The sequence below is a fragment of the Schistosoma mansoni genome, chromosome W, assembly GCF_000237925.1.
Source record: "Schistosoma mansoni strain Puerto Rico chromosome W, complete genome".
Taxonomy (NCBI): Eukaryota; Metazoa; Platyhelminthes; class Trematoda; order Strigeidida; family Schistosomatidae; genus Schistosoma; species Schistosoma mansoni.
Window position 1 is genome coordinate 1,752,542 of NC_031502.1, and position 72,089 is coordinate 1,824,630.

The window sequence follows — 72,089 nt, forward strand, 5'->3', positions numbered from 1 at the left end:
AGAGATTTGCAAATCTGTGTGCATTCGGAGAACTGGCTACACATTACGCTTCACCTCACGTTCGTCGTTTGTTTATTCAACCGTGTATTGAATGTACACTGTGTGATCAGAACTATGCTCATTAGTATGAGAATCGACAATCAAATTTAGAATAGAATCGTCTGGTTTCTTATAAAGTAATCGATTGTTGTGACTGACCTGCATGAGGAACTAAGATTTAATAACCTATTCAGGCTGATCTTCCACATATTGCGCAAAAAGAGTTCTTTCACCAATAATTCTTGTTTTAGCAATTTCTTTTGCGTACGATACACATTTTTATTTCTTTGACTGAAAATATATACTCAAAGTGATCGGAATATCTGAACACTATTATGTTTATTGTGAAAATACAAAAGGCAGATGAATAATGACAAAATATTAGTCGCTTGATGTTTCAGGTAAATACCGTAATGCAGTTAGTAAACAATATATTGATTTAACATTGTGATGTTTCAACACAATTTACTTTTGCGTTTAGCTAAGCTTTACAATAATTGACCATCAATTCAATAATTATCGATTTTCAGAAATCACATCAGAGACTGTTCTGAGTTAGACAAACATAGAATTCGAAAAACACTGGAAGGCTGCTTAATTACTTCATGATTTACGTTGGCCAAATACATTTTGTAAGACTGAACGAGTTTGAGGTCTGATACCTCAACTTGTATTTATTCCGATGAAATGTTTATATGACATCAGAAGAGTATTCTATGCCAAGATTTAACGACTGTACATATTTTATGTAACGTTTGCGATAAGATGTTCAAAACAATCCTCTTCATTCATATTTCGATTGTTTCTGTTAATAAACGGTTGTCAAATCTTCATTTGTCAGGTTATATGAGTAGGAGTGTGAATGAATGTGTTGCGATACCTTTCCGATCCAACATTTCATTTAGCTTGACATCATGGCGTATTAGTATTTCATTATTACTTGCCGCTTATTTCTCAGGCGACACATAGTTGTCTTATGAAATAGTAACAGCATTTTGAGGTAGAAATATCTTGTCACAGATAGGGAGGTGTGAAATGAAAGGTTGTAGAAAGACATAAAACAGTGATAATTGTAGTGATTTCACTGCGTATGATTGACGACAAGTGATTCTGTTCAGACCAATCAATTATATTTCATGTTCTGGTCATAACCTTATATTATAATTCTGTGAAGAGAACGTACTGTGAACATTTACAGTATTACTAATGAGAATTGCATGTGAAAGAAGATTGAAATATTAGAAAGTATGATACAGGAATGAAATATTTGTGTTTATTATTCACGAGTGGACTATCAAAGAAAAATCTCATCAGTTATAGAATAAGTTATTAATATTCACATGTGAATATAAATAAGGTTATTGAGACTCGAATTGTCAATGTGAGAATTGACGCACCTTACATAGGTTGCGTTGCAACGTGTAACCGATGTTCGAAAATAAATCAACGTAAAGACAAGGGTTTTTGTTAAATGCAAGCTTATATCATTCTGGAATATCTGAGGTATCGATGATGGCTCACTAAGTAGTCAGATGTTCCTAGGCATTGCAATAACGTATCCAACGTTGAGAGATTTTACATTCTTAACACTTTTTCTATCATCACACTGACGAGACATTTGCTGTCATGTGACAAGAGTTAAATTTATACACATATCTTATATTTCTCGAGGAACGATCAGTAAAACAGCTCAGAAATAACAATGTTGACGACGTAGAAACAGAGTAACGTCTCATGTTCGAAAACTTCGAAATTTCTAAGACATGAATTCGACCATTTGTGATCTTATATTTTTTAGCCAACCGATAAAATACACAACAAAACAAAATGTCAAAAAAATTGTGATCGATAAAATATCCAACAAAATCACAAGATGAAAAAGCGTCTCAAAATTAAACTCGAATGTGCTTAATGTCGTCGAATCCCACAATTCAATTTATCATAAAAATGCAATTTTGGATCAACTAATATGGGCGATTACGCATTTAGTCTACCTAGTGTTTATTTGTGTTGCTAGATTTATGGTAAGAACTCAGATATTTCGAACTGAGCATTTATTCGTTTACTGTTATGATGTGTTTGAATTCAACTATCTCTTTCAAACATATTTCAACGATATTTGTAGGCTAGGCCACTGATACCAAGAGTATTATTTGACTCTATGATAAACTACCGAATGTCAATGGAACTTGTTTTTACTAAATTTTAGATAATGTCTCGCTTCATTAGAGTAATATCTATCTGAGTGGCAAATCCAGTTGAGATGTGAAAACTTACCGATGGATGTTCAATAAATGAATAAATCAGGTGTGTGTCATTACCGTTAATATGCAGTTTTCAGGTTCATATATGAGTGCATCAATTCACAAACTAGATTCACACAAAACAGCTCCAAAGCGAGTTAAAATTTCAACAGATATAACAACTTCTTTGAGTGATTTTACATTGAGTTACATGGAACTTGAAACTCATCTTTAATAGAGAACTACATTAATTAAGATGTATCAGACGTTTTATTGATGAAACAGTGAATAATATGCTGGCCATTTTGCGACAATCAACTTGATGGTTTAAATGGGGTTCTTGCGTTTGTCAGTCAGTCAGCTACAACGTAGGACCAGGCACATTTATGCATCGGTCCAAGTTTCCATACCTCGTTACCACAACAAGATCAACACTGGATTCATAAGAATAGTTAATTTAGTGGTGGTGGTATATAAAAGATAGGTTGTATATAAGGATATAGTATAGGAAGAAGAAACGTTATGAAGCAATTTTAATCTTAAGGTTTAAGGGAAGATAAAGAGTGTTAACACCTACGCCATTGCGATCGATTGTGAGCCATTTCACCTCGAGTTTAAAACCACTGGTTACGATAGTCACGCGGACCCCAACCAGGTAGTCTGCATTTACCAACATGGCTGAGACTAGAAGTTAGTGACTTCAAGCACTGATGCGACGTTTTGGTTTGGCGGCCCCTTACTCTGTTTCAACCATCTCCTACACTAGTCAGCATAGCGCGTCGTGGTGATCGGTGTCCAGGCATACGTAACACGTGGCCTAACCACACAAAACAGTTCTGAATTGAACTGAAATGTCAACGGACACAAAAACTTCATTCGGTGATATTATATTGAGTTACACAGAACATTATACTTATCTTTAATAGCGAACTACAGTACATTACAATCATCAAATGTTTTATTGATGAAATAGTTAACAATATACTTGCCATTTTGCGAAAATCAAAACGATGTTTTAAATAGGGTTATTGCGTTTGTACAAGATACGTTTAAATGTGTAATTACTAGAGAGTGTATGTCACGTGACATATTGTTTCCTAGCCTTAGGCGTTTATAACGGCAAATGTTTCCCTATGTCATTCAGAATAACTACCTGTTTTTCATATGATTTCAAAAATTGAAATCAACAGTGATCAATTTCGAAGGCAAGTTTAATGTTTAAACATGTGCTAACACTTTAGAAATAGCCATATCTGTTTCCGGTGTTTTGTTTGTTGCTCAATACAGAGATTCGACAATTTCCCTGTATCTGGTGTTGCGTACAGTGAGCCACAACGAGTCTCCTATTTTGTTCAGTACACTGTCTTCCAATCTAACCTCATTGGTGAAGATATGTACGTGCATCATACACCCTCCATCTATTTTATAGTCTCGCTTGAAACGATTCAGTGTGCAGTTAGTTCCACATCAACGATAGTAGATGTGCACCACGTTTTCGTAATAAGAATAATCTCGCGTTTAGTAATTAACGCAGTCACTCTAAGTTCCTTCATTTAACCTGTCCGAATACACGTATTTTGAATGCTCATGTCACCTGTCAATCTAACCAGGTTGATAAGATCGCGAGTTGGGTAGTTGCCTGTTTCTCGAGTTGACAGGACTAGCTCGTGGTACGCTTGCTTCATTGTCATCATGAATTTTGTTCTTGTCCTCCACAATTCATGCTCAATATGATGAAATTATTTGCACGGTTTATTTGATTTGTGAAGCTGAATTTTCTTCAGCTCTGTAGCACTGATTTGTAGGGGTAGAAAAAGTCACACCTCATGTGGATCGAGTAGGAACAGTGGTGTTTGATGGATTGGTATGCAAAACTCTCGGAAATGGCAGTCTCGTTTCAGTTGTTAGACTATCTGAGGTACAAGCCAGAGTCTGAGAACTGACCGTAATCGCGTAATACTAGTCTTGATCACTTATTACTATTATTTATCATCGAAAACAATTCCTCTTCTGATATCCTATGTACACTTATAAGGTCATTTAGACAAGTGGAAGGTAAATGAAAAGAACGATAATGAAGACAGCAATGTGAAAACAATACAAAACTCATCACTTTGGATAAGAAACTAATATTATCAGGGCAGATCTAAAGTGATAACAAACCGTTTCTGAATGCATTAAGGTGGTTTGAATATTCCTACGGATTAGGCTTCCAAACTACTCCGGTAGCTGTTCTTGTATTACTGCCGGTCCCAAGCCTTGATAAAAATAGAGGAGGGTTGGGCATGAGGTAGTCTACCCCATCTAACAGAAAAAAATTTTGTTTCAAGAAACCGGTCAAAGACAAAGAAAGCAAGACAACTACAGAGATCCAGGAAAAGAGGAACAGATGGGTAGAACACTCAGAGGAACTGTTGTGTAGCCCTGATCTATTACATTCGCAGTATATCGAACCAGCACCTACATATCTTCTTATAAGTGTCACTGCGTCAAAGACAGAAGTAATCAAGATAGCCATCGGACAACTCAAGAGCTGGAAGGCAGAAGAACCTGACAACATACCAGCTGAAGCACTGGTTTCATAAAATTAACTACAATTATGATCCACGTTTTAGAGGAGGAAGCAATCAAGAAAACGTGCTGGAAGTGGATAGAACACACATTGACGAGGCGAGCCCTCACATGTATTACTGAATTTCAAAGAAATAAAGGAAGACCAAGGAACATATTACAACAGACATTAGAACGAAAATTGTCTAGAACTAGAAAGGAAGGTCCAGGAGTGAGTGGATGGGAATATTCTGGTCGGCGTAAAGAAATAATTGAATGAAATACACACATAGACCTGGAGATACTTATTTTCTTGTATCCGCAAACCTCTGATCGAATGAAGCAAACTTGTCGAATGTACAACTATAGGTATGAAGACATGATTGGTGTAGTGACAAATGAAACACATTGAAATTGGTTGGTGCGATTTAACAACACACACGCACGCAACGAACACCTCACACTGAAGGAAGGTATAATTTTACTAGCAACAGTAGTCATAACACTGGAAAGAAGGATCTCCATATGAACAATTTTTAAAACTAACAGATCGCCTTATACCGATTACCTAAAACATATAACTGAAAATCATGTAACTGACATTCAACAAATCACTGACCATAAGTAGTAATGTTGGATGGAATTTAAAATGGTTTTCAGTTTATTAGTATGATATCTTACCCAGAATAAGTGTGATTAATGGTATCTTAGTATACTGAACTTCAATTTCAGATTATTATATTTCATTCAATATAGAAAAGACGGATGTATTTAGAGTTTCAATAAGATGAATGAGTGTGTGAACAAATAAATAAAACTCCGTACAAGTCAATAGTGAATAACTTTTAAAATGCTCACTATGTTGACTATTCAGAACACTTCATCCCTTCTCTCAACAATTCTGAATTTATTGAAGGGTAAATATTTTTGTGAGAACATAGTTACTTATTCAAGTAACAATTAGTATCAACTTATGAGAAGAATTCTTGCTCATTTGATAACATAAAGATTGTTGCAATGAGGCACCGAATATACTTGATTTGCGTGTGTGCTCTGTCACTTCCAGAACAGAAGCAGGTGGTTTCGGAGGTGGCGACATACAGAACCTTCACCCTGAAGATCTGATCTACAAGGCAGTGCAGCATCCACAAGAGAAGCAGTCATATGGCGGCTAGTGATCAATAATTGGTTTATACGCCTTTTGTTCCCTCAGGATTCTAACATTCACATTTCGAGAAAATCATATTTCATTCAAACTTTTCTCTAAGAGGATCAAAGGAAATTTGAATGTGATTGTCCATTACTTAGATTACAATCAGATATTTACGCAGATACATATTCGATCGAGTGTATTAGTGTTTTTCCCAAATGGTAATTACTCACCACATATATTTTTTACGGTTCTCTAAACTTCAAATAGAAAATATGATTCTCCTGAATTATTTCATCTTGTAATACATTATTCTTACGTCATATTATTCATAATGTCAAATTGTCACTTCTGCTGCAACAATACTGTAAGCTTAGATAATTTGTGCTACAAAATATCATGAATTGTATTGAAACCTATTGACTCAATTAGCAATTCTTTACCAAAGCTTATCAAACTTAAAGTCTTTCAAATGGCAGTCGCCATCCAGATTGAGAAACAACAACTATAAGTGTAAAAGAAATATCTTCTACCGTTTCACCTCCCATGACCAACATCAAGGTCAATTATTCAATAGTAATGTTAGCTATTTAAACACTTAAATTAAAGATTGTACTTACAACCTTTCGTAGTACAATGTAATTATCTCTATTATCTTTATGGATTTATTAATACTATTATTTTTAGTTAAGCATCATTATTATTCTACTTAATACTTGACTGATTTACTTCACATTCATCTCTCTTTATTATGTCTTACCAATTTTCTATACATTATAGTCATCTACTAAACATTGGATCAAATTGTAATTGATTGAGATCGTGAATCGACAAATATTAGATTATCTTTGAAAACCTGTAAGCACTGGAAAAATTTTAAGTGCGATATTATTTCTTTCACATTATTTGACCCATATTTATTCTGATCATGGATGATATAATTTTCACTTAACGTATAAACTGATTCAAGTTAACATTCTATATGAGTCATATCAACATGAACAATTTTATTCTGTTTTCTTTGACACTCATCTTAAAGATGTGCATTAACCCTAATCTGGTCATTTTTCAGATTATTATTGATTTGGATATATAATTGTAGAATGTTAAGAGAATTTATCGAAAAGAATATTGTTCGTTCAAATAATAGTCTTTTAACATGATAAGGATCTTTAGATAGTAAGATTTTTATCTATTCACCGAATTAGCCTCATAGAATAAACTGACGTTATCAAATGTTTTATATAGTGAAAATTCCCATTTTGACATTTAGCAAATAAAGTAGGAACGGATCGAGCGCAGAAATTTATTTTCAACTAGTTTCTCATGCTGGCTCTACACTAATGTGTTTATGATTGACAATAATGAAATAAGACTCTTCGAATAGATACGTTACGTATTAATTATATAATGACATATCGATTCTAAACTAACATTAAATAATTGAAAGAAAGACGATTTTAATCGCTGAAATATTATCATCATATTAAAACACAATTGTATGAAAGAAGAATACTCTTTTCCAAAGATTGCTACGAAGTTGAAAGTTAAATTGCCTAGACTAGCCACTTCTTTCGGTATCTATCAGTTCAACTGCTCCTGTGTGGCACGTTATATAGCAGATGTGTGATTGGTTTGTTATTCTCTGTGTTGTATTTGAGGATCTAAGTTAATCCCTTATGTAGGTTGAGGTTTATTGATGCAGATTTTGTTGCTTCACTTAATGTCTTCATCTTCATTTGTTGGTATGTATAGGATAGATGGGGTGTGTCAACTGTGAAATCCGAATTGTCTAAATATATATGCAAGTTGTCCTATGTATTCCGTGCTTCCCCCTCAGATATCGAGGTCCTCATAAACCAGTCAACCATCAAAAGAAAGAGAGAGGGAGACAGATAGTAACTTTTTGTGACACCGGTCTTCTCCCTGAATGCATCTGTCAGCCATCTTCCCTGCACAACAATTTGTTAGTAGATCAGTTCAAATTCAGTATATCTACTGAATGCTGATTGGTCTGAATGCGATACTCCCAAAAATTCTCTGATCTATTTTAATCAGAAAATAACTGCTTTTTTTGCAATGGACCAGACGACATTAGTCTTGTGACTGATAAAAATATACTATTTCAAGTACTTTACCACAAACATTTATCATTTCCCTACGGTGTTCAACGTCGTCCCCTATAAATAGCAAATGTGGTAGTTCAAACCTACAACCTCTGTCTATATTTTCAAAAGAAGTTGTAATGCATCTGTACATTTCTTTACTGATTCATGTTTAAAAACCATTATCAATATTCTTCTTATTGTTGTTTTCCATATCCTTTGATGGTCTGTTTTTCCTCACTCACTTTCGTATATATTCTTTACTATCTGGTTTTTGAACACTTCATAAAATATAATTTTATTACTTTCAATGTTTGCTATTTTATTGTCGTCTTCTTTCACGTTTTGACCTACTTCCTATGTTGAAACATTGATTCCAGCTTTGATCATTCTTACCTGATGTCCAAGATAAATCACGTTCACAGAAACCGTTTGTGGCACAATACACTAAAACATGTTTAACGCACAGTTTGAAGGTGGAGAAAACTAGTAAAGGTAGTGATTTTAATTACAGATAGTCCACTTTCCTCCAATTACTAATCCGTCAAATACAAAGAGCTATTCGAAGAACACCAGTTCATGAAAAACGGATGATTTCTTCGATGACAATTCCATTCACCAATCATATGCTGAACTGCCTTAGTACAGAAACTAGTGGTTGTCAATGATGAATAAAACGGAACTAAGCTACTCAGTAAGCTTCGATAGAGGGGATGAATAAAAATGGAGACTGTGAACCCAATACTAAAAACATCAGTTTCACTGTGATCCTATTTGTTATTGCTATGTTAATGAATATACAGTTAGTTCTGACCGTTAATCTACAGATTTCTACATATACATGCTTATTAATAATCATCTTCTGAAACTGTTATTTGTCAGTCATCATATACGGGCTGAATAATACTTAATTAGTTGTACTGTGACTAATGATTTTAAGGGCTGAGAGGCATCAACCTGTCCACTCATATTGTGTCTGCCACAACGTATTTTTGGAATATGTATTGGTATTGCGCCCCAAATACACAATCCCAAAGCTGAGCACGAGACAAATAGGAAGGCAGATATTTAGCCCTTAATACGGAGAAAAACCTAACAATGAAGAAGTCGGAAAGAAGGAATTCAATTAACTCAATCCTTCGGTTGGCATGCCTCAGATTTGCAGACGTGGGCACTCTGTATGAATTGTATTTACTCATATTCAATATATTTCACTATCTCCAGCCTTAATGTGTTCTCCATCGTATATTGGTAACTGTTACGATACGATGAGTCGGTGTGAACAATGATGTGACTCCTGTGTAAGATCTTACAGATTAGGTAGTTACATCATGACAAATCTACAATCTTGGGATTAGGTCTATTATTAGAGCCGTACTAAAAACGAAGTACAGCATAATTCTACAAACATACGCGCTGTCGAAAACGACACTTTATTTCCCATGGTTACTGGCGTGATACATTGCGGATGCATATGACGAGTGAGCAAAGAATCAGACCTCCTCCTTCGTTTACTTGTAAAATCCGAAAATTAAATTAACCCCTATAGATGTTTATGAGAACATCTACAAGTCACAAAACACTATTTGTTCACTTCTTGCCCACAACATAATCGGTTTCAGTGTCGACCCCTGTGAATTTGTTACGGCGTTAATAGTGTACGCTCCAGTCCGCCCCTATTACACTTTATGTGCACTTTTTGGATGAAGTCGATGATTGGTCCAGTTCGCTTGTACCTCTGCTCCAGTTACTGCTGGTCTGAAGCCTGGAAAAAGGAGGATGGTTGGGAGGTTATGTAACGCACAAAAGCATTATCATAAGGAATGGATGCTTATGGGAACCCCGGACAAGATTCAAGGAAGGAAGAACAAGGAAACAGCAATTAACCACAGTCGAACACAAACACAGAAAGTCAAGGCGCAACCTCAGTACACAGGAGTAAACAAGCAAGTGAAAGACAGCACTAAATCCGACAAGCAGAAATAAATGGGCGAACTAACAACGACGGCGGAAAAGGCTGCAAGAGAAGGGAATATGAAACAACTATATGACACATCGAAGAAAATAGCAGGGAGATATAGTTACCGGAGGTCTCAGTCAAGGACAAAGAAGGAAAGACGATCACGGAGATTGAGAAAGAGAGGAAAATATGTACAGAATACTTCGAAGAACTGCTGAATAGACCAGCCCTATCGAATCTAGTGGACATCAAAGCAGCACCTACAAATCTATTGTTAAATGTCACTCCACCAAAGATTGAAGAAATCAAGATGGCCATCAGACAAACCACGAGTGGAAAAGCAGTAGGACTTGACAATATACCAGCTGACATCGAAGTAAGATCAAACATGCTTCACTTTCTATTCAAGGAGATTTGAGAGAAGGAACAAGTGCGGATGAACTGGAAAGAAGGACACTTCATCAACATACTAAAGAAAGGAGATTTGAACAAATGTGAAAACCATAGAGGCGACATAGTACTGTAAGTAGCAGGAAAGATTTTCAACTGAGTGTTGCTAAACCGGATGAAATGTTTATTAGACTCTCAACTTCGAAATGAACAGGCTGGATTTCATGTGGATCGGTCATGAACAGACAGAATTGCGACATTACGGATCGTCGTCGAACAATCAGTTGAGTAGAATTCGTCACTATATATCAACTTCATTGACTATGAGAAGGCGTTTGACAGTGTAAATAGAAGAACATTATGGAAAGGTCTTCGACACTATGGAGTTCCTCAGGAGATCGTCAACATTAACCAAAACTCATACGACGGACTACAGTGGGAACTGATGCATGGAGGACAACTGACGGATGCATTCCGAGTGAGGATCGGAATCAGACAAAGCTGTCTACACTCCTCCTTCCTCCTTCTTCTGGTGATTGACTGGATTATGAAGACCTCGACGTATGAAGGAAAGCATGGAATACAATGGACAACTCTGAATCATTTAAACGATTTGGACTTCACAGATGACCTAGCCCTCCCATCTCAAGCACATGAACAAATGCAGATGAAGAAAACTAGTGTATTAGCAACCTCTGCATCAATAGGCCTCCACATTCACAAAGGAAAAAGCAAGATTGTCAAACACAACATAGAGAACACCAACATAATCACACTTGATGGGGAAACTCTGGACGATGTAGAAACATTCACCACTTGGGAAGCATCATTGACAAACAGGGAGGATCCGTTGCAGATGTAAAGGTGAGGATTGGCAAAGCAAGGGCAACATTTCTACAATTGAAGATTATATGGAACTCAAAACCACTTTCAATTAATTCCATCATCAGAATCTTCAATACGAACATCGAGACAGTTGTACTGTACGGAGCTGAAACGTGGAGAACTACTACATCCATCGTCAAGAAGGTACAAGTATTTATAAACAGTTGTCTACGCAATATACTCAACATTCACTGGTCGGATACTGTCAGCAACAGCCTATTATGGGAGAGGACAAACCAGCATCCAGCTGAAGAGGAAATTAGGAAAAGACGTTGGAAGTGGATGGAACATACATTTAGGATGTCACCAAACTGCATCACGAGGCAAGCCCTAACATTGAACTCGGAAGGCAAGCGGAAAAGAGGAAGGCCAAAGAACACATTAAGTCGGTAAATAGAAGCAGATATGAAAGGGACACATGTTAAGTGGAAAAATCTAGAAATGACCGATCGGAAAATAGCTGTATGGAGAATGACGTTGGCGGCAGATTCTTCTGCACGAGAGGCAAAAGGCGTAAGTAAGTAGTAAGTAAGATTATTAGTCGGATATCCCTCGGTTATAGTAGTGTGATCGGTCCTGTTTTCACTTTTGCCGCTTGTGTTAGTTCATGGTAAAAAAATATCACACACTATCCGGGAACCACTAAACGGAATCGCTAGTCAGTCTTTGCCTTACGTTGTCTAGATATACGGCAAATAAATGTATAAAATTGATTTTCCTCACTTAATGTGAAAGGAATTCAGATTTTAATAGTGGAATCCAGTTCAGGTATTGATTCATTTTAAAGTCAAAGAAGATGATAAGATACATAATCTACTTTATATGATGCATTTTAGTCTTAAAAATTTTATGGTGAATGGAATATAAATTTCGACCATAACGATGCATCTTCTATAAATGATTAACTGATGAACATAATTTCGTGGATATATCTATGCTACGTATCAGTAGTATATTGTAAATAACCAATATTTCATCAACTTGAAACAACTTAGTATTCAAACGTCGTGCTCAACGACTTTCAAAGCTTTCTACTTTATTTTCACTTAGTATTGCTTGTTTGAATCTTCCTATTGATGTTTAGGACTGAAACTGGTCAGTCTCTAATTGGCATATGTGCATACTGTGCGTATTGCCTCGATATATAGCCGTATTTCACAAGCATTGTAAGCAAAGATGGATAGTGGTTAGCAGTGGAATCCAGTTGGACGCGCGTTTCGTCCCATTTGGGACTCGTCAGCTGGACGCACATGCATCTCAGAGTTGATGTTCACTCTACTTTATTGTTTTCAAATGATAAGTGGCTGTTATTTCTCTGAGTATTCAAGTATGAAGGGTTATATATAAAAGTATAAGATAAGCTACAGGCTTAATTTTACACACACGTCAGTTTGGTAATCTCTTAATTACTATCCTTAAACAAATAACATTTCACTTGAATTGAAAGAAGGTTAGGGTGTAACAGGAGATAAACAAAACTTGAGTCTTAAAATGTTTTTGGAAAATCGATCTCAAGCACAACTTAGCATATACTTTAGATGTCTTTTTAAACTTTTAGTGAATAACTGGTGATCCAATAAGGTGTTTTCATTCACATCCTTCTATTACACATTTTTTGGCCTTATTTGTTAGTGCTTTGATTCACCGTGCTCATTTCGATTTTTCTGTTACATATACTCGTAATGTTGGCGATGTTTGAGATATTTTCTAAGGAAAAATGGATTTTCTTTGATTACTAGTTAAAGTCAATGAAGTCGCCAAAGTTTCCTATCAACATCTTTACAGTTTAATTATTCAACTGAGAAAAATGGACATTACCGAATCAAATCCTCTCCCATTAAATAGATGAATATACAAGACATCAAATTACTCAGAATTATTATTGATAATCATATCATTAAATACATATAATCAAATAAAAACTATTTGCGATATTTACCTCGTCTTTCACAATCTCCCTTCAATTCAGTATGAAAAGAACATGTTTTAAGGAAGTAAAATAGTACATTACATAATAAAAACTATTATTCAACCTCCGTTAGGTTTTATAATCAATCACATAAACAGAGTACTAACTGATGTGGAAGTGAAGTTATTGCAATTAAAACTAGTTAGATAGAACTAATCAAGTGATTTTATCATCTCTATATATTTAACTACAGCTGTTGTCTATTAATTGAAATAAAAAAGGCCTATTCTAATATTCATTGTATTATTATTCATATTGTAAATAATGATGGTTATTGATTTAACATTCAATGGATAATTTATTCAGTTAATTTAAACCAAACTGTTACGTCTGGCCGATTGTGAACGCTATATTCGCTTCCCTAAACTAGTTCCGTACCCCCGAGCTAGAACTACTCTGCGACTTGAAGACGAGAGAAAAGGCACAGTGTGGGAAGCGCTTTACTACAGGGTTCATTTATGTACAGAAAATATGGGGGTTTTATAGTAATTTAAGAGTCCTTGAGTTTCACTGAAAGTTCTAGAACACTGCTAAACATAGTAGCAGTGTATAAATCAGCCAATCAGGATATCCACATGTAACTTTTCCATTTTCGTTATTTTAGTAACATAGCTCCACATAACTTCTAATTAATCGCTGATTGGTTGAAATGCTCCTTAATGACCCCTGAGCTTGTTATGTCGCTTGCGAGAAAAATGCAGGGTCATCCCACAAACATTTACTGAATTAATTATCCGTGTAATATATACTTATTTACTACTTACTTATGTCTATTCCCCTTGATAGAGGAGCATACGTCGCCTATCTTCATTCTTCATCCAACTCTGTCCTGAATAATATATGAACTGTCTTATATTTAGAAAACACACTAGTTATTTTTTTGACCTACTTATATCGTTCCTCAGTAATATTTTCATGTGAATTAAGGTGGAAAAGTCATTGAAATATTTAGCAAGATATGATTATGAAACAAAAAGTTTCCTTTTATCATTTCACAAAATTATGAATGACGAGGTCTGCATCCTTGCTCACTATCATAACAAATCAAACCAATACGACCGTTTTTGATGTCTGGTCAAACTGATGGGTTTGTGTCTTTGGAAAACTCGACGAAATCTCAAGATGCTGAGTTGAGTTTCACAAAATTGCATCAATCGTACCGCAGGTGATTTGTTTTCTACTGCAAACTGAAATACTAGTTGTCTAGCATTAGTTCAGTCTGCTGTACTGTGGGGTTCAGGCATGATCATTACGAGTGTACTTGTCTCTTCTGACAGAAAAAGAGACTTGGTCCAATATTGTGGACTTACCATGATGTGTGTGCTCATTCAATGCAATCGGTCAACGTGAATCTTGTTACTCATTATATCTTCAGCCACAATATTTGTGGGGTTGTGAACCACTGTTATTTCACTTGTGTAAAATTAGATTTTTAAGGAAGTCATTTTTGGATTCTACACAACACAACGCTCTGTTTGATGATGAAAAAAAATTTTTGATTGTGAAATGTAACCCTTATAAACAGATTTCGTCTGAAGGTAACCTGTGTTCTATCGTCAGTGTATTGGAAACATTATTTTTCTATTGTGATATCATTGAGCTGGCATTTTCGAGGTACACGGCAGATGTGGCAAACTGTTTGACGCGATCTGTGGTGGCTAGAACATTTACTGCGTACGTCCATCTACTAGCTTCCCCGACGGGCGGTGATATTTGGACACGCAGACAATAACTCATCGAATGATTGCAAAGCAAGTCGGTCAGTGTTTGTTCCATGGGGAATTTCATCCACGTAATTCATGTGTGTTTCGTCATGCTTAATGCTTTAAATGTGGTAAAATTGGACACATCCAGTCAGTTTGTAGAACTACTTTGCATTTTGTTGCACATGACACCAAACTATATAACTCCGATCCTTAGTAGTTTGATTATTCTACAAGTTATATCCCATACATTTTTACAACAACTGATGATTCAATGCATATTCAAAAATGACTTTTTCTGTGCAGTTGTGTTTTTCGCTACATTATTGTTGATATTGGCAGTATCAGGTTCATCATTTGAGTTGAAAAGGCTTGAGTCATCAAATACAAATGCTATAATCAACACTACCAGAGTCTCCGTTTCCAGTATTACTGATCATAATCTCTGTATTCGTGAGTGTTTTAATTTATAGATCAGAGACGATAAACCTCCAGCCATAAATTGTGAATTTCTCATCACTGATTGTGAACCATCTGTCCTGAGTCTAGAAAATTCAAAATGCTCCGGAGAAAGCTTTCCTTTTTGACGAATGAAAACGATTCTAATGACGCAATTGATAACTTTCCATAGTGCAAAAGAATACGCACGAATACAAAACCTTCTCGTTCTCTTTTGCAAATAAGAACTTTCGAAACCTTGAAAATAATCGTCGACGCCACTAGTGCTGCAAAACTCAAAGACATGGAGAGGAGAGCGGAGAACGTCACTTGGTGCAGAATAACTAGAAACGATAATGAAATGGTTAAAAAGAAAAATTCTTGGTGGAAGAACTCTTTCTGCGCAATCTATGGAAAGTCTGCCTAAACAGATCAATAAATCTGTGGTCCACGTGCGAGCCAGTCACAACAATAGATTACGTTACAAGGATCCAGGAGAGTTTGTTCGTCTTCCGGTTGGTAACTCTAATACTTATGAGCATATTTCCGGTCACACAGAGTCTCTATTCAACGCACAGTTAAACAAACAGACGACGAACCTAAGGTGAAGCGTAATCGGTAACAAGATTCAGATTGGCATTCAGGCTGTGACGGATGTAGTATTCGTGTGAACCAACGAATCTTTTGTACTTGATTATCAGCTAGTTTCGAAATGGAAAAACAATACATATTTTTCTGCTCATCTCGTTCCATTTAGCCTGAATCGCACTGTTTCATGAATTACCAGTTAAAACAATAATTGGAAAACTCCGAATAATCATGCTAATCCCGTTTGAACTACGACGGTAACCGGAATCCCAGTGCAGATTCAGATTGGATGGTTTTATTTCAGACATTCATTTAAGTGGAGAGACATTTAAAATTCCAGTCGGGACAACAAAGAGAAACAGCTGCAAGAGTGTAGGTGCAGTTATTCGATTTGCTGAAGTGTGACTAAAAATTTGTTGCCAGATAAAAGAAAGGAAGACTCGTGTGATAAATGGGTAAAGTGATACTCACATACGCTCAGGGATGCAGGCGGATAATCAACAGGGCCAAAATGTTCCTCAGGAAGAACAGGTCGGTCTGTCCGAAAGCTAGAATACCCAATGTATGATGACATTCGACTGGATACTACAAGATCATGAGTGCCTTTGCACAAAATCTTTTGCTTTTGTGCGCGTGAATAAATCTCAGTATTTATTTCAATCCGAAATTTAGTAGCTGACTTACAGATCATTTTGTTTCACTTATTCATGTTTCTGCAATTTTCGTTGTTTCAAGTTTAAATTTGCCGAGAGCAATATAACGATTTCTACTCCTCTTGGAACATCCTCGAATATTTCGCCTCACTATGATTACAATGTGAACCAATACACGTATATTTTGGATTCCACTCTGAGTGTGAATAATTGACTGAATAAATGACACATCCAATTTCAACATGATGATGTCTCACCACATACTTCACATTGCAGGACAAATCATCCTGATCATAAGGTCTGCTCTAGCATCTTCATTTGAGAAACTTACTTAACTTTCCGACATTATTTATGAATGCGAATAAGATGTCACAAATAAATCACGTTCACAGAAACCGTTTGTGGCACAATACACTAAAACATGTTTAACGCACAGTTTGAAGGTGGAGAAAACTAGTAAAGGTAGTGATTTTAATTACAGATAGTCCACTTTCCTCCAATTACTAATCCGTCAAATACAAAGAGCTATTCGAAGAACACCAGTTCATGAAAAACGGATGATTTCTTCGATGACAATTCCATTCACCAATCATATGCTGAACTGCCTTAGTACAGAAACTAGTGGTTGTCAATGATGAATAAAACGGAACTAAGCTACTCAGTAAGCTTCGATAGAGGGGATGAATAAAAATGAAGACTGTGAACCCAATACTAAAAACATCAGTTTCACTGTGATCCTATTTGTTATTGCTATGTTAATGAATATACAGTTAGTTCTGACCGTTAATCTACAGATTTCTACATATACATGCTTATTAATAATCATCTTCTGAAACTGTTATTTGTCAGTCATCATATACGGGCTGAATAATACTTAATTAGTTGTACTGTGACTAATGATTTTAAGGGCTGAGAGGCATCAACCTGTCCACTCACATTGTATGTCTGCCAAATTTTATTTGTGAAATATGCGCGCTGTCGGAAACGACACTCTGTTTCTCCTGGGTAATGAAGTTATGGGCCGCGAAAACCTATACCGAGTGGGCAAGGATAAAGACCTCGTCGTTAGTAATCTTGTAAAATCAGGAGATGAATCTATCTTCCCAAGATGTTTGTGAGAACGTCATCTTTTATTCGTCTACAAAAAAACTGTGATACTACCTAGCTCTTGAATGGTGATGAAAATCGTTTGTTAAACTATACGGTACATTTTACCTTGAATTCTGTTAGACTAATAAGTTAGTCAATGGTGGACATGTGCAAACAGATACAAACTGTGGTTTTCAATTCTATAGCAAAACACGACAGACTTGATGAATTGAGTGTAATACTGATACTCATGTCCTCCTTCTCCATGATTCTTCGATTATTATTTTGTCATATTATCAGTAGGTCAGTTTCATGAACACGATTCCGCTTCGCGCTTATTCTTTTTCGCGGTTTGTCTTCTCACACCCTTGCCTATGGAGTAGAAGTCAAGTGATTCTGGGAAAAACAATGCGTTTAGTATATGAATGTATATTTGAGTTCTAACCTAATCTATATAAACTAATTTGCATCACTACAAATAAGCTAATCGCATACCTGCAAACAAACAGAACAGAAAATATCAATCGAATCGTTATATATAACAATGTAGTAATGTTAGATAAATAAAATGTCAACCAAGAGGAATAGTTGTCCTTTTGCATGTTGTAACACCGTTTGGTAACCAACATGGTGTAATTCGCCGAATAATAGTTATGTGTTTGAAAGCGTTTTGTCGTAATTCAGCGATTTATTGGGTTGGTCGGTTAATATTTCAGAATTACCGATTTATGACAGGCCTGAATTAAGAAGCATTGATTAAAGACTGATGTCTTCATTTCGCTGGTGATGCAATAAATGACTAACATTTATACTAAAATTTGCATAATTCTTTTCAATTAACGTTTTCCAATATTCCATCAATAAAGCATGTGATAATTATGCAAAATTAGAGCCGTATTATTGACGAAATAGAGCATAATTTTAAAAACATACACGCTGTCGAAAACCACTATTTATTTTTCGTGCTTATGGCGTAATACTACGCGAAAGCATAAGACGAGTGAGTAAGGATTCAGAACCCGTCCTTCGTCACCTTGTGAAATTCGGGAATGAAACTAATTTCCGTAGATGTTCATGAGGACATCACATTTTTTTCGTGCACAAGAAGAAATCAGTTATCATACCATGAGCGTATGTCGTTCACACTAGTATTAAACCATGAGGAGAATGAGAGAGTTGAGATTTTGAAAATGAAATCTTTCTAGTAGGTGTGTGTTAAACTGCACAGATTTTGCACAGTATGAGAAATATTACTGTGAGTAGCAAAAAACACATGGACCACTACAATGAAAACACTATTTGTCTGTCTTCTTAGAGCATATTTCAGTAATTTACTATGAATAAAATACATAGAGATTCATTTCAATAACACTGAACAATTCATTATTTAACCTCTGTAAATACATTTCAAAGAGATGGAAGTGTTCAACATTAGTACCATGTTTGAAGTTGTAACAGCTCAGGTTGGTTGGTTAAGAGTTGACCCCAAACAACCAGGCATATGCCAAAACAGTATTGTTCAAGTATTCATTCACTTCCTTACTTTTTGTAAGCGTTATATTCCCTATTATCTTATATTGAATGTTGAGAGCCTTGGTTTGTCTGGACAGATAATCCCACGCTCCACTGTGACTGCGCGAAGATCGAAATAAAGACCTATTCACTAATTCTCTGGTTTCTTCTATCAATAGCACGAGGGTTACCTATAGGCACGAAAGTGGTGAGCCCTTTTTGAACACAAATTTAACCTCATTTCTGTTATTAAGTTTTTTTTTACTTAATCGTAAAAGTAGACCTGATTATCCGTAAACTAAGTTGAGTATATAACTAGTTCATTCCGTATTATCTTAAGTTATTCGTGTTATAGTAACCATTTTTCGTGCTAACTTTATTGCTATATTTGTCACATACCTCATGTCAGACTCAATAGAAACCCATAATCTGGAGGATTTGTCACCAGTGGAGATAGATACTGTTATGACTACGAAATCCCGACTTCCAGAATTTGATCGTAGTGATCCTGAGTTGTGGTTTGCTCAACTAGAGCATTATTTCACGAGACACAATATCAAATCTGAAGGGATTCGCTATAGAGACTTGTGTTCTATCCTTCCTCCTTCAGTCGCCAAAGAAGTCCGTGACTTGATTTTAGATCCACCATCACCACAACCATACACCATCTTAAGACGAGAGATAATGAACCGTTTATCATTATCAGATAGTCAAAGAATCCAAAGACTTTTTCAAGGTGAAACACTAGGTGATCGGTCGCCGTCACAGTTTTTGCGTCACCTCCAAGTGTTAAAGGGTGATAACACAGTGGGTGAAGCAGTCCTAAAACAAGGATGGATACAAGCTCTCCCATGCTACGTCCAACACTGTTTGGATGCACAAGATCCTGAAACCTCATTATCTCATTTAGCGCGTATAGCCGATAGAATAATGGAGAGAGGTCCTCCGACTGGACCAGGCACAATAAATCACACACAAAAAGTAGAATCAGAAAAAGACCCCGTCATAGAAGGACTCATTGCGAGTGTTAAGGGTCTCACTGAGGCTGTCACCAGAATGCAAATGGGTCATAGAAACAGGAGCAGGTCACCACAACGACCACGATCCAAGTCACAAAACAGGTCACAAATGTCCAGACAACCTGGGCAGTTTTGTTGGTACCATTGGAAGTTTGGTGTCAACTCAACCAAGTGCATGCAACCATGCGCCTGGCCTAAGCATAATTCTAAGACAGCGGGAAACGAGTAACCCCTCCCCAGGTCGCGACGACTGAGGAGGGGCGCCTAAACAGTCGCTTGTTTTATGTTAGAGACAGAAACTCTGGCTTATATTTCTTGGTGGATACTGGCGCTGCTCTTAGCATCATCCCTCAAATTAAAACTGAGATTAGTCGAGAAACATCATCAATTACACTTCAAGCTGCAAATAAAACTAAAATTGCGACATTTGGGCAGAAAAACTTAACCCTAGATTTGGGGTTCAGGAGGCAATTCCCTTGGGTTTTCACGGTAGCCGACTTAGATCTGGCAATACTAGGGATGGACTTTCTAGAGAGATACGAATTTCTAGTTGACACCAAGAAACGGCGATTAACACTAAAAGAAACTTCGTATTACACAAAAGGCAAAGAAAGTCACATCAGCTCTCTTAACTTGATTCAAACTCCTTCAGTAACAACAGCGAAATTCCAAGATATACTCGCGGAATTTCCAAACTTAACTAAACCAAACCCACAGCCTTCTAAAGACAAACTAAAAGTAAGTCACACTATCAAAACCGAAGGTGCACCGGTTTTTGCAAAACCCAGGAGACTAGCACCAGATAAGCTCAAAATCGCTAGGGCCGAGTTTGATTATATGCTACAACTGCGTATTATCCGTCCCTCTGATAGTCAATGGGCATCCCCTTTGCATATGGTCCCAAAGAAGAATGAAGGTGACTGGCGACCGTGCGGGGATTACAGAGCCCTCAACCGTCAAACCGTACCAGATAGGTACCCAATACCGCATATCCAAGATTTCACAAACGGTTTACAGGGTATGAACATATTCACTAAAATTGACTTAGTCAGGGCATATCACAATATCCCAGTGGCTGATGAAGATATCCCCAAGACAGCTATTACAACATCCTTTGGCTTATTCGAGTTTATACGCATGCCATTCGGCCTGAGAAATGCGGCACAGACATTTCAAAGATTCATAGACAATCTACTTCGAGATATGCCATTTGCGCAGGGGTATATAGACGACTTGTTAATTGCTAGCCCCGATTTGCAATCACACGAACAGCATGTAAAAACAGTGTTAAAAAGACTGGATGAACATGGAATAAACATACATCAAAGTAAGTGTGTTTTCGGTGTTCAAACTTTAGAATTTCTCGGTCACACAATAAGCCCAGAAGGGATTAAACCGATCAAAAAAGTAGACACCATTAAACAATACCCCATACCTAGTTCTCTAACACAACTGAGAAGTTTTCTAGGTCTAATTAACTTTTATCGCAGATTCATACCAGGTTGTGCACAATTAATGAAACCTTTGACAGATTCACTAAAAGGAAAACCAAAAGAATTCAAACTGTCTTCTGACGCTGTCGAAGCTATTAAACAGCTTAAAGATAAATTAGCTCAAGCAACTACGTTGGTGTATCCGAATTCTCTTTCCCTACTTGCTTTGATGGTGGATGCTTCAGATAAAGCAGTAGGCGGTACCCTTAACCAACTGGTTAAAAACGCCTGGAAACCAATTGCTTTCTTCTCAAAAAGACTCGCTCCAGCAGAGACAAGGTATTCTACCTTCGGGCGAGAACTTCTTGCAATCTACCTAACCATTAAACACTTCCGACACATGTTAGAAGGCAGGGAATTTATAGTCTTTACGGATCACAAACCACTAACGAATGCACTAGAAGCGAGAGCTGATAAATACTCACCTCGAGAAGTCCGACACCTTGACTATATATCACAGTTCACAAGCGATATCCGACATGTCAAAGGTCAGGACAATCAGGCGGCAGATGCTTTATCTAGGCTAGAAATAAACGTGCTACAGCAGTCTACAGTAAACTTCGAGACGTTGAGAAACGAACAGGAGCAGGATTTAGAATTACAAAACCTGCTTAAAACAAACAATTCAAGTCCTAATTTAAAACAGTTCCCATCACCTGTCGATGGTATTCTAATCTGCTGTGACACGACCAAGGCAATGCCGCGACCTTTCGTTCCCAAAAGTATGCGAAAGTTGATATATAATAACTTTCATTCTTTGTCTCATCCTGGCGCAAAAGCTTCAACAAAACTAATCAATGCCAGATATATATGGCCGAATTTACAGAAGGATGTACACAAATGGGTTAGAGAGTGTTCAGCATGTCAACAATCAAAGATAAATCGTCACACAAATTCACCCATAGGTGTTTTCTCACAACCAGATGCACGTTTTGCCCATGTGCATATCGACTTGGTAGGTCCTTTACCACGTTCAAACGGTTTTAATTATCTTTTTACATGCATAGATCGATTTACCAGATTCCCTATAGCCATCCCGATAACGGACATCACAGCGGAAACAGTAGCCAAAGTTTTCATGCAGAACTGGGTAACTATTTTTGGTACACCCATAACAATAACGACGGATAGAGGAGCGCAATTCGAATCCGAACTATTTAATAACTTGGCTAAACTTCTAGGCTCCAATAGGATACGCTGCACTGCATATCATCCTCAGGCTAATGGGATGGTAGAACGTTTTCACCGTCAGCTAAAAACCGCCCTTATATCTCACTCAAACCCCAATCAGTGGACAGAATTTCTACCGTTAGTTATGTTGGGAATACGAACATCTGTCAAAACTGACGCAGTGTTCAGCTGCGGAACTGGTTTTCGGAACAACTCTGAGACTACCAGGTGAATTTATTAACCCTAATACTAACAGTCAAAAACTTAATTTAGAAAATTATGTAGATCAACTGCGGGACCACATGTCTAAACTTAAGCCGATTAATACTCGTGAACAATCGCGCGCCGTATATATACCTAAAGACCTAAGCAATTGCACGCACGTCTGGATAAGATGTGACAAAATAAAAGCACCACTTAGTCCTCCATTTGAAGGTCCTTTCAAAGTCGTCTCAAGAAAATCTAAATATTTCGTGATAGAAAAACATGGAAACATCGACACAGTAAGTATTGATAGGCTAAAGCCGGATTATCTAGATCATGAACCACCATACGTGTTGTTGGATCGTTTAACTGACAAACCCATTACGGAATCGAAATGCAAAGATGATAAATCTTTACAAATGACTAAAACGGTTCGCTGGGCACATCCTATTAGTCAGTCAAGGATGTTGACAGTTTCGGCTGCAGGATAAAATCTAACCACGTAGCTAATCAGACCCTGCATCTACTTAAAAATAATTTTGTTTTCCTCATTCCGCCTCACATACAACTCTCCAGACCTTTTACCTTTGATATATAAGTGTTATGTTAAATATTTTTTTAAAATACTGGACACGTAAGCTAGGTATTCCGAAACGATGGCTGAGGATTTTAATCAAACTCATACAACTAACACTGGCAAATACAACGAATTCGAAAAGCAACCCAGGCGAGTTTTTTAATTTCTTTTTCTGGTTAATTAACTATGTTGGTTGTACTTCTTATATATCTGTATACATTTTTCTATAGTTAGCAGAGATGGATAGTGGCTAGCAGTGGAATCCAGGACGCGCGTTTCGTCCTATTTGAGACTCGTCAGCTGGATGTACCTGCATCTCAGAGTTGATGTTCACTCTGGGACTCGAACCCAGTACCCTCGCTTCAAACGCCATCGCGTTATCCACTCGGCCACTGTGTCCTGATAGCCACTTGCTTGTGCGATGGGGTGAAGTTTAAATTCACTTCGTATTACTTGTTTGGATCTTCCCAATGATGTTTTAGGACTGCAACTGGTCAGTCTCTAATTGCACAAGCAAGTGACTATCAGGACTTAGTGGCCGAGTAGATAACGCGATGGCGTTTGAAGCGAGGGTACTGGGTTCGAGTCCCAGAGTGAACATCAACTCTGAGATGCAGGTACATCCAGCTGACGAGTCTCAAATAGGACGAAACGCGCGTCCTGGATTCCACTGCTAGCCACTATCCATCTCTGCTAACCATGCTTGTGAATTAAGGTATATCGAGGCAATACGCACAGTATGCACATATGCCAAATAGAGACTGACCAGATGCAGTCCTAACAAAATCGATGGGAAGATCCAAACAAGTAATACGAAGTGAATTTTTCTATAGTATTATTATTAATACAAACAAAGAACTTGTACTGTTCCAATATGGCACTTTGACATATCAATCCGTCCTCTTGTTATCTTTCTCTCATATCTGAGCAACTTATGGCCAACAAACGTCGTATTGAAGGGGGCTTTGGTGAACAAAAACGCGGGCCCCACGCACTCGAACCTCTGCCCTCCTGAATTCTGGACCGTGTGCCTAGCCATTAGACCACATCAAACCACGGGGGAGTGACTGCAATTTTTCCTTTTATCGACTAATCATTCATAATACTAATGAGTAATAGGACTTACACACTTCTGAGGTGCAAACCAATTCGTTACTTAGATGAATTGACGAAATATTGCTTCAATATATCATGCACACCTAAATCAAACCAGAAAAGGGTATTTGACACAACTGTACTTGATCCGCATACTCCACACAATTTTTTATTTTTTTTTTGCTTCTTAATCGTATATTCGTTTCCGTTTTGTGGATTACTCTGATGCACCCTTAGTTACGCACCTAGTTGTAAAAGGCGGTCATCACTGGCTCAAGGTCATGCATTTGGTCGACTTTGTTAGAGTCCAACTTCTAGCAAGTTCACCCTTTTACATATATGCATTACAAAAGAGTATTTTTTTGTTGTTTTCATGGTTCTTCGTGCACAAGATGTCTACACTATGTCTATTTCCTTCCAGAATACCAATCCGTTCTGGAGGCCAAGCACTTACATGAACCGAACAATTATCAATTGCATTTATGTATTTCCATTTTGTATCTTATTATTTTATGCAGGCAGTGGAGCAGTTCTTCAGGTTTGCTTGATTTTCGCCATTACCTTTGAAGTAGACTCTTTTTTACTTTTTACTTGAGGGCGGCTCAAGAGGCAGGTGAGTAAACAACTGATAGCCGGTCTGAGCATGGAAAAATCGTACCTCACCAACATGGTGTTGAGTAGCCCGCTCGCGGCCTTTCCTCAGATATTCTTATTCCACATTCTCACACTTTCTCTTGAAAGCACGCAGCAAACCGTCAGCGATAGTTGTAGAAAAGATCACATGCTACAAAATAGGATGACAAGCTAGTAAATGAAGAGACATCCATGGACTATCATTGAAAGCGTTAGTCGTAACTGATTGTAAGTCAAATAGTGAGCGAGTTGATAATTTCGCCTTGGGATGAGAAATAGAACGGTGTTATCGATAGATAGGTTAATCGAACCGACGTTCCTACGGAAGTCGATTCTAGGGGGAAGCTGATGTAACAGCTCAGGTTGGTTGGTTAAGAGTAGACCCCAAACAACCAAGCATATACCAAAACAGTATTGTTCAAGTATTCATTCACTTCCTTACTTTTTGTAAGCGTTATATTCCCTATTATCTTATATTGAATGTTGAGAGCCTTGGTTTGTCTGGACAGATAATCCCACGCTCCACTGTGACTGCGCGAAGATCGAAATAAAGACCTATTCACTAATTCTCTGGTTTCTTCTATCAATAGCACGAGGGTTACCTATAGGCACGAAAAAGTATCAAGTTTGTTATTACGAAACGCGTACTATATTATTTACGTTTTCATCATTATAACTTTTGTTTATTCTAAATTGCGACTTCTATCTACCAAGGATGAGTTTCAGGTTCCCTGAAACGCTATATAATATCACTCAATGCAGTTTTTGTGTCGTCGACATTTCATTTCCTTTCACTGCTTTTTTGTGTGAATCGAGTTTCTTCAATGATGCACTCAGAAATAAACCTGAAAACTGCGTATTATTAGTCATGACACACGTCTGAATTACTCATACTTTGAACTATAGCAGCTCAGATACAATTGAGTTTGTTTACATCTAATTCAGCTAAGCCCTTTCGTTAACTTATTTAATGGACAGTCATTCATACAATAACAACCTATCTATACCATTGTACTTTTATTATATACGCTTGAACATTGCTTACCGCCCACGCATGTATTCATTCCGCTAGCATTATTATTATTCGCTTATTTGATCCGATGATTCATGCATTTCCACTTATATATATATGTACATTTTTATCCTGTTAACTACTTGCCCTGCTTGCTCTCTGCTCTGCACTACGCTACACCGTACTGTACATGCTCACTCATTCATTCGGCTCTACGGCACTGCTCTTTCATGCTTGCTTGACGTACCTGTAATATTGGATAACTGTGTGTGGTTCAGTAATAAACGCGATCAACCCTTCGTATTCGTCTTCTGATTTATACATCGTTAGGACGTTGTCGAGTAACGGTTATCAAGACGAACAATATACGAAGCTTAGGGATAGTACCGAATATCGACCACCACAGAATTGGAAGCCTCGCCGAGCGATCACAAAACAATTTTCGACGATATAATCTAATCCCGAAAATTCAAAGCGCTGCGTCTCAAATCGGATTATTATCTGTACCATAATCATACTTGTGGATTTATTAGATTCTAACTCACAAACATTGAACTTAACGATTATATTCATACTAAATAACGATCATTCACAAACAATTGATATATTGGTGCAATTTAGTAAGTCTGTTCCATTTTATAAATTGTACCATTAATTATTATCATTGTTTTTGTTCGTCCTTTCTACTTTGTGGGATTTACATCATATTTGTGTACTACTCAAAAATTTTTTTTGTAAGCATTTCTTCCGAAAACACTATGTCAAGTGTACAGCAAACTTCGTCCGTGAGAACTCTTAACCTTCCAGTCCCATCTTTTAAGGTCACCGACCCTCAGCTGTGGTTCATTAGACTCGAAAACTATTTTCTGGCTAGTCGTATTAACTTACAAAGAGATAAATTCGGCATCACAAGCACTCTCCTCCCAGGCGAAGTAGCAGAAAGCGTACGAGAGGCGTTATCTAAACCGGATACTGAAAGGCCATACGATGTACTAAAGCAGGCAGTAATTAAAGCAGTCGCACTAAGTGACCAACAAGCTGTTGAGCAGCTTCTCAACCAGGTACAAATGGGGGATAGAACTCCATCACAGTTAAAAACTCATATGAAAAGTCTACTAGGTGATAGAAAAATAGACAATAACTTATTTTATCAACTGTGGCTTCGCCGACTCCCGTCCAGTATTCAGCAAATCTTAGCTGTTGGAGATACTGACGCTGACATAGACAACATAGCGAAAATAGCTGATAGAATATACGAAAGAGTAAAGCAAGCAAGCCCTCAATCACACAGCGTGACAGTAGACGATAGAATCAGTACTCTGCAGAAGGAGATGGATGTTTTATGCCGCAAGCTCACAGAGTTGACCCAGAGCGAGTGACCACGAAAATTATCACGAGATGGCACGCACGGGAGAAGCCGATCAGCTTCCAGAAGACGCGCAACTCTGCTGATATGTTGGTATCATCAAATGTATGGTTACAGAGCAAGAAAATGCTTACAACCTTGTAGATTTAGCACGGCAAGTAAGCGGTACCCTCGGTTGTCCATGGCAACGCCTGCAGCGAACATAAAACCCTTAAATAGCCGCCTATTTTATATACAGGACCGAATGACAGGCACTCAGTTCTTGGTGGACATGGGAACTGAAATTAGCGTAGTACCCCCAGTATGTGACGACAAAAGAAAACTTAACAGGTCATTAGTTCTAAAAGCAGCGAATAAATCAGATATCAAAACATATGGCAAACGAAGATTGTCCTTAAATTTCGGACGAGGCGCGACATACCGCTGGGATTTTGTCATAGCAGACGTATCGGTACCTATAATAGGCATCGATTTCTTATGCAATTTCGATTTACTAATCGACTCACGGCGCCACAGACTCATAAACGGTACTCATACTACTTCCATTAGAGGAACACTTACAGAATCTGTTTCTATGAATCTAGTGGTAGATAAAAGCCGCAACGACCCACGCAAATTATTGTTAAACGAGTTTCCAGAGCTTTTAAAAGTAACGTACAGTAAAACGGATCACAAGCATTCTATACAACACCATATTGTAACCAACGGGCCACCGGTTAATGCAAGGCCAAGAAGATTAGACCCAAAAAGGCTAGCAATAGCAAAGCAGGAATTCGACAAGTTAATGAAGCTAGGCATAATAAGGCCTTCGAACAGCTTGTGGGCATCCCCGTTACACATGGCTCCGAGAAATAACGGAGAATTAAGGCCATGTGGAGACTATCGAGCACATAACAAACAAACAATGGCCGATAGATACCCTATACCACACATCCATGATTTTACCTACAGTATAGAAGGTGCTACAGTATTCTCGAAGATTGACTTAGTTAGAGCGTATTATCACATCCCGGTCGCTCCACAAGACATATCAAAAACAGCGGCAACAACCCCTTTTGGGCCATATGAATTCTTACGCATGCCTTGCGGATTGACTAATGCAGCACAAACATTTCAAAGATTTATTGACCAGGTCATCAGAGGCTTACCTGGAGTATACGCATACATAGATGATTTACTAGTAGCCAGCTCCACTATGGACGAGCACATACAACAACTACGACAATTATTCGCGCGACTAAGAGATCATAGTATTTCCATAAACATTGAGAAGTGTGAGTATGGAAAAGGATCCTTACAGTTCCTTGGACACATGGTAACTTCTCAAGGTATCACACCGATCTCTACAGAAATCGATACCATCAGAGACTATCCGTTGCCCGATACACGAAATAAATTACGACGATTTCTGGGACAAATAAATTATTACAGACGTTTTATTCCGAATTGTGCGGCAATACTTCAACCACTGACCGATGCGTTACGGTTACACTCTCGGACATTCCAATTTTCAGCAGAGGCAATACAGGCTTTCGAGAACATTAAGAAGGCACTCAACAAAAAGACGACACTAGCTAGAAGAAAGAGCGAAACACCATTAGCTATCATGACAGATGCATCGAATGTGGCCGGTAGGAGCTGTTTTACAACAGTTAGTAAATGGCACAGGGGAACCGCTTTCATTCTTCTCAAAGCGACCGAATCCTACGCAAACGAGATATATTACTTTCGGAAGAGAATTGCTAGCAATTTACTTGGTAATAAAACATTTTTGACATATGGTAGAAGGCATAAATTTTACTGTTTACACGGACAATAAACCACTCACGAACGCACTAAGCGCAAAGCAAGATAATTACTCTCCAAGGGAGATCAGACAGTTAGAGTTTATTTCCCAGTTCACTTCTGATATACGATATATTAAAGGCCAAGAAAACGAAGTAGCTGACGCACTATCAAGAACGACGATAAACACTCTCTTCCAATCCTAAATCGATTACCACGAGTTAGCTGCATTACAAAACATAGATGTCGAGTTAAACAGACTGAAGTCTGACAATACAACCTCTCTGGTACTCAAAGAAACTTCAATCGAAAAAATGAGTATTATGTGCGATATTTCTACGGGCCGACCAAGACCATTTATATCGAAGCCTCTAAGACGAAAGGTTTTCGACACTATACATAACATATCACATCCTGGGATAAAGGCCACAATCAAATTAATCAGCGAACGTTTTGTATGGCCAAGTACGAATCGGGATGTTCGTAATTGGACGCGATCTTGCATAAAATGCCAAAAGTTAAGGTACATCGTCATACCAGTTCCGCAATAGGTCCTTTTCGTCATCCGGATAGCAGATTAGAGCAAATACATATTGAGATTGTAGGACCACTGCCGATTTCAAACGGCTTTAGTCATATTTTTACCTGCATTGATAGAATTACGCAATGGCCTGTAGCAGTACCCATAAAAGACATTTCGGCCGAAACTATAGCCAAAACCTTAGTAGAGCATTGGATCTCTCATTATGGTGTGCCTGCACATATTACAACCGATCGAGGAGCCCAATTTGAGAGCCACCTCTTTCAACAACTCACTGAACTCCTAGGAATCAAGCGTATTCGGACAACATCCTACCATCCGATGGCGAATGGTATGATAAAGAGATTACATCGGCAACTCAAAGCCTCTCTCACATCTGTTATCAACAATAACGATTAGGCCAGCAAGCTCCTATTAGTCATGTTAGGTTTAAGATCAACAATTAAACAAGATATAGGATGTTGCCCAGCAGAGTTGGTTTATGGAACCACTTTACGTCTTCCAGGAGAATTTTTCACCTCAGGTAAAAGTGTTCCAACTGATTAAGCCAACTATGTACAACGTCTAAAGCAGCAGATGAGTAATCTAAGAGTAACACTTCCGAGGCAACACCAACAACGTGTGTATATACCAAAACAACTGAGCGACAGTACCCATGTGTTTATCAGAAGGGATAATATGCAGCGTCCCTTACAACCGGCTTACGATGGTCCATTTAAAGTTATTAGAAGAAATGATAAAACTATTACAGTAGATAAAGCCGGAAAAACGGATGTAATTAGCATAGACCGAGTCAAACCAGCTTTTATCGAAACTGACGATCAGCCAGTACATACAGATCATTCGAAGATCGTCGAGTCACCGAAATGTGAGTCTCAATCATCAACGACATCAACGAACAAAAACAAAGAGAATCCAGTAACAACAGCATATGGTCGAAGAGTAAGATGGCCTCAATGATACATAGCTACGATTTTGAACTAATAATTTCTTTCGCATCTTCAGATGTAAATTTCTTTCCTCTTCGTTTTGTATGTGTACATCGAAAGCTTTAATTTATCTATTATTATAGTCAACAAATTTTGCATATTCCAATGTCAATGTATATAAATCTCTAAAAACACTAACACATTATTTTGATCTGTTATTTTATCTGGCCTCACGCACATATACGAACTCAAACTTACACGTATTTGTAGTAGCTTACACGATAGTTCTATCATACATCTTAATTTCATAAATTTTGATATTTACTGTCCTGTTAAGTTTACCATTTTTTTTTATTCGCAAACACAGACACTATTTTGCATCCATGTTTGCTGAGGGGGAGCTATTATAGCAACTCAGATACAATTGAGTTTGTTTACATCTAATTCAGCTAAGCCCTTTCGTTAACTTATTTAATGGACAGTCATTCATACAATAACAACCTATCTATACCATTGTACTTTTATTATATACGCTTGAACATTGCTTACCGCCCACGCATGTATTCATTCCGCTAGCATTATTATTATTCGCTTATTTGATCCGATGATTCATGCATTTCCACTTATATATATATGTACATTTTTATCCTGTTAACTACTTGCCCTGCTTGCTCTCTGCTCTGCACTACGCTACACCGTACTGTACATGCTCACTCATTCATTCGGCTCTACGGCACTGCTCTTTCATGCTTGCTTGACGTACCTGTAATATTGGATAACTGTGTGTGGTTCAGTAATAAACGCGATCAACCCTTCGTATTCGTCTTCTGATTTATACATCGTTAGGACGTTGTCGAGTAACGGTTATCAAGACGAACAATATACGAAGCTTAGGGATAGTACCGAATATCGACCACCACAGAATTGGAAGCCTCGCCGAGCGATATTTCCGCATCTGTGCGGCCATACAATCTCAGACTTCAAATCGCTCCATTTCAAACAGTAATTTAGCAAGGTTGTAAAGAGTATGAAGAGATTAACACACTTGTTAGGAAGCAAAGTGTTGGTAAAATTATCACAAAATTTAACACGATATAATTAATAATTAGCATTACCGACTCGTACGCCTGGAATGGTGGAAGAAACTGCTGAAAACAACAATACCACAAAATAACATTGAATTCACATATCAATGAGTTTTTGTTCAAGATATTCTCACAACGAAAGATATATATGGTGATGGAAGAATGATTATGTTAAAAACATTTGGGAAGATGAATGAACTAGGAGAAATAAAGATAAATCATAATAGGTGGTCGCCACGTAAATTCAATGAAATCCATAATTTACACGTTTTGAGGAGGATGACATCTCACGAAACGTAAAGACTTTGATGTTTATACATGGTGACGAAATTGTTAAATAACATGTAGCAGTAAGCGAATAAATGCACAGCTCAAAATGTCTGAATGTTACCATAAATCTATCAACACGAATGCACAACAGGTAGAGGAAATGCGTAATCGCCTTGAGTGATTCGACAAAATTTAGCATTATCAAATTAAATATTAGGACGGTTTTACATCCTATGATGTTTCTGGATATTTTATCCGTCACACATTTTAAGCATTCTGTTTTGATGTGTATATTAACCCGCTGGCTAGAAAAGAACTCATGCTCGATGGTCCATTTGTAGCTTCATTTCTGATCATCATTATATCACAATTCATCTCAAGTAACTTAATCATCTTTTGATTGGATTATACTTAATTGTAAAATGCAAACGAAGCCTCCAACGAACAGAATAGCATACATAGAAGGTTCCAAGTCGCTGAATAATGATTATGCTTGCAGTGACAGTCATCAGTTATTTTTATTTCACCGTCACAATTTCAGCATTTTCGTCTGTCATGATTACAGTTGATCTGATACTAAGAACGCTAAAGAAAGCGAAATGCAATCATTTTATAACAACTACCTTCCTAAAGATGAATTAATTTGAGTGATATGAGTGTCAATGAACTTACTGGGCACGACAGTTGTATAATTGTCAGACGCTTCTGGAAAGTTTACAACAAAATTGTAGGTAATACGATCTGTAAAAATATAAGAAATTTACTGAAAACATGCCTCTAAAAATTACTGAACAATGATTATGTGTGTTAATGGAAGTGACCAGAATTTTTTACTGAGTATTTAAATGCTGTTGGTCTCTTGGTTCACATCATGCACTATCATTGACACGAATTACTTGTGAGCCAGTTGGTTTGAAAGGGGCCAATCTTGGTTAAGTCATCGTTCTATGGCATTATTTAAGTGAAGTTGTTTTATGAAATGTCTGCAACGGTAGCAACTCATATGCATATTTATTTCCAATGGAGCATTTGCCATTTAGTTCAAAATCTACATTCCAATTTCGAAGGAACTTCCCTTTTCGTATGTTGCATTAGTGCCTCTCAAGTGACAGGGATAGATGCTTCACTTGATGGGTAAGCAATGCCCGTTAGCCTTAAGAAAGTGGACTAGGTCCACCAAACGACTGCTGTATTTTAACATGACAAAATACGTAAGTTAATGCAGACACAAATTCATTCGAATAGTTATCTGTCGATCTGTATAAGACCAAGCTCACCTGATTCCTCTTCATCAAAGCTTAACACCGATGCTGAAACAGTAGAAAAATAGACTCATTATCTTTTGTGATCAGATACAGAGAAAATTTCTATTTGTTAGCAATAATCCATGCATTGAACACTGGAGTAATAAAAACTTACAGAACCATCTCTTCATGGCAGCTGGACCATTTCCGTAAAACAAATGTTAGAGATTTATTTCCTAATAAAAGTTATGAAGCACTTTGTGTTTTTACTAAAATCTTGTTCATTAGATCACTGGAAAACGCTAATTTGTTTATTATCTTCAAATGAATTCACAACTGCATTTCTATATTCAGTGTTCACTTAAATGTTTTATTTGCGAAATAACTGTGCTTTGTTATAACTTCTAAAGTCATCTTGAATGGCATCATATATTCTCATGGAGATACACAAACAGACTATTCAGTGTGCTTACATAACAAACAGCTACTTACCATACCAATTAGAAAAGAACCCTCCTGATGATCCATCCATTGCATTTAAAATTAAGACAATATCAAATCAACTTCTTAAACAAGATTTCATCATTTTTTTCAAAAGTATGAAATGTGTCTGGAAAACGTAAAGAAACGTCTGTGTTCTAACGTGAAGTTGTTTATTCACACTTTATTGTGTGGAGAATTTTTGGTTCAACACATTCAATATTCACATAATAGTGCTTCATTCATCGAGCTAACAGAGTGTGCTATTATTTTCGGTGTTTCGTGCTTCTCCATGCAGTGTAAATCGAGCAGATACATATCTGAAAAAACCAATTGCACAATGAGATAATACACGATGAAATACGATTAAGGTACCATGATGTTTACCATTTGTTGACTGTGTGATCTGACTGTCCACAGAACGGAACGACGTACAATTGCTTCACTCTGGTGTTATAATGCACCCCATGTGGTCAACGATGATGTTATGATGTCATGGAATAATTCACACCATATGTATTCACATGACTTCATTCGTACTGAAGCAAACTCACCAGTCACATCGTTTGTCATATCTTCGCTATTGTCTGTGAGGAGATATATCAAATGCTTATGTGTCTGTGTAAATCTCCATACATCCTGCTTATAGGAATTGAGTGCGTGTCAAGTGTTTATGTTGACCATGTTATGTTCATGTGTTTGTGAGTTTATTATTATCACGTTGATGTGTTTGTGAAATGAGAGATTGCTTGATATACGTGCATTAGAAATTTCACCTGATTATATGATACTGTGAATGCATCTGTATTCACTCTAATTCAATGGAGTAGTTTGATCACGTTTTCACAAAAGTTAACAAATTACAGAAATTACGGAACATTACCATGTTGTGGTGTTGAGGTTGTGGAATCTGCACACAAAATGAGAAATGAAGAATGATCACACGTTATGTCACTCAATATAAAGCACTCGTTCAGTTGAACCAACAACAATATCAAGCAAGATAACAATGCTAGATAGAGCATGAGACGAGTCTATTAACGAAATAGGTTAATGTTACTGGTAGATCAAGATACCAGTGAAATCAATGAGTTTTGCAATTGAGAGAAGATGGTCATGATAATCATCGTCGCATCTCGGTGATTATTCGATCGTTTCAATTGCCAGTGAAACAACTCGAACAGTCACTTAACAATGTTACACATTTGTGCACCACTCATCGCCTCATGAATTTGCAACTGTGAATAATGGAATGTCACTCATTATTATTTGAGAAGAAATGCGTTTGAAGTGATTCATGTTGGTGATGTGATGATTGTGTTGAATTTGTATTGTGTAGTGGTTTCCTTGAAATATGTGAAAGGGAAACACGTCATATGGATATTGAAGTGGAGTGGAGCCAGTGACATTCAGTGGAATAATTTGTCACACTCAATTGTCTGCAGATTTCAGGCTTCCAAATCATTCCTCATGCACATTAGAGTGTGTCATTCATCACGTTAACCGAGTGTGCTATTATTTTCGGTGTTTCGTGATTCTCCAATCAGTGTGAAGCGAGCACATACATATCTGACGGAACCACTTACACAATGAGATAATACACGATGAAATACGATTAAGATAGCATGATGTTTACCATTTGTTGACTGTGTGATCTGACTGTCCACAGAACGGAACGACGTACAATTGCTTCACTCTGGTGTTATAATGCACCCCATGTGGTCAACGATGATGTTATGATGTCATGGAATAATTCACACCATATGTATTCACATGACTTCATTCGTACTGAAGCAAACTCACCAGTCACATCGTTTGTCATATCTTCGCTATTGTCTGTGAGGAGATATATCAAATGCTTATGTGTCTGTGTAAATCTCCATACATCCTGCTTATAGGAATTGAGTGCGTGTCAAGTGTTTATGTTGACCATGTTATGTTCATGTGTTTGTGAGTTTGTTATTATCACGTTGATGTGTTTGTGAAATGAGAGATTGCTTGATATACGTGCATTAGAAATTTCACCTGATTATATGATACTGTGAATGCATCTGTATTCACTCTAATTCAATGGAGTAGTTTGATCACGTTTTCACAAAAGTTAACAAATTACAGAAATTACGGAACATTACCATGTTGTGGTGTTGAGGTTGTGGAATCTGCACACAAAATGAGAAATGAAGAATGATCACACGTTATGTCACTCAATATAAAGCACTCGTTCAGATGAACCAACAACAATATCAAGCGAGATAACAATGCTAGATAGAGCATGAGACGAGTCTATTAACGAAATAGGTTAATGTTACTGGTAGATCAAGCTATCAGTGAAATCAATCAATTTTGGAATTGGGAGAAGATGGTCATTATAATAATCGTCGCATCTAGGTGATGATTTGTCTCTTTTATATTTGCTAATGGGACAATTCAAGCAGACCTTTAACAATGCTAAACATCTGTACACTACCAGTCTTTTCTTATATTCAGAAATTTTTTGTAGTTGATGTTTTAATGCGCATGAAAAAACGTTATGTGTGTATTTTTGAAGCGTATCACGATGAAAATATAATACGTTGATCTTTCCAAACGTATATTACGCTAATAATATTTAGGAGAAATATATTTTGTGCATTTAATACAGACATTTTTTTTTTCTATGAAATGTCGTGCTGTTTTTAGTACTTTAATTGGCATAGTATGTAATGAATGAATATGATCATCAACAATTAATTTCTTTTGGCAATCACATGACCTGTAATATCTGAATTGATCAATCATTTAGGATGTAGATGTATCTAGATCATTTTTATCCTGTGCGGACGATTTTGTTCATATGTGAACAATCTCGCTACACGACGCGATTTATATGTACTGGTGTGTTTGTAAGTTTCATGATTTCTGTAGATTGAGTCACAGGATGTATGTTTGGCTATTGTGAGCGACTTTTATGCAACCAGTCATATACGTAATTTGATCAGACAGTATTTCACCGATTCTTATGAGATGATTCATATCAACATATATTTTACAATATCTATTCACATCAGCGTTCATTACTGCCCATCACAATGGTAGTTAAACATATGAACAATTTCCACTCACAAAAGAAAAGAACTGAAAACATCAACTTACATATTGATAGGATCAATACCAATAACAACTGGAGATATTTAATGTTCTTGTTCATTTTGTTGTATCATTATTCACTGTTTAATTCAAGGGTTTATATAGTTTTGGCACTAGTATTACTGGACAAATCAAAACAATTATTCATGAGAATCTACAAATTATTGGTTGAACCGTTGTGTGTTACTTGAATGTGTGCATCTAGTGCAGGGGAAAAAGAAATTTCTTTGTCTATTAACTACGAGTAGATTGTTGAATGAACTTGAGCCAAGATCGTAGACACACACACGGGTATCGTTTTTTGGAATAATTTGTCTAATTTTGTAGAAAACGATCGTCATTTCATGTAAAAGTCACAGTGAGATAGACTATTGAAGTATTGACAAAAACCCTGATCTTAACGGTCCCAGAAAAGGACTGAGTCAAATAACAGGCCAAAAATTACCGCCTACATTTTTCTAATAACAGAGATTAATAGCTGATAGTGATGGTGACTGAAATAAAATAATTTTTTTTGGCAATCACCAAGTATTTCTTGAGGTTACAGCACAATATTCATATATTTGTGACTATATTCTGCTGAATGGAGTTTCTACACACGCTGACACTTGGTATGTATCATCTCTGTTTTCTAACATATGACATTAAACTTCATTCCGATTTTTATGTTGTTCTAAAGGTCATGGTAATTTATGAAGCGACTTTCTACACCTATTCACAAGTTATAGTGGGAAGAGATATGTGTTCGTGAATTTGTGACGCATCTGCTTTACAATATACAACATGTATTCAATATCTGCTATGCATTGTTTCTATTGAGGATTTGTGGCGTTTGTATGAACTAGTGATTCCTTTGTACTTGATGTCTGCCTGATCTTGGACTTTGAATACAATACGTTTGTTTGTGCTCACCTAGTTCTGCTCGGTCACTATTATTGATGAAACGTTGCTGGTAATTTCATTGTCATTACCCATCGAAATGTTGGTGTACAAAACAATCTTGAGCCATAAGACTCGTGAATTTGGGGGTCTGATTTGCATTTTCAGCAGATTCATATTTCAAAAGTTAAGAGTTTAACTCCTAGTGTCAAGTTTACTCATGAGCTGACTGTTCTGAACCAATTTTTTTTCAGTAGAAAATACTTCAAGTAACAAACTGCTCCTCATAATAATTAATAGGTTAATTCCTTCCCTCAGACCTTACACGACACTAGCATTAGACAAATATAAATGGCTTAGCAGGTCTTCTGATACTTAATATGCTATGGTTTACTAATTCAAAACCAATAACCATACTACTATGTGATTTCGTAGAATCCCTTATCATTAGCTTGGTTTTCGATAATAAGAAAGCATCTTTTAAAACGGAAGTGTCTATTGAATCTCATTGTACCCATGTGTGGTAACATTGATCGTCATCAGGAGTAAATGGTGAAACTCAACAGTAACACCTCAAAGTCAATAGACAGAAGACTATATTCAGATAAACGTTTTCTAACAAAAGTCTTGTACAACTGGCATATGAAGAAAACGACACTATGATTTCTTCTGAAAAGCAATCAAACATGGTAATCATAAATAAGAGTGCTTTCATTATAAAACTTCAGGAGATATCTCACGATTCAAATGTACATCGATCATATAAGGTGGATCAGAACTAAGCAAAGCAAGTATTATGCTATAATTAGTCTCTCTACTCCCTGTGACTTCGACAAGCGATCCATTGCGAGGAATTCCAGGAACATGAAATTATTTATTGGGTTCAAGCGTCCACATGAACAAATCTCTTATACATTTCCTGAATAATATAAGGAACACTGGAATCAACAGAGATGAACTGATGATGACCTCCAATTTTACAGACTTATTTACTTCGATTGAGCCAACAGTTTGAGAAAAGACCATATTCCTATTCTTCTAATCAAACGGGTGTTTTTAAACATAAAGAATTTCAACGACAACGTTTGATGTGACTTATACATTTGTTACACATTGCGAAGTCTTTAGTTATCTTGTTGTTAATATTTTGGAATGACTTTTGATTTCAAGAAAAGAACCTTATTACAGATATTTAAAAACGCTTTCACGGGCTCAGTCATGCCAACAATTGATCACGTGTTGACGAAGGAATATATACGATTGCCTGAGACAACGCCTAAATTTAGGAACAAAGACTACAGAAAGCAGATAAGAGAGATTTGGAAGCGCTTGGCAAACGGTTTAATAGACCATCAATATACGTACAAAGATAAAAAAATTTCCCAGACTATTCAAAGGTTTGCAAATAACAAGCACACCAAAATCTATGTAGGGAGATGATTCTCAAATTACAAACTTATTTACGCTTATTACTGCTAGATGAGGGACACAGGCCGCTCAGTACCATTATCAAACCAACTGTGACCTGAATAAGACTTTCCACTTGGAGTTATTTGCTATTCATCCTTTTCATATCTGCTTTCGATAACCAGTGCAGTGTGTTGTCTAGCCTTGCTCCATTTCGTCTGGCTTCAGGATTCTGAGTTGGCGCTTGATTCGTGTTGCAGTATGCGTATTTCCTAATGTATGTCCATTCCAACTAAATCGTCTTTTCCTGATTTCCTCTTTGACTGGATTGTTTTCTAACACGACCACTACTCATTCAAAACCAATAACCATGCAACGATGTGATATTAGAGAATCCGTTATCCCATGTTTGGTTTTCGATAATACGGAAGCTTCTTTTAAAACAGAAAAGTGTATTGAATCTCATCGTGCCTATGTGTGATAACACCGATCATCATCAAGAGTAAATGGTGAAACGTAACAGTAACACCTCAAGGCAAAACAAGTATTATAATGCTTAACCATGCCAACAACTGATTGCGTGTTGAGAAATGAATATATATGACAACGCTTAGTTCAGGGACAAAGACTACGGAAAGCAAATACGAAACATTTGAAATCGCTGGACAAACGGGTTATTAAACCGTCAATAAACGCACAGATGTGTGAAAAAATTTCTCAGACTATTCGAATGTTTGCAAATAACTAGCACAACAAAATCTAGCCTGAGAGATTATAGTCAAACTAGAAACCTACTTATGCCTGTTTTCCCTAGAGGAGGGACAAAGTCCGCCCACAAGGATTGTCAACACAATTGTGATTGAGGTAAACTTTTCCACTTGTACCCAGTTGATATTCATCCTTTTTATATCTGCTTCCAATAATCAATAAATTGTTTTGTCTAACCTTTCTTTTTTTATAGTTGTTATTTAAAATCTACAATTATTAATGTTGACCAAGTATAATGATACTCAGCAAGCGACGTAATGAAGCTTAGAAAAGTATGCTAAAAGTACAATCATTCATATGGTTTCAGTGTGGCGCTCAGAAACAACAATTACTGGAAATGTATCGTACCACATTGATCCTTACTCCAGCTTCCATAACCTGACAAATGAAGCTTTGACAATCGTTTATAAACAGATGCAATGAACATATGGATAATGGTGATTGTTTTGGACATCTTAGAGTATTCCAAAGCGTTTAAACTAATACCACCATTCTCACTTTCTCTTAGTTTGTTTAAGCACAATAATATGATGCTTTACGTAAGGAAGCTTTCTCCGACATCTTATTGGCATAGTTCTGATGAGTTGATAATTGTTTATTACGCCTTTTTTCTACTCAGTGATACTACTGATCGTTCATTAAGTAGGTTGTCTATATTCAGCAGATAATCCTCGTGTAAGCTTGCTGAATTCGTTTGGTACATACCATATGTGAAGTCTTGAATTCTCAATTACGTATTTATATACATAATACTTTCGATCCAAAAGAGACTATATACAACATATATCATAAAATGATAAGTAGAGTTGTGTTCCTCCATATAAAATTGCCAAACAATTCATAGGATATAATGTAATAATAAATTGTGGCAAAGTCTCTGATTGAACGATTGATGCTTCAACTGCTGGAAATTTAAAATAAAGTAGTAAGTTGTCAGTATATGGACAAAATTTTGCCACATCAGTGTATGACTGCGTTATCTGTCAATTTCTGTGTAAACAGAAATAGTATGGCGTTCAACGTAACACACAAATTTCGTAATCTTCAAAATATCTGTTCATCAGATATGCTAAAAACATGCATAATGTTGATTATTTTAGTCACATTAAAAAATGTTGTTTTATCATAGTATTATTTTGCTGTCGACGATATAAGTTTATGACTAGAACATGAAAAACAGTTGTTTTATCTAACAGAAGCACTTGTCGTAAATAATACGCAGTGACAAAACTAAAATTATCATTATATAAAGTTAATCAACACCTACTTTCGCACTTTCTATTAGGTGACATGATATTTCCTTGTCAAAATACTCTTATTGTTTCATACATGAGATATGTTACAATTCAGAAGTTTGAAAATATTTTCAGCAGGATGGAAGTTCGGATTGGAAGTGTATCGTAACATATTGATCCTTACTCCAGCTTCCATAACCTGACAAATGAAGCTTTGACAACCGTTTATTAACAGATGCAATGAACATATGGATAATGGTGATTGTTTTGGACATCTTATCGCGGACATTACATACAATGTGTCCGCTCGTTAAATCTTATCACAATCCTATCTCCATGTGTTATAAACATTCTATCAGTGTAGACACAGGTTGAGGTATCAGACCTCAAACTCGTTCAGTCTTACAAAACGTATTTGACTAACACAATTCAAGAAATAATTAAACAGCAGTCCAGTGTTACCTGAATCCCATGGTTGTCTAATTCAGACCAATTTGTGATGTGATTTATGAAAATCGAGAATTATTGAATTGATGGGAAATTAAGGTAAAGTTGACCCAAATGCAAAAGTAAATTGTGCTGGAACACTGAGTATGCCTTTGCTTCGAATAGTGTTTCCAGATTGAGACAATCTATATTTGAGGTCAATCTTGAGAAAATAAGTAACATTACCTCTACACTAATGCTGACATAGAGAATGGCATTGCAGTAAGACGTCGTGTATTGTGTAGAACAATGTCATATTGATATTTATTACACACCATTGCGGTACGTCAATTCGGGATCATTGAAGTGTGAATAAACGAAATATCAGTAAAAGTCAATCATGAAGGCATGGTAAACGAATTATTGTCAGAAAATTCACCACACTCACTCCGTATTCGACATCAACAAAATTATAATGAACAATTTTATATTTAGACTCGCAATTCTAGTTAGAATTTTAAGGAGAAGATATCCCAATGTTAAATCAAGACATTGTTTCCTATCTCGTCTACGGTCTTTAACTGAAACACCAAGTGAAGAATATCTTATCATTATTCATCTGTCTTTTGTATTTTCACAATAAACAAAATGATGTTCAAATATTCTTAATATTTTGAATAAATATTTTCAGACAAAGAAACAAAAATCTTTAGACAATCGGATGTTTTTCTCATAATAGTAAGGCTAGACACACACGTATCACAATAGACCCATTGTTACTTTGATACTCTTCTGTTTGTATATTATTTGTATGATGCGCAATACCTTTAAAAACTAATATGATGAATGTCTGATGTATGAATGTGTCAGAGAATCTATGATGACCAGAAGTATTTGAACTGTAAATGCTAACTAGCGATACCGGACGGGTACTCGATACCTCATATAGAAGATTTTAGAAACGACTTACCTTGTATGAACATATTTCCTAAAATTGACTTGGTCAGAGCATGTCACAAGTTCCCAGTATTTGTGAACGATGTCTCATGCACAGCTATTACTACAGATTTAGGACTGTCCGAGAGTCATCCGTCTCGTCTTGATGTGAAAGCTACTACCAAACCAAACCTTAGAAGGAGGTGTAAACAAGTGGTCGGAGTGTGTTTGGCGCATCAATAATCAAGGGCTAATCGCTATACAAATTCACCCATGGTAGTTTACTTGCAGTCAGATGCACGTTTTGCCCACGTTCATATCGATTCAGAAGGCACTTCACCTCATTCATATGATTTTGTTGGGGTGTAGAACATTTGTGATCCAGTTGAATGATTTTGATGCAGTGCTGTTATCTGAATTGGATGGTTTGGTAAGCTTCAGAAACGTCCTTCATACGTACTGAATTCCCTCAACACAATTTCTCAACAATTTCACAGGCAAACGTATTACCAGAGCTGTAAATGAGAAAAAATCGATAAATGGCGCTGATTCAAGCGTTACATGCGTCACTAATACCTCAATTAAATCTATCTCCTTCACACGCTTGAAAATTACTAAGGCATTAAATAACCACAAGGTTTCGAAAGGTCATAGAGCAGACGAGATTTCACCATTTCTCTTCAAGTATGGTGGTCCAGATATTCCACTTCTTCTCCTTAAGATGTTTACTCTCTCTATGGAATCAGGCTCTTATCCTGACCGTTGGAAAACCGCGTACATCATACCACGTTACAAATCCGGAGATAAGACTGACATAAACAACTATCGGCCAATAAATATTACTCCAGTTATCTCTAGGATTATGGAAAAAATTATTAGTGACGAACTATCCAACTATTTATTGACTGAACAATTTATTGATGATTCGCAACATGGATTTCTTAAAAATCGATCCTGTATGACATGTCATTTTGACTTCTTTAACTTAGTTTATTCGCTTCGTAGCCAAGTATATCTAGTATAAGTGCTATACCTGGACATTTCTAAGGCCTTCGACATGGTCAACCACCAACTTCTCATAGGTAAACTCGCATCTTATGAGGTCCAAAACCCGTTACTAGCCTGGTTTGATTCCTTCCTCAGCAATCGACATCAAATAGTTAAAATCAACTCTTCATTGTCGAATGCCGTCCCTGTTAGAAGTGGGGTAATTCAAGGTAGTGTCTTAGGTCCTTTGCTCTTTTTAGTCTTCATTGATGATATTTGTGAGTGTTTTAGTGTGGGTAAGTCCCTTTTGTTTGCAGACGATCTTAAGGTGGTGTACTCATTTTCTCCACATGAGCTGAGCAATATTCAAAATTGTATCAGCACGGAGCTTAACAATGTAGCACAGTGTTGTTCGAAATGGCAACTGGAGCTTAATACAGACAAATGTGGTTGGTTATGCTTCGGTGATACATCAGTCAACCTCGATCTTACCATAAATGGTGAAATGTTATCTAGGTTACACACAGTAGTAGATCTAGGACTTGGGTACTCCGACGACTTGTCGTTTACTGAACAGATAATGAAACAAACTTCCAAGTCTCAACGCCTTATAGGTTACATAACTCGGAGCATTTGTAACGACCAATCACGTGTTTTAATGTACAAAATCTGTGTTCGATCACTCCTTGAATACTGCGCGTTTATTCTAAGTAGTGCGCGCATAAAGGATAAATTAAGACTGGAATCAGTGCAGAGACGATTTACACTTCGTACTCTTGGAACTAATTGTGCCTTGACTTATAATTCCAGGTTTAATAAACTCGGGCTCGATCCCTTATGGAAGAGGAGACCGAAACTGCATTGATGCATACCGCTCCTCTGAAAATGCATTATATGCTCTAGCGCCTGTAAGTGTATCTTACTCCACAAGTGAGATTATAGGAACTTTAAATGCTTAGCCACTTACTTGCTGTCACTTTACATTAACATCCTCAGTAGCAACTCTAACACGTTTCAGTAATATCTAACATGAACAGTGGTAAACCTGACCGGCATATTTTGACAATAATTGTTTTGATGTTCCGTGCTTTCTGCTTTAATCTTACTTTCATTAGTTGTAGATATTTATCAATAACTCGTTCTGGCACCGGAAATAACCTTTAAGAAAAACGTTCATAAATCATCAGGCTATCCACTTAAGAAAAAATTAGAAGTTCCCTGGTGTTGCATTGGCTTAGCGTGATACATGTCATAAATTAACTACTTAGCAATTACTGAACCAGCAAACAAAAAACAATCTTATATATCATGTTTGTTCTCTACATTAAATGTTGCTGTTTATATCAAATTGATCATGACTGTAAAGTGGTGTGAAATCTGTAATTGTTATAATAATATATAATAATATTATTATTGTTATGAGTCTTCGGAGCAACTCTGAGACTACCAGCTGAGTTTACACGACCTCGAACTCAATGTAAAAAGGTTGAAGTAGAAAGTAACGTGAGCCATCTACGGGATCAAATATGGAAACATAAATCAAGTAATATTCGTGAACAGTAGCAAGAGATATTTGTACCCAACGACCTCAGCAATACAATCCACGACTAGATGAGTTGTAACAACGAGAATGATTGGTTGGTGATCTAACTAGTCAAATGTGCAAACGTGAAACTACAACCCGATTCCTAAGTCTTCTTGATGATTGTTTTCCGAAGGTGGATTGTGTCACCTATTGAATATCACCGTGCTTATCAATGATTTATACAAAAAAGGTCCGTCATCTATCTAATTGACTGAAAAGCAAAGTGAAACCTTTGAAGATTTTCACATCTATTTCATTTTATATTAATCTTAATATATGAAGTCTGCTTATGTTCATATTTATAATTATTACTGTTATTATTAATATGATTATTGGTCCCTCGACACATGAGATATTCTTTTCATCCCTTCTTCTCCTTCTAAACATGTTTTATTGCTAAACATCCACAGTCAACAACTTAAAACAAAAAACAACCCTATGTTACATCAAAACAATTTTTTTTAAATCTTCACAACATATATATAATATATAGATATTTATATTTAATTATCCTTTGCAATTAATTATGACTATGATAGCATCATTCTAAATTATTAATGCACTAATGTTTATACTAATACTTGGTTTCACCATGTATACTGTTACATAAATCTACATGTATTTATCCGAGTGCACCAAAGGTTTATTATTATTGTTACCATTAACGTTACCATTATTATTATTTTCAAATTATTCGTTCATCTCAAACGTCTATAACCATTACACTATTATTATCATGGTTGGACCCTCTCACTATGTGTTCATTTCTTTTCTTTCTCTCTTTTTTTATCGTTCTAAATAAATATTGTTCTAAAGATTATGTAGTTTTGGATTAAGACAATAACTTATGTTACGCTGAACTCAACTTCTCAGACTCGTTTTATCTTCACTATTCATATACACCTCATACATATTAATTATCTTTTGCACTTAATTGAGACTTTCATAGCATCACCCCAAACTATGACTGCACAAACACTTAATATAACACCATATCTTACTGAAACAATGAGTTATTTACTTATTAAGTTATTTTGTTTTATTTTATTTTTATAATTCATTTTCCGATACATACATAACTGTCACCCCTTAGACTGCTGTTGTCAAAGGATTTAGTTCCTTCAGAACTCGAAGACAGGATCAAAGTAGAATCTGTTATTGACTTGATAGCTAGTGAAGTCACTAAGCGAATAGTCTCTCGAAATAACGTGATTATATATAATATACCGGATAAAGTTGCCATTAAAACTGTAAGGAATTCGATACTGAAGGCGGGTAATCTCCAAAACAGTCCATGTCAATGTATCTGACTTAATTAAAAGCACCAAAAATACTCATGCCCTATCCTGTTTATATTCCATTTCCATTTATTAGCGGAACGGTTGAAAGAATCTGAACAGCTAGTCTGTGCGCTTACAAAGTTTAAAAACGCTCGTATAGTCTCAGACAAAACCACCAACCGAAGACTGACGCAAAAGCGTACCATGAACGAAAATAACATTGTCGAGGTCACAACAAATCTGATCGCCCCGGTAGCTGAACGCACTGGTTCAGCTAATCTATCTCATGTTAGACAGTGTACTGATTTACCGATGCAGTGTGCTAGTTTGCCTCTCATACCTCTAGTGGCCCTAGATAACCAGTACATATCTGACGGAGACACTAGTGTCATTATTTCCAGTGTATTATCGGAAGCCCACAATGAAACACTAATTCTATTGTGAAGGCTCCTAAAAACACTGTTAAAACTAATAAGAATATACCAATTAAGAAGAAAGTAAATACAAAACCTTTTTCAATGGCCTTACCGAACAAAAGTACGCTTTCTGAAACCATGCTTTACCTTACTAACCGTAAAGGAGGTTATAAGGACACATTTCGTTCAAACGTCACACGAGACGGCCACTACAACCATTATGTGAGCAGGCCTTCGATTAGACAGAGGGCAATGAACCAACGTGCCCCATTTACTTTACCTACTTACGTCTGTTACTCTCAATGGAGCATAGGCCGCTGACCAGCTTTCTCCAACACACTCTGTTCTGGGCTTTCTTTTCTAGTTCTATCCAACTTTTGTTCATTCTTCTCATATCTGTCTCTATTTCTCGGCGTAATGTGTTCTTTGGTCTTCCTCTTCTCCTTTGACCTTAGGATTCCATGTGAGGGCTTGTCTTGTGATGCAGCTGGGTGATTTCCTCAAGGTGTGCCCAATCCACTTCCAGCGCTTCTTCCTGATTTCTTCCTCCACTCGAATCTGGTTTGTTGTCTCATACAGCAACTTGTTGCTGGTAGTGTCTGGCCAACGGATCCAAAGTATCTTGCGTAGACAGCTGTTAATAAATACTTGTATCTTCTGGATGATGGCTTTCGTAGTTCTCCACGTCTCCGCCCCATACAGTAGAACTGTCTTGACATTTGTATAGAAAATTCTAACCTTGGTGTTGGTTGACAATTGTTTTGAGTTCCAGGTGCTGCTCTTGCTTTTCCGTTCCTCGCCCTCACATCTGTAGCTGATCGCTTGTGTTCATCAGTGGTACTGCCCAGGTATGTAAAGGTTTCCACATCTTCCAAAGCTTCTCCGTCAAGTGTAATTCGATTAATGCAAGTTGTATTGCATCGGAGAGTCTTGCTTTTCCCTTTGTTTATATTGAGACCTACTGCTGCTGAGGCTGCTGCTACACTGGTCGTTTTCTCCTGAATTTGTTGCTGCGTTTGTGATAGAAGAGCCAGATCATCTGCGAGGTCTAGATCGTTAAGCTGCATCCTGCCTGTCCACTGTATCCCCTGCTTTCATCCAGATGTTGACATCTTCATGATCCAGTCGATCACCAGGAGAAAGAGAAAGGGTGGAAGTAAGCAACCTTGCCTAACACCGGTCTTTACCTCGAATGAGTCGGTGAGTTGTCCTCCATGAACGATTTGGCAGTTTAGTTCATCGTGAGAGTTTCGTATGATATTGACTATCTTCTCAGGCACGCCGTAGTGTCGAAGAAGCCTCCATAGTGTTGTCCTATCCACGCTATAAAATGCCTTCTCGTAGTCGATGAAGTTGATGTAGAGCGATGAATTCCATTCGATTGATTGTTCCACAATGATCCGTAGAGTTGCAATTTGGTCTGTACACGATTTATCCTTACGAAATCCAGCTTGTTGGTCTGCAAGTTGGGCGTCTATGGAATCCTTCATCCTGTTCAACAATACTCTGTTGAAGACTTTTCCTGGTATTGAGAGAAGAGTGATGCCCCTGTAGTTATTATACTTGCTGAGGTCGCTTTTCTTTGGTATCTTGATCAGAAGTCTTTCTTCCAGTCTATTAGTACTTGTTCTTTGTCTCAAATTTTAAAAAAGAGGATGTGGCGTATCTTTGCAGTTACTGCTATATTTGCCTTCAGTGCCTCTGCTGGGATGTTATCTGGTCCCGCTGCTTTGCCGCTCTTGATCTGTCTAATGGACATGCTGATCTCTTCAATTGTTGATGGGCCAACATCGATTGGGAGTTCTGTTGGTGCTGCTTCGATGTTGGGTATGTTCGGTGGAGCTGGTCTATTCAAGAGATCTTTGAAGTGTTCTACCCACCCGTTTCGTTCTTCTTTAATGTCGGCGATTACTTTGCCCTCCTTGCTTTACACTGCTCTCTCTGGCTTGTGGTAATTTCCAGCAAGTTTCTTTATTGTATCATACAGTAGTGTCATGTTTCACTCTCTTCCAGCCTTCTCCGCTGTCATTACTGAGTCTTCCACATATTTACGTTTGTCGGTTCTGATGCTCCTTTTCGCTTGCTTGTTTACTTCTGTGTATTCGGCTTGTGCCTTGGTTTTTCTGCTCTTGTTCGGCTGGTATTGATTGCTGCCTTCTTGTTCCTCCTTTCTTCAATTTTATCCAGTGTACCAACAGTGATTCATTCCTTGTTATGGTGCTTCTTTTGGCCCAGAACTCACCGACATATTAAAAACGATCGCCTCCATGATACCTTTCCAGTTGCTCTCCATGGTAGTTTCCTCTCCATTGAGTAGATCATGAAAGGCCTGGAACCTGCTGCTGTGGGCTATGTTGAATTGGTTGAGTTTGTCAGCATCTCGAAGAAGGGCCGTATTTGTGATGTTGTCCGCACCGTTGTCCAGTGCTTCTTTAGCTTTAGTTTCATCTTGGCGACCAGCAAATGATGATCGGATGCTATATCAGCTCCTCTCCTGGTTCTCACATCCTCCATCGTCTTATTGAACGTTTTGTTGATGCCGATATGGTCGATTTGATTCTGTGTAGTGTGATCAGGTGAAATCCAAGTGGCTTTGTGTATGTTTTTGTGTGGGAATATGGTGCCACGTATGACCAGTTTATCGAAGGCACATAGGTTTGCAAATTTCTCACCATTTTCGTTCCTTTCTCCCAGTCCATGTCGTCCCATGACGTCTTCGTATCCAGTGTTGTCCTTTCCAACCTTGACATCGAAATCTCCCATCAGAATGGTCAGGTCCTTGGTTGGGCACTTCTCGACAACTGACTGCAGCCTATTGTAGAATTGATCTTTAGCGTCTTCATCGTAGTCGTTGGTCGGCGCATAGAATTGGATGACGTTCATTGTAATGCCCTATAAAAATGGTCGCTCTGATTGTTAGAAGATGCATCGGCCTCATGACTTCCGAAGGAACTCGGCTTTCATCATGAGATGTAAAAATTGTTCCTTCATGTGCTATGGCAGAGTTTGCATGGTTTGAATAATTTTTTCTGGTTGGCGTTTTTTAGAGAGTCGCTTTTCGACGGGATGGGATCGCTCACCTCATGTCCAACCCTCCTTCTTTACCCGGGCTTGAGACCGGCAGTAGTCTTCGGAGGAGCTACAGGCGGATTTAATGTGTCCCATGCTTTCTCTCAAATTTTATAAATACTAAACCTGCAGGATGTAACACTTCTCATCACTTTCGCAATGGGGAAGATGGAATACTAGGTTAAGCACCATCAAAGCAACCGAAACTTGCAGTCGCCTGTCATTACTGTCCACCAAGACAATTACAACAAATTATTCCACCTTACCAAGATAGGGATTTCTTTTTCGTCCTGCAGAAATGCCTTGTTCCACTAGCACTACAATTCGCTTAAGCTTTAGCCCATACGATCAGGCAAACACACTAAACTATAGTCCAGGCATATCTAGAACTCATACCATCGATAAGGATGCTCTCGGTGTTTTTACACTACCCACTCCCTTTTTAAACTTATTACTCATTACCGCACGTTCACTTCTGAACAAAATTTCAGCCTTGAGAACCTTAGCTTTTCTAGCCAAGCCTTCTTTTATTATTATCACTGAAACATGGTGCTATCCAGCAGTATTCGATTCAGAATTAAATATCCAGAATCATCGACTCTTTCGCTGTGGCAGGGAAACTGAGAGAGGAGGCAGTTGTCTTATATTTGTTTTGGATACCCTAACAACTAACAAAGTTGAATATATATAGGTATCATTACCAAGTCTTGATTTGATAATTTTGAATAAATTGAGCATTAGGTAGATTGTTATTAATAAATAATATATTTGTAATATCCCAATGAGCAGAAAAATTAGATTTTCTGACGTTTCGTGACTCAGTTTGAGCCACTTCTTCAGAGAATAAATAACCAACCTAACATTAATCCAAGTTAAAATAGTACAACGGAACAATCCAAGAATATCGGTTGAGCAATCAAAAACAGGTCTGAATAAATCAATGTCGCGTCATTTCATTTCGGTCAGGGTGATTCATAAGCGACATGTATGTAATTTTGTCTGTATGTATGAAGATAGCGTGTTGAATAGTTTACCAGAATCGGTTTGGATATCAATCAACATTCTGAACCATAGTCTATTCCTATGATATATATAAGGAGCTCCTGATAGTTCAGATTATGTGAATGATCTTATTATCAATGTATTTATACACGCATCTACTCTAAACTTCAGTGAGAAAGTTGTCACAGGCGATTTCAATTATCCTGGGATTAACTGGAGTACCGGTAGTTGACAGTCAAGCAATGGTGAATTTTCGTCAACCTTTAACCTGTACTGCTGGTCACAGTGGGATTCTACCCCAACAAGGAGTGATAATATACTTGATCTAATATTTAGTAGAGATGTCATTCCCCTATCTGTACAAGTATACAAAGAGTTTGAAAGCAGTGACCATAAGATAATAGCTTGTGCTCTCCCTATCTATCCCCCTTATAATCGACCAATTCAAAAAACCTGCCAATAAAGAGACTATAAGCATGAAGACTGGGACCTCTTGCGTTCACTGATCAAACTCTCAGACTGGGATGAGTTATTCTCATGCAATAGTCTCACAGATACCATCAACATATTCTATTTGAATAATAGCCCTTCTCTAGATTCCTGTGCACCAATTAAGACGTACACAATTAGTAAACCCTACGAATTATATATATACCAGCCAAACATCGTAATAAACTAAGATGCCTAAAGAAACAATATTTTAAATCCAGATATTCTATACCCTAGCGCCAGTAAGTGTATCTTGCTCCACAAGTGAGATTATAGGAATTTTAAATGCTTAGCCACTTGCGTGCTGTCAATTGACATTACCACCCTCAGCATATTTTTCACTATTTTTTCAAATAACTTCAGATGACATGTTCGCCAACTAGAAGCATTTTTCGCACAATCATTCTAGGTATCATTTTATTGCAGACTGCTTTATGACACTACACTGTTTTTAAAGTTGTGGAGAAAAATACAAGATCATTGGAATTACTGGACTTGATAAGATCAGAAGTACAAAGTGTAACATTCGTTGTTGCAAAAAGAACAGTAGTATTGCAAAGTCATTGAATGTGTCCAATCTCATCACATTTAAAACATTTAAAATTACGAGATCAATAAAAAATTAATGAGGAAATCTTACTTAAGGACAAACATTGACCAAACTTGTGCTCATCTTCGTGACCTAATTCGTAACTCCTCAATGAGTTGTTATCTGCATGACATTGAGTACGCATTAGATTTGAATGACGTAGTTGTATAGTGGAACTCTCAATATCTAGTTTATTCCGAGCTGTGCATTGTATTCCGTCCTTACACTCACATGTCATGGTCTTCACAATGCTGTCGACTACCAGAAGAACAAGAAGGGAGAGAGTAGACTTACTTACGTGACGTTCATCACTTGGAATGCATTTGTGAGCTGTCCTCCATTCACGGTTTCGCATTGTAGTCTATTACATGAACTCCGCATGACGTTGGCAATCTTCTCAGGGACTCCATAGTGTTGAAAAAGTTTCCATAATGTTCTCCTGTCCACACTGTCAAACGCATTCTAATAATCAATGAAGTTGTTGTATAGTGATGAATACCACTCAACTGACTGTTCCGCGATGATTCGTAGTGTCGAAATTTGGTCTGTGTGCGACCGATTCTTACGGAATTCGGCCGCTTGACCTCGAATTTTGCCGTCTACTAAGTCTTTCATCCGGTTCAGCAAAACTCTGTTGAAAACGTTTCCTGGTACTGACAGAAGTGTGATGCCTCTGTAATTCGCACATTTTCTGAAATCTCCTGTCTTTGGAATCTTGATGAAGTGCACTTTTTTTAGTCCCTCTGAAATTGTTCCTTCTCTCAAATCTTCTCGAATAGAAGGTTAAACACGTTTGCAGTTGATTCGATGGCTGACTCCAGTGCCTCCTCTGGTATATTGTCAGGTCTTACTGGTTTCCCACTTATGATTTGTCTGATAGCAATCTTGATTTCATCGATCGTTGGCAAAGTGACATCTAACGAAAGTTCCGTGTGAGCTACCATGATGTCTGGTGGATTTGATGGAGCTGGCCCACTCAGGGGTCCCTCAAACAATTACACCCATCTGTTCCTCTGCTCTTGAAACTCGGTGATGAGAATGCCTTCGTTGTCCTTGACCGACATCTTTGGTTTACAATATCTCCCTGCTAGTTTCTTCGATGTATGTGTCTCAAATTTCCTCCTCTAACAGCTTTTTCACTGTCATTGTTAGTTCTTCCACGTCTTTCTGCTTATCAGCTTCAGTGCATTCCTTCACTTCCTTGATTATATTGGTAAATTTAAATCAAAGATAACCATTTTTAAAGCTGATTGCGTTCACAAGGTCTAATATGGGTCTACAATATTGCAGATTCATTGATACATGATGATGATAAATAAGGATTGTGATATTTCTTTATGAAAAGGGCATAAATAAAGTGATTCTTACCTAACTAATCGATTAAGAAGTAAGTCTATACGCTTTCGTAAGTAGCTTTGTGAGAAATTTAATATTGTTATAAGTAGAGATATTAAGTTATGTTGTATCGGTTGAATTGAAGTGAAGATGCCAGCCATCGATAAAATTAGTCATACTATCTAATAAATAACCTGGAAGTGAAAACCAGAAATCTTTCCAAAGATGAGATCTGTAGGTCATGGATTAAGTCATGAGCTAACTTGATGACTGATATCACTAAGGAATTATTGGAAATGAACCGAAAAGTGCTGTCTAACCTTTACCCATTTAACAGTGTTTGTCAATTAGAGGTGAAAGTCATTGAATGTAAAACATACTACTCAATATTTTCCTGTGTTAGTAGAAATAAACTGTTACAAGATTATTATGAACTTATCTGAGGCTACAGTTACTGTTGGTTGGGAAAACCGTTTGTGGCTACTCTTTTGTGATCAAAGTATAAACGATCTTTAAATTTTTCACGTTCGTAAGACTACTGATTGACTAAAAATCGAATAATTTTTATGGATCACCCGTTGTTTTCACAAAAGATTTGATACGTTTGCTGAGGTAAATAAAATATTTATCCGCAATATGTAAAGATGGATATTTCTATGATTAAACCGGTAATTTGATAAGGTATTGAAATTACCAGGTTCCTTATACTAGAATTATGTCTATTGTCGTGTTGGTTGTTACGTCAAGTTGCCCACATACTTTATTCCAGCTTCCATACAGGTAAATTTATCCATTCTTCTTGAGTCACATTTTGACCTTGTTACTTGGTCGCCTATCAACCTTGACTGTTTTTATGTAAGCATGTGTGTGTGCATTTCTTATCTTATTCATTTCATGTCTGTAACTTATATTTGTCTAACTATAAATATTCATTAACGCTGGGTTAAAAGTAGTTGGCTATTATGTCTTCCCCTGTTCGTTTGACTTTCCTCTACACGTTCTCTCTAACTAACATCCTCCTGTGCATTCTTTCTGTGTTGCCCTCGGATTTTAACAATTATCATCAATTCACTATCCCTCTAACTGGTATCCTAGCTTTGAATAATTTGGAGTAAATGCATGATACTACTAAGAGATTTGATTTGCGTAAATACTCAGTTAATGAGATATAATTTATTGAAGTCAGATATAGAGGAATGAACCTGTACACCAATTTGCTGGATAAATTAATATATTCGTTCTGATCACACGTATGTTTGTTCAGAACATTTATATTTAAAAAGAAAAGGTTAACTAGACTGGAAATGGTGGTTAAGAGGAGACAAGAATGGTGATAATAATAATAATACGAGAACAATATGAAACCTAATCACTCTGGATAATAAGTTAATATCACCAGTGTAGTGTCAAGGTGAGAACAAACTTTATTTGAGTTTTCAAAGTAGGTTTGAACTTTCGTATGGCTCAGGCTTCAATAAAGCTTTCATATTTTTAATTTTATTAGTTTTGGACAAAATTTTAAATCGAAATATTTTGTATCCAAGTTATTTTTTTATTGTATGTGAAGGACGAAATTGTAAGCTAAATAAGCTTTACTATCGTGTTATATTATTTCAAGTGATCATATCTAACAAACTTTTGATATTTTGTATAATGTAAATCGATTACTTTATTAAACAAGTTAAACCAAGAATGACACATCATTATCCAAGGTGTTTATAGAAACCGTAATCCCCGCATCCGCAACAAAACAGTTTATTCTTAGATGCACGATGAATGTCCGATTCCGATTTGACAACCAATATTATAAACAATTGAATGGGATAGCCATGGGGTTACCATTGGTTCCTCTACTGGCAGACATTTTTCTGGCACAACTAGAAAATAGACTTTTTTGAAGGTACAATTAGCTATCTAACATCTTATTGTCGCTATATAGATGATACTTTTATAGTATTAGAAAAAGAACATGTAAAGGAAAACATAACTAATATATTTATTAACATCCACTTATCAATTCCTTGCACACTAGAGGAAGAACGGAATGACAATATATCGTTTCTAGATGTCCAACTAACTAGAAGAGTAAATGGAACATTGAAAAGAGGGTTACGTGGAGAGTCTACAGTTGGACAATACACTCATTTCTATAGTGCAGTACCAATCAAATACAAAAGAAACTTGGTAAATATCCTGACTCATCGTGCTAGAATGATTTGCTCGGATGACATTATTTAAGGTGAATTGGTTAGTATTCGCAACTTGCTTGGTAGAAATGGGCACCTAATGAAATTCACCGACAAACACATGAAGGAGACGAAAAGAAGGACAAGGGTACCCTTGTTCCTGCCGTTCCGAAAAAGGTGTTGTTCCTAAAGTTACAACTCTTAAATGATGCTACGGAAAAAATCGTGACACAGAGGTTAAGAAAGGCAGTACAGAAAACATTTAACGCAGCCCGACTGAGCACCGTCTTCTACAACAGCCCTACAATAAGAAAGCTTAATAAAGACAAATTGCCGGAATTCGCCACATGTATGTGTATTTACCTATTCAGGTGCTTCTGTTGAGCCAGTTATATAGGGCGTACAATTCGGCAAGTTCGTCAAAGAATAACAGAACACCATCGGTTGTGCTTGAGCGAAGGACTGTTAAACGTGATTAAGAGTTCTATTCTCGTTCACTTGGTGGACACAGGTCACCAAGTTGAACTGAATAAAGCTTTTAAGGTTATCTTCCACATTCCAGACATTAGATTCTTTTTATTATCAGATGATTTTCCATATCCAACGACTTCTTATGTACATCATGGTGTCAAAGAAGGTTCCACAATTTCCCCACGTCCACACTGTCATCACTTACTAAAAGTCAATGATGTTTATAAATAGTGACGAGTTCCATTCAATTGATGGTTTAACGATGATTCATTGTGTTTCGACTTGATCTGTACACGACAAATACTCACGGATTTCAGCCCGCTGACTTCGAGTTTCACCGTCTACAGAATCTTCTGGTTCGGCCAAAAAACGTCTCCTGGTACCATTCTTAACCTTACTTAGATATAAAAGGATTTCCCTTCAAAATCATCAATTTCAATTTTCACAGTTGAAATCACTAGTCAATCTAAGCTAGGCAATCATTTCAATTTTATTCGGAATCAAATGTAGTATTTTGAAAACTTGACTCTGTACAATCTCCATCATAGTGATTGACATTTCAGGCTACCTTATAAATAGTCATGTTTTGATATTGTGGTATGAATAATCGATATATTTGTGTGATACATTTCAAATAGTCTGCCCACATACATAAATATCTAAGCCTTTATATAAAAAAACTGATGGAGGTCAATAAAATAAAAAGTCATATAGATACAAGGTGCAGTGTTTGTCAAGTGTTTCAGTAGTTAACTGATGGAATAGAGAAGAATCTAGGATGAGTTACTATGTTTATTGAATCATTTATTCATAATGTAAAGTAATTTATGTCATAAAATTTCAAAATGTAAACTTTGAAGGTGAACTACCGATAACCTGACTGATTGTTCAAAAGTAGACGTATGAATCAAATACTGATGATAATAGAAAAATTGTTGCCTAATGATAAAGTTTCTAGTTGTTCTTGAGAGATATAAACTGATCTAACAAGTGGAAAAATTGTCAATAAAACTGATAGTTTTTCAAAAAGTTCCTGACAATGTATCCTTACATTTTTATTTGGTATTTAACCCACAAATCAACCTTTTAGAATCAGCTTACTCAATGAAAAACGAACGAGAAGCAAAGATCAGTTATGCAATATACGTACCATGTGTTTCAGTGGATTCTGTTATTTTTAGACCTGGATTATACTGGGAGTAAGGAATTGAGAGGATTTGTTGACTTATAATATACTGATTTCAAATGGGAATAACAATACTCTTCACTACGAACAGGAATGGTTTGGAGATTCATCGTTCTAGAGAAGTGTGAACTTACAATAAGAATAACGACCAACGCCTTGGTGAATACGAAATTTTTCTTAAATTAGGTAAAAGTCTGGTTACTGACATTTTCAAATTTGTTGAACTTATGATATGATGACATTCTTATTCAGTATTATATATGGATGATTGGGTTTACACAAGATTTCTGACTTCACAAACCACAGACATTCAAGTAGACAACCGCCAATAGAAATCTGGCAAAGACATATATCATACCGCATGTATTCGAGACTGTGCACTATTCGAAATCGTAAAATAATACAAAGTAGTTGTTCATTTCTTTCAGGACTTCAAAATATATCTAATCTTCAATCTAAGACTTGAAATTAAATTTTAATGTTACGAAAATGAACTGAAAATTTTTATTCAATAACTATTTGATGATAAGTTATTCAACCTTTGATAGTTAATATCATTATGAGCGTACATCCAAAAATCATTGAAGGATAGATAGTACGGGACAACTTTTGATGGGAATTTTATTATCTGTATAATAAATTAAAAGTAAGTATACGTAGATAGGCATGAAAATGTGGAAGATTACATAGTTCATTTTATACTTTATTAAATATATATATATATAGTGTGGTACTTATACAAACGTACTTATTTATGCCTGTTGCTCCTTGTGAAGACGCATAGGTCGACCACTACCATTCTGCATCCAACTCCATTCTGGGAAATCCTTTTCACTTGTTTCCAGTTGCTGTTCATTCTTTTGATGTCTTCTTCCAATTTCCAACTCAATGTGTTCTTCGTGTTTTCTGTTTCCCCTTAGGATTCCAAGGAAGCGCTCACACAATTCACGCATACTAGTATTATTTAACAACTCACTAGTAGTCAATTTGTTAAGTTTTGAGAGTGTTATTTTTATAAGTCGAAAACTAGGTATTGTTTTTTTTAAATCGAACGTAAAAAGATTGTTTTGTAAAGAGATGAAAAAAGATGGACGAATATCAACTGTCAGAAAGGGGTTATGTGGAGATTTTAGTAATTTAATAGTTGAGTTCAAAAGTTAGGACCTTCTGTCTCGCATGCGAGCGCTTAACCTCTAGACTGAAAGTCCTGCGTTTGAATCTCGCTCGCGGGATCATGGATGCTCACTGCTGAGGAGTCTATGACCAGGACCAAATGGCCGTTCAGTGCTTACAGGTATTCCATGGTGGTCAAGCTTCAATTCGCTCATGAACTCAACTATTAAAATATCATAACAACAAAATATTCTATGATGTTTTACTTGTTCACAATTGTTTCGTAATTCATCAACATTATATGCAGAAAAATATAGCCCTTATCCTATAACATTGCTTTTATGAAGTTTCTTTTTTACTAAAGATGTCAGATTCTAGAGAATTCTGTTTACCCAGCTGTTCAATTACTTGTCCTGTTTAAATTCCTTTTCATTGATCCTTTAGGTCTATTTGCTGTTAGAAAAGCCTAAAAGGACTTTTCTTTCTCCATATATTTCATTTCTAAACTTAATGGCATGGTGTAGGAACCATATATACCATACACTTATACTACTTAAATCTTTATTCACTTATTATATGATACAAAGTTTGTGAATTATTATGTTTTCTAAATGGTTGTCAAAATTTAAAAATTTTGCATTCTGACTTACAGTATAAACCATGATATCCATTTTATCAGTTGAATATAACTACATTTAAGTATGTGTGTTCTTAGTCAAACTGGAACTCAGTACCTATCGCTTAAAACTCCAATATATTTTCTACTAAACTAGAACGTCCATGAAATCACTACCTCGTGCAACTGGTATACAGTTTAATTGAGTAAAAACACCTGTGAACACGTTTTTAGGCATCCTAATACTCATTAACTTTTAAACGTTTCTCAGCTGTTATCTCATTCATTTTGTATTGATTGCTTGTATCTTCCCATTGTTATTAAGGACTGCAATTGATCAGTCACTTATTGGAAATATATGCATCCTGTACGGATTGCCTTAATATTGCTTCAAGTCATAAGCTTTATAAGCAATAATGGTTAGTGACTAACAGCGAATGAAACGAACATCCTGGATTCCCCTGCCAGATACTGTTCATCGTTGTATCTCAGTCCATGATAATTTTGTATCTGTTTATTGAAATGATGTACTTAAAAGTGAAAGAAAGTTAGGGTGAAGTAACAATCTTTTTTTATTATTATTAAAACAAGATTTGAGAGTGAATAGGTAGTATAATTGAAGAGAATGGGGAAAATACGTGTATACATATTCGAAAATAGAAAATCTGAATTAGATTTCAAAATGAAATTTAGTCTGAGAAGTAGAAATGAAAAAGATTGTAATCATATGTATTCACATTTAGGTAAGTGTGAGTTTTGAAATGGTAAAAGAAAAGGTAATTTAGATTGATCTCATGAATGGATCAATGTTAGTTTACCATTGAAAACATGGAAGCATTGGACGTTAACACGGTTGGATGCCAGTCAAGTGATCTGGAGGTTAAGTGTTCGCGGATGAGACTGAAGGTTCTGATTTGATTTTGGCGTGCAAAATAGTGGATATGAGCAGTTGAAGAGTCTTATACTAGGGTAAAATATCCATCCATTGCCTTCAGGTTTTCGGTGACAGTCTAACATTGATTCATTCATGATATCAATATAAACCAAACAATTTCCACAACCCTTTACTGATAAGCGTAAATATTATGAGATATAGAATTAGACAATTTTAAAATTAAGGCTATATCGAGGCGATACGCACATTATGCACATATGCCAATTGGAGACTGACCAGTTGCAGTCCTAACACATCGATAGGAAGATTCAAACAAACAGTACTAAATGAACTAAACAATTTCATTTGGTCATTGGTATAACATAAATAGACTTATTTATTTAATCTGAATTAAAGAACCGTTAAAACTCTGTAATAATATTTATTTTATTATTCTGTTTATAGCTTATTGAAATCGTTTATTTCAGTGAGGTGAAAGGAAATGTAGTTATTTTTGACAATGTGGTTTAAACGTACTAGATGCAGAGGCTGCTGCTACATTTGCTGTCTTCATCTGTATTTGTTCGTGGATATGAGATAGGAGGGCTGGATCATCTGCAAATTCTAAATCGTCGAATCGATTCTGAGTTGTCCATTGTAGACAGCTTTATCTGACTCCGACCTTCAAAGGAAATGCATCTGTCAGCTGTCCCCTAAGTACGACTTCTCAGTATTGTCGGTCATATGAGCTCTGGACAATGTTGACACTCTTCTCAGGAACTCCAAAGTGTCAAAGATATTTCCATAACGTTCTCCTGTCCACACCGTGAAACGCATTCTCATGGTCAATGAAGTTGCCGTATAGTGACCAGTTCCATTCAACAGATTGTTCGACGATTATCCGTAGTGCCGCGATTCGGTCCATGCACGACAGATCCCTAGGGAATACAGCAGGTTGATCTCTATGTCGGGTGTCTACTGTGTCTTTCATCCGGTCCAGCAAAACTCTGTCGAAAACGTTTCGTGGTACTGACAACAAACTGATGCCTCTCTATATTCCTCACATTAGCTCGGATCTCCTTTTTTTGAATCTTGGTGAGATTTGCTTCTATTCAGTCAGTCAGTGTCACTTATTCTTCCTCTGAAACCTTGAATAAAACTTGAATCATATTTGCAGTTAATTTAATATCTGACCGTAGTGCTTTGGCCGGTATATTGTCAGGTCCTGCTGCTTCCAAGCTCTTGAGTTGTCTGATGGCCACTCTGATTTCGTCCGTCGTTGGTGGAGTAATATCAACAAGAAGAATTATGGGTGGTGATTCTCGACATCTGGTGAATTTAATACAACAGGTCTACTCAAGAGTTACTCAAAGTATTCTACACATCTGTTTCTCTGTTCTTACACCTTAGTAATTGTCTTGCTTTCTTTGTATTTGGTCAGTCACTCAGGCTCCAGATATTCCCTAATTGTTTATTCATTGAGTCATAAAGCCATCTAAAAAATTCGCTCTCTTTCAGCTTTTCTCACTGTCGATGCTGGGTCTTCCACGTGATTCTGCTTGTCGTCCTTAATGCTCCCTCCCACTACATTGTTTGTTTCTGTGTATTCGGTTTATGCTTCTGCCTTTTCTGTTGTTGTTCGTCCGTTGTTATCTGTTGTCGTCTTCTTCTCCCTTTCCTCAATATTGTTCAAAGTTTCCTTTTGAGTACCACTGCTTAATTATGTATCTTCTTGAGACCCAGAACCTGCTGACATGTTGAGGTTAATGCTGCTTTGATCCCTTTCCAGTTGCCCTCCAAAGTTGATTCTTCTTACTTGAGTAGATTCTGTAAGGCTTGGAACGTGTTGTTAAGGGTTATCTGGAAGTTGTTGATTTTGGTAGTATATCGTAGAAGGGCTGTATTGAACCTTTGTACTGTAGGTTTCCCAGTTGTTCAGTGCTTCATTAGCTTCAGTTTCATCATGGCCACAACTAGGTGGTGATCTAAACCCATGTGTTATAACGGTCGGTTTTTCTTCGTCTTTGCGAATGGAACGTTAATTTAACTAAGACAAATATCTACACTAGATTCTCTCACATTGTATTCTCTACAGGACTTCAACACTACTCAGGTCAAGAGCGCCTGATTAGCCTGTCTAGAAAGTAGATTGATTTCCACACACAAAACCGACAGCAATCCGACACAATCCAACAAAAATCAACAATCAATGATAATAATAATAGGGACAAGAGAATATAAAATTCATCTGCCGCTTGTCAAACTACCTACAGGTATGACTAAGCAAACAACCAATATATTCTGAAAATAATAATTACAGAATTCACAGCAGTTTACAGTCATGATCAATTTGATATAAACAGCAACATTTAATGTAGAGAACAAACATGATATGTAAGATTGCTTTTTGTTTGCTGGTTCAGTAATTGCTAAGTAGTTAATTTATGACATGTATCACGCTAAGCCAATGCAACACCAGGGAACTTCTAATTTTTTCTTAAGTGGATAGCCTGATGATTTATGAACGTTTTTCTTAAAGGTTATTTCCAGTGCCAGAACGAGTTATTGATAAATATATACAACTAGTGAACGTAAGATTAAAGCAGAGAGCACTGAATAAAAAAACAGTGATTGTCAAAATATGCCGGTCAGGTTTACCACTGTTCATGTTAGATAATACTGAAACGTGTTGGAGTTGCTAGTGACAGTGATGATGTAAAGTGACAGCAAGTAAGTGGCTAAACATCTGAAGTTCCTATAATCTCACTTGTGGAGTAAGATACACTTACAGGCGCTAGAGCATATAATGCATTTTCAGAGGAGCAGTATGCATCAATGAGGAGAATGAATAATGGGAGAGATTTTATCGTACGGATAGTTTGTGGTCGAATATTCCAGAGTCCAAAAAACGTACAGGTCAGGTGATTCATATAGAGAGAAGATCTGGAATATGTTTGTTTCACTAAAGACAAGCAGTTACGAAGGTCGTAATATGAAGTTTCAGCATATTGAATCGCCTGGTTGGATGTGAAGGATATTTTGTTAAGTATTTTGAAGATGATAAGATTAAGTTTGAGTCTCTCCTTCCAAAAAAGGTCGAGCCCTACTTTATTACACCTCAAATTATATGTCAAAGTACACACAGTTCTAAGAATACGAAGTTTAAATCACCTCTGCACTGATTCCAGCTTTAATTTATCCTTTATGCGCGCACTACTTAGAATAAACGCGCAGTATTCAAGGAGTGATCGAACACAGATTTTGTACATTAAAATACGTGATTGGTCGTTACAAAGGCTCCGAGTTATGTAACCTATAAGGCGTTGAGACTTGGAAGTTTGTTTCATTATCTGTTCAGTAAACGACAAGTCGTCGGAGTACCCAAGTCCTAGATCTACTACTGTGTGTAACCTAGATAACACTTCACCATTTATGGTAAAATCGAGGTTGAGTGATGTATCACCGAAGCATAACCATCCACATTTGTCTGTATTAAGCTCCAGTTGCGATTTCGAGCACCACTGTGTTACCTTGTTAAGCTCCGTGCTGATACAATTTTGAATATTGCTCAGCTCGTGTGGAGAAAATAAATATATTACCTTAAGATAGCTCATCACTGATGGCTTTTAACCTATGTTCCTCTTTAATTCGGTTAAAAATAATTGTTATTTGTGTGACTGCCGGGAAGTCGTTAGATTTAAAATAACGTTTCTTTAGGCGTCTTAGTTTATTACGATGTTTGGCTGGTATATATATAATTCGTAGGGTTTACTAATTGTGTACGTCTTAATTGGTGCACAGGAATCTAGAGAAGGGCTATTATTCAAATAGAATATGTTGATGGTATCTGTGAGACTATTGCATGAGAATAACTCATCCCAGTCTGAGAGTTTGATCAGTGAACGCAAGAGGTCCCAGTCTTCATGCTTATAGTCTCTTTATTGGCAGGTTTTTTGAATTGGTCGATTATAAGGGGGATAGATAGGGAGAGCACAAGCTATTATCTTATGGTCACTGCTTTCAAACTCTTTGTATACTTGTACAGATAGGGGAATGACATCTCTACTAAATATTAGATCAAGTATATTATCACTCCTTGTTGGGGTAGAATCCCACTGTGACCAGCAGTACAGATTAAGGATTGATAAAAATTCATCATTGCTAGACTGACAACTACCGGTACTCTAGTTAATCCCTGGATAATTGAAATCGCCAGTGATAATCTTAGCACTGAAGTTTAGAGTAGATGCGTGTATAAATGCATTGATAATAAGATCATTCAAATTATCAGTACTATCAGGAGCTCTATATATACAACCTAGGAATAGACTATGGTTTAGGGTATTGATTGATATCCAGATCGATTCTGGCAAACTACTCAAGATACTATCTTCAACTTTATTAGTTGTTAAGGTATCCAAAGCAAATATAAGACAACCGCCTCCTCGCTTAGTTTCTCTGTCACAGCGATAGAGTTGATAGTTTTGGATATTTAATTCGGAATCGGCCACTGTTGGATAACACCACGTTTCAGTGATAAGTATAAAAGGAGGCTTGGCTAGAAAGGCTAAGGTTCTCAAAGCTGAAATTTTGTTCAGAAGTGAACGTGCGTTAATAAGTAATAAGTTTAAAAAGGGAGTGTGTAGTGTAAAAAAAACCGAGAGCATCCTTATCGATGGTATGAGTTCTAGATATGCCTGGACTATAGTTTAGTGTGTTTGCCTGATCGTATGGGCTAAAGCTTAAGCGAATTGTAGTGCTAGTGGAACAAGGCATTTCTGCAGGACGAAAAAGAAATCCCTATCTTGGTAAGGTGGAATAATTTGTTGTAATTGTCTTGGTGGACAGTAATGACAGGCGACTGCAAGTTTCGGTTGCTTTGATGGTGCTTAACCTAGTATTCCATCTTCCCCATTGCGAAAGTGATGAGAAGTGTTACATCCTGCAGGTTTAGTATTTATAAAATTTGAGAGAAACCATGGGGCACGTTGGTTAATTGCCGTATGTCTAATCGAAGGCCTGCTCACATAATGGTTGTAGTGGCCGTCTCGTGTGACGTTTGAACGAAATGTGTCCTTATAACCTCCTTTACGGTTAGTAAGGTAAAGCATGGTTTCAGAAAGCGTACTTTTGTTCGGTAAGGCCATTGAAAAAGGTTTTGTATTTACTTTCTTCTTAATTGGTATATTCTTATTAGTTTTAACAGTGTTTTTAGGAGCCTTCACAATAGAATTAGTGTTTCATTGTGGGCTTCCGATAATACACTGGAAATAATGACACTAGTGTCTCCGTCAGATATGTACTGGTTATCTAGGGCCACTAGAGGTATGAGAGGCAAACTAGCACACTGCATCGGTAAATCAGTACACTGTCTAACATGAGATAGATTAGCTGAACCAGTGCGTTCAGCTACCGGGGCGATCAGATTTGTTGTGACCTCGACAATGTTATTTTCGTTCATGGTACGCTTTTGCGTCAGTCTTCGGTTGGTGGTTTTGTCTGAGACTATACGAGCGTTTTTAAACTTTGTAAGCGCACAGACTAGCTGTTCAGATTCTTTCAACCGTTCCGCTAATAAATGGAAATGGAATATAAACAGGATAGGGCATGAGTATTTTTGGTGCTTTTAATTAAGTCAGATACATTGACATGGACTGTTTTGGAGATTACCCGCCTTCAGTATCGAATTCCTTACAGTTTTAATGGCAACTTTATCCGGTATATTATATATAATCACGTTATTTCGAGAGACTATTCGCTTAGTGACTTCACTAGCTATCAAGTCAATAACAGATTCTACTTTGATCCTGTCTTCGAGTTCTGAAGGAACTAAATCCTTTGACAACAGCAGTCTAAGGGGTGACAGTTATGTATGTATCGGAAAATGAATTATAAAAATAAAATAAAACAAAATAACTTAATAAGTAAATAACTCATTGTTTCAGTAAGATATGGTGTTATATTAAGTGTTTGTGCAGTCATAGTTTGGGGTGATGCTATGAAAGTCTCAATTAAGTGCAAAAGATAATTAATATGTATGAGGTGTATATGAATAGTGAAGATAAAACGAGTCTGAGAAGTTGAGTTCAGCGTAACATAAGTTATTGTCTTAATCCAAAACTACATAATCTTTAGAACAATATTTATTTAGAACGATAAAAAAAGAGAGAAAGAAAAGAAATGAACACATAGTGAGAGGGTCCAACCATGATAATAATAGTGTAATGGTTATAGACGTTTGAGATGAACGAATAATTTGAAAATAATAATAATGGTAACGTTAATGGTAACAATAATAATAAACCTTTGGTGCACTCGGATAAATACATGTAGATTTATGTAACAGTATACATGGTGAAACCAAGTATTAGTATAAACATTAGTGCATTAATAATTTAGAATGATGCTATCATAGTCATAATTAATTGCAAAGGATAATTAAATATAAATATCTATATGTTATATATATGTTGTGAATATTTTTTAAAAAAAATTATTTGTTTAAGTGTAACATAGGGTTTTTTGTTTTTAATTGTAGACTTTGGATAAAATATGTTTAGAAGGACAAGAAGAGATGAAATGAATATCTAATAGGTCGAAAGACCAATAATGATATTAATAACAGTAATAATTATAAATACGAACATAAACAGACTTCATATATTAAGATGAATAAAAGTGAAATAGAGTAGACATGAAAAGTTTCGAAGGTTTCACTTTGCTTTTCAGTCAGTTAGATAGATGACGGACCATTTTTGTATAAATCGTTGTTAAGCACGTCAATATTCAATAGGTGACACAATCCACTTTCGGAAGGAAAATCATCAAGAAGACTTCGGAATCGGGTTGTAGTTTCTCTGCATCGGAGGTTCACTGGCAGTCTATTCCAGATGGTTGAGTAGCGAATAACGAAAAAATTCTGGCGTAAATTTGTGTGGGTTTTTGGAATCGCTAGAATATTTTCCTTATTGCGTAGATTGTAGGACGGTATCATATAGTATGAAGGGGCAGATACCGAAGAGTAAGAAAAACCGTTAAGATTCCGGTAGAGAAAGATAAGGTTTAATTTGATATGCCTGATCCAGAGAGGTTCTAGTTTGAGTTGTTGACACCTTTGGTGATAGTCTTTGTTGACGGAATACCCCAAAATAGCTTTGGTGAGCCCTCTTTGAAAACCTTCATTTTTAATCAAAACATTATGCCTGCAATCATTGTTAACTAATACACCATATTCAAAAAAAGTAAGATACATTTTCTGTATAACAATAATCTCGATTTCATATAATTGAAGTTAATCTTTATGAATCCGTTGAGCTTTAAGCTTTGTATACTTGAGATTCAATGTGCTCAGAAAAGTTCAAACTGTCGCTATATCTTAAACTCAAGTCACGAGCAGTGTTGAGAGGTTTCGGTGTATGTTTGCGTATAGAAAAATTTAGGTGAAAGCAGCGGCGAATGTGAATAAATCCACTTTTGTCAACATCAAGTGGCATCTTACACGAAATAGTCCATTCGTACAACTTGTTCATTCCTTCCAGGACTACCGTTGAAATATAGCTTTCTTTGGTGGGAGATGAGAATGAGTAAACCACTTTTAGATCATCGGCAAACAGAAAAGATTTACATCATTGAAAGAAAGAAAAACGTCGCTGATAAAAAAGAGAAATAGTAATGGACCAATTACATTTCCTTGTATAACTGCACTGGTTACATTCTCAGGTTTGGAGTAGCAAGATCCGAAGCGCACAATTTGGCTACGTCCTTCTAAAAATTATTTAATCCAAGATAAAAGGGGATTCTATATTCCATATGAAGAGAGTTTTAGAAGACGTTTGTGTGAGACGATATCGAAGGCCTTAATAAAGTCGAAGTACAGAATTATCACTGACTAACCAGCATCTCTTCTTTGGGTAATTTGATCAAAAAAATTCCAGGTGCAATGTAAAGCATGAGCGTTTGGTCATAAACCCGTGTTGGGATGGGCTAATCAGATTAACCAGAAGTGAAAATGATAGTAGCTGTTTGTGGATGATTTTTTCCATAGTTCTAGACAGCACAGATGTCAAATTCATTGGTCTATAGTTAACAATACTGTTGCGTGATCCGGTTTTGAATCTAGGGGTGATAAGAGACGTTACTCGTACAGATGGATAGGCCCTATATTCCAAAGATAGGTTGAAAAGTTTCAAACAAAATAATGAGAATTCTCTACTACCATATTTCACAAATGATGGAGGAATCCCGTCAGGTCCACCGTCATAGGACGTTTTCAGGGCAACTATAGCCCGCCTGATTTTGGAGGGTAAGAAATCAACTTTCGACAGGTGTCTGCATTTCAGCATTGCAAATGTATTGATACAGCTTTCAGTTTTGGTGTTATAGCTGAATTGTTCGCAAATAATACCGGGGTCGTCAACATTGCTTCCGTCAACTATGAATCATTTGGTCATGCCAAGAGAATTTGACTTCACACGCGATTTAAAAAGCCGAAGTATTGATAATTCTGGGCTTTTATTACCTAGGACTTTATTTTCTATATTCACAAAATTCTTGCTTTTAGATGAAGCACTGCTGTCAATTAAGTTAAATATACTCTGTAGTGCATACAATTTCATTATGCTCATGGTAGCGGTGTTTTAATTTCCTCAGCTTTCTTTTAAAAGTTTTAAAACTATTCTGGCCCCTATTAGCGTTATAAGCCACATGACTTACTCTTGCACATCATCGCGGCTTTAGAATTCAATTGTATGGCGTCGAGAGAATGAATGATACTCAATACTACTCTGTGATCACTCTTAAAAAACTCACGACTGATGTGCACTGAGATAGGATCTATGTTGATTGAAAACAGTAAATCAAGTATATTATTCCTCCCAGTCGGTTGTCCGACCTGTTGAACCCATCCGAAAGTTCTAGTGTTTCAACTAACTTGTCATGTCGACCTGGTACCGGAGTCGAATCACATGTAATGTTTGGCTGATTAAAATCACCTCCGACGATTTTCAAAGTGTTCGAAGGTGTAAAGCAATGGAAAAGATATTTGTTAGTAATCTGTCAAACCTAGAGTCTGCATATGGTGGTCTGTATATGCATCCCACCAGTAGATAATTTCGAGATCCACAGTAACTCAGGTGGAGTCGTCAATATTATCAAGAGATTTATCCTCAAATTGACAGGCCTGAATATCCGAACGAACATAGATAATTGTAGCGCCCCCCCAATCCATAACATCCATTGGTTCTAAAGAAAACGTAGTTATTTATATGCAGAAGGTGATCGGATATAGATGAATTGCAACACGTTTCCGTAATAAGTACAATAGTTGGATTTACAAAGAATAAAAGGGTTTTGAGATGGGTAATTTTATTGTGCAGAGAGCAGGCATTGAACGATAGAATAAGAAATTGAGAATTACCATGGTGAAGCAGGTTGGAGTATAAATCACAGTTGGTATTTTCATGAATACTCGTAGAATTGACCAAGGTGAGGGCGTATTAACTCACCAGGTAGTCTCATAGTCGTCCTGAAGACTAGTTCTGCTGCCAAACACAGTGAATCAATTTTGACATCAATCAGCCGTCAATCGCCATCATATATCCTCGCTTACATCAATGCATGTGGAGAACTGTGCATATACGTTCGACTGTGAAAATGCTGAAACATTGGATCGAGGGAATTCTACATCAGAAACATTTTAGAAGATTAGCACTCAGATCAATCAGCAAACAGTAAACAGATTCAAATCCACAAAATTTATCAAGATCTCAGGGAATTTATGGAAAAATATTGGACCATGAATCAAATCATGGGGAGATACGACAAAAATAAGGTAGTAAACATTGACAGGTTCAAGGGCAACGATAACAAATGAAAATTGCGTAATGTGTGATGAAATTCGAACTCTTCCTTTGAGTAATAAGTGTATACCGAAGATATCGTTCAAAAGAACGAAGAAAGCTCCATTGTCAAACCATCCAATTCAGATCCTGAGTGACTTCAGCATATATAGTCTAACCACAACATTCACACCAACTGAATCAAATGGTATGTCTATAAGTATATAACCACGTTGCTGGACCTAAGTAGCCTATTCGGTTCCAGCACTAAGAATTTGCATCGTTTCTTCCAAATTTTGTATTCTTATTGGTCGTGATCAGTGGACATTTTACGTGTCTGTGGTTACGAACCAGATTAAGATTAGCGGTTATCACAGACTCAAGATCATTTATTTAATCGTCAATTAATGAATCCGACATCTGACAGGTTCACACTGACATTTTTGAAAAATGTGACTTTTCATTTTATTACCGCTTTTTTCCCAAGATGACTATACCTTGTCTGTTTCTCTCCAGATAATCAATAAGTTCCGTAAAACCAAACATTTGTGTGGGACTGAACCCTGACCACTCAACTGGTGTACTTCCTTTTGTATTTTACTACATAACTCAAACAGTGGTGCAGTTCGTAAGGGTAATGAAAGCCCCATTATCGAACCCTCTGATTCAGAGAACAAAACTGCACCGAATTCATTCGCCTTGGTCACAAATGTTATCCACCACATCAAAATCATATGAACGAGGTGAAGTGCCTTCTAAATCGATATGAACGTGGGCAAAACGTATATCTGGCTGCGAGTGAACTGTCATAAGTGAATTTGTTTAACACTTAGCCTTCGATTATTGACAAGCCAAACACTCTCCAACCCACTTCTGCACATCTCCTTCTAAAGTTTGTTTGTAAGTAGCTTTCGCATCAGGATGAGACGGATGAGGCTCGGACAGTCCTAAATCTGTAGTAATAGCTGTCTATATGACATCGTTCTCAAATACCGGGAACTTGTGACATGTTCTGACTGAGTCAATTCTAGGAAATATGTTCATACAAGGTAAGTCGTTTCTAAAATCTTCTATATGAGGTATCGAGTACCCGTCCGGTATCGCTAGTTAGCATTTACAGTTCAAATACTTCTGGTCATCATAGATTCTCTGACACATTCATACATCAGACATTCATTAGATTAGTCTCAAAAAGTATTGCGCATCATATAGATAATATAAAAACAGAAGAGTATCAAAATAACAATGGGTCTATTGTCCGGCATTACCACCATGTGAACAAAATCCGATTTTCTAAAGAATTTTGTTTCTTTGTCTAAAAATATGTATTCAAAATGATAAGAAAATCTGAATACTGTTTTGTTTGTTGTGAAAATACAAAGGACGGATAAATAATGATAAGATATTTTTTCATGATGTTGCAGTTAAACACAGTAGACGAGTTATTAAACAATGTCTTGATTGCAATATCGTCTCCTCAATATTCAAACTAGAATTATGGGATAAATCATTACATTGTTTAGTATAGTTTTTTCGACACTGAACTTGGAATGTGTGTGGTGAACTGCCTAGCAATAATTCGTCCTTCATACCTCTACGATGGACTTGTTTTGATATTTCTTCTATTCACACACTGATCCCGAATTAACTTATCGCAATAGTGTGTATTGAGTATTAATATGAATTTGTTTTACACAATACATGTAGTTATTCCCTATGTCGACATCAGTGTAGATGTCATGCTACTCCCTTTCTCATGACTGAACTGAAATATACATTGTTTCAATCTGGAAACATCATTCGAAGCAAAAGCATACTCAGTGTTCAAACAAAATTTACTTTCAAGTTTATGTCAGCGTTACGTCAATCGCCGATCAATTCAATAATTCTCGATTTCAAGAAATCACATCACAGACTGATCTGAGTTAGACAACAATGGAATTCAGGATACACTGGACAGCTGTTGAATTATGACTTGAATTGTGTGAGTCAAATACATTTTGTAGGACTGAACGGGTTAGAGGTCAGGTACCTCAACTTGTGTCTTCTCCGACAGCTCCACTGGAAGTCATCGATTCGATCAACAGCTTGTCAAGATCTT

General features: G+C 36.8%; 1 protein-coding gene and 1 non-coding gene across 2 annotated transcripts; one reads left to right on the plus strand and one right to left on the minus strand.

The window, feature by feature from the left end:
- Positions 1 to 19,676: 19,676 nt before the first annotated feature.
- Positions 19,677 to 20,522, plus strand: Smp_157030 (hypothetical protein; the record flags this gene model as incomplete). The annotated part of the gene is given in 3 exon segments (XM_018799889.1): positions 19,677 to 19,861; positions 19,885 to 19,900; positions 19,905 to 20,522. Coding segments are annotated over 3 exon segments (819 nt in total).
- A 3,543-nt stretch (positions 20,523 to 24,065) lies between these two features.
- Positions 24,066 to 24,137, minus strand: Smp_tRNA_02423_Pseudo_TTG.1.1. The gene has a single exon. It is a non-coding gene (tRNA).
- Between the last annotated feature and the right edge of the window lie 47,952 nt (positions 24,138 to 72,089).